Source organism: Rhinolophus ferrumequinum, chromosome 8 (genome assembly GCF_004115265.2).
Source record: "Rhinolophus ferrumequinum isolate MPI-CBG mRhiFer1 chromosome 8, mRhiFer1_v1.p, whole genome shotgun sequence".
In the NCBI taxonomy this organism is placed as follows: Eukaryota; Metazoa; Chordata; class Mammalia; order Chiroptera; family Rhinolophidae; genus Rhinolophus; species Rhinolophus ferrumequinum.
The window spans coordinates 91,235,516-91,305,884 of NC_046291.1; the positions used below are offsets into that span (position 1 = coordinate 91,235,516).

At 52.6% G+C, this 70,369-nt stretch overlaps 2 protein-coding genes across 2 annotated transcripts; one reads left to right on the forward strand and one right to left on the reverse strand.

The window, feature by feature from the left end:
* Positions 1–22,870: 22,870 nt before the first annotated feature.
* LOC117025591 (laforin-like) lies at positions 22,871–23,422 on the reverse strand. The gene has a single exon (XM_033111475.1). It carries the CDS (start codon positions 23,420–23,422, stop codon positions 22,871–22,873), a length of 552 nt encoding a protein of 183 aa, XP_032967366.1.
* Positions 23,407–27,922, forward strand: INHBB (inhibin subunit beta B). Its single transcript, XM_033112326.1, has 2 exons — positions 23,407–23,868; positions 26,410–27,922. Exons 1-2 carry the CDS (start codon positions 23,421–23,423, stop codon positions 27,183–27,185), a joined length of 1,224 nt encoding a protein of 407 aa, XP_032968217.1. The 5' UTR covers positions 23,407–23,420; the 3' UTR covers positions 27,186–27,922.
* The last annotated feature ends 42,447 nt before the right edge of the window (positions 27,923–70,369 follow it).

Consider the following 70,369-nt stretch of genomic DNA (forward strand, 5'->3'; position numbering starts at 1 on the left):
TGGGCAGTGAGCTCGCAGGCACGTGGTGTTCCTGGACGCAGCACCCAGTGTGGGAAGAGCGTGGGCTGTGGGCTTGGGCAGACCTGGATTCCTGTCCTGGCCCTGCCACCTAGGAGCTGTTGACCTTGGCAATTACTTAATCTTTCCGAGGCTCAGTTTTCACATGTAAAATGGTGATAACACCTACTTTAACAGGGTTGTTGTGAAGATTAAATAAGGGAGGTACATGGAGCCCGCAGGGCACACAGCTGGTGTCCAGTGACCTCTTCCTTCTCCTTGAGAGCTCCTGGGGACTGCTGAGGGGAAAGCCTGTCTGGGTGCGAGGCTCTGTGCTCAGTCAGGCCCACGCGGAATGCAGGAAGCCACCACGGCTTCATCGTCCTCAAGTCAGCTGAGGCCTCTATTCCAGGGCATTGCTGATCTAAAGAAGAAAATCAGGGTGCTAAACTGTTTTTTCATCCCCCACTTTTAAGCACTTCTTTTTCTAGAACATTAACAAACACTGAACTCTTCCTCCAAAACTTAAGTCTCACTCCCTGGGAGAAAATTAGGCCACTGGAAACTCATTTCATGTGTTGCAGAGGTGGAGGCCTGCGGGAGCCTTGATGAGCAAACAAGCTACGCCTTTCCAGGAATGCTGCCGCCACTGGGCACACTGCCAGGGGTAACACTGGGGATGTGGTACCTTAGGAAGGGTGGCCACCCAGAGCCATGTCCAGATCCAGGACACGAGAGAGGGAAATCCCACACAGCTTTTAGATCTTCTGCAAGTAAACCAGATTGTCCGAGCTAGCCTGAGGCCTGAGAAGCGAGCCCTCAAATGGCTCCAGGAGGCCAGTGCCAGCCCAGTTGTCTCTGCCGTCAGTGTGGATGGGGTTAGAAGGTCAGTGCGCCATACGTTTCCAGTGCTCAATGAAGGCCTCAAACTCTGGAGCCAGGTCCGTTGAAAAGATAAAGATAACAAATATGAGAAATTATTGAAGTGCCTCCTGAGGAAGAGAGAAGTTTTGCAGAAAGCCCTGCACCTGTCCGAGGGCCCTCACCTGTGATACCATGTGCCCGGCCTCCAACTGAGCCATGCCTTCCACGGCCCAGCTGTCCAGTGCAGCACACCCAGCTGTACTGGCTGTGCGGTAATTCACCCTGGAGTGTTACTCTGGGCACTGCCACTCAGCTTCTGGGCCCCCGAGAGGCTCCCGCTTCTATGTGCATTATTGGAGCTCATGCGGGTGGGGTGTGTAGCTGCTTCACCATCTGAGCCTTGTGTAGGCAGAAGGCCTAGTGTGACTCTCAATGTGTGGGTGGGCAAACTGAGGCTCAGGAGGGGCCCGCAGGCCCCTGGGGCTAAATCCTTGGCTCCCCATCTTTCCAAGGCTGGGTGAGGCTTCATGATGTAATTGGTGTTAATCCTGGTTACTGGCTGAGAGGACACAGTCCTGCCTGCCAGAAACACCCCTTGTTTCTCCCAGCTTTGAATTTCTATGAAAACCTTTTTTAAAAAATCCCAAAACCCCAAACCCAAGGATGGAAAGTCAAGTGGCCGTTGGTTAGGCAATGTTTGCTTCTCGCCAGGTTTTATCTTTCCCTCACATAGAGCAAATTTCTTTTACACCTAAATCCGACTTTTACACTCTAGGTTACAAAGGTCTGCTACCTCGCAGACTCATCCCAAACTCGGAACCTGCCATGGGTAACAGACGCTCGAGCGCCTTGGTGGCTGAGGACAAGTGCAAGGAGAGGAAGCAGGCTCACCAGAAATGAGAGCGCACGGGCTTTAGAAGCCACTTGTTTTCAAGGGGAAAAGCTTCTGTCTGGGCAGTGGTAGAAATGAATTCATGTGGTGTGGCCAAGTCCCCAAGGTGTCTACATCTAGTTTAACAACTGGCTTTAAAAAAATCTTTAAGTTTGGTGTCACCTATAGCTACGTTCATGCTACTCCAGTGTCAACCACCACTTCTGTGAAGGCAGAGAGCTGCAGCTGTGGGGACAGGCTGGTGCTTGTGGGGGAGAAGCCTTTCCCTTGTTGCCTTCAGCTGTAGCCTCTGGAACGTTCAGCGGCGGCACGGACGAGAAATTATACCTTAATACTTTTTATTTTTTACATGAGCTCTTTTGAAAAACTTTTTACAAATAGGTATATTAGAGTAGTGGGTGTGGTTAATGTTACATCAGGGACAAGTCTGAACACAGACCTCCGTCATGGTTTCGGGTCTTGCTTTCCACTTTTATATGAGGACAAAGTGAAGTAAGGGACTCATGTTAAATGACCTAGAAATGAATTGGGTCAGGTTGATATAGTCATGGGAACTCCTGACAGTCCTGTCCCCCTTTGGACTTCCTGGGGTTTAACACAAGCTACAGGTAGGACGTGAGGGGTCTGGGGGCCCACGTGAAGGGCTCCTGAGGCCAGCGTGCTCTCTGATATGCTGTCACTCTGTCATGGGGAGCCTCTGGGCTTCGGGTCTGTAGCTGGGTGTTCAGCTGCCAGCAGAGTTTTGCTTGCTTGGAGAAAAGGCAAGAAGGGAGATGGGAGCAAACGGGAGGAGTGGTGGCCAGCTAATGCAAGCCATGCATTTGTTCAGCAAACAGGGTCTGTGCAGCGCCTGTGGGCCGGCCCTGGGCAGGACACTGACGGACAGGCCGCTATACAAGGGGCAGAGCACAAGCCAGGGAAATGGGGGCTCTGCCGGTGGAATCTGAGCGCCCTCTCAGCTTTGGCATTAAGTGGGGGTGAACTTGAGTAGGGTGCTGTTCCGCTCTGAACCTGCTTCTCCTGCTCAAAAAAGGAGCCTTCCTCCGAAGGCACAAGGACTCACAGTGTCGCGGTGAGGGACGCACTCAGTGTGGTCCCGGCACAGAGCAATGAGCGTCTGCTCTACGGTTATGAGGGCAGCCTGGTCCTCACCCTCGAGGAGCCCCTACACTGGAGGGATGATGGTGAGGCAGACACACAGGGAGGGGCAGGGGAGAAGCCTTTCTGAGCACTTGACATTGACGCTGAGCTTGACAAATGAATAGAAATGATCACGAGTGCAAGGGCATGCCAGGTAGAGAGACCAAAAGCATGAGGGTCGGAAAGGCCGTGCTGTGTTTGGGAACCACAGGACTTTGGGTGTGATTCGATGCCTGGTGGTGGTGGTGGGTTCACGGGGGAGCAAGCCTGGTGTGCAGGCAGTTGGCCACATAAGACTTAGGCTGTGTCTCAAAAGCCATGGGGCCTGGGGGAGAGTTTAAAACACACAGACTAGATGGACTGTAAAATCTGTCAACGGCATGGTTTTCTTGATTGAGTTTTTAACACTCAGGCAGTATGTGCAAAGCCCTGAAAATGCCCTTCTTTAAGGGCAAGACCTCCTGGGAAGAAGGAGGGGTTTTGTTGTTTTGCTTTTGTGGTGGTGGTTGGAGAAAATTTCAGTCATGTAGAAGAATATGTATGTGTCCATCACCCAGCTTCAACAGCTCCCAACCCGGACGTGAGTTTTAAGGCGGGAGCAGAGCTGTTAGATGTGTGTTTTAGGAAGCTGACTGGAGGCTCCTAGGGGCCCCCATGCAATGGGCTGGACTGGAGATGAAGAGACGGGAAGGCTTGTAGCTTTGTTTAATGAGTGGTAGTGAGGACACAAATCAAGGCAGAAGGGAAGCAAGAGAGCAGAGAGTTGGAAAAGATTTTGAAGTAGAACCAATGGGATTTGCTGGCCAACTGGATATGAAAGGGGAGGGGGAGGTTTCAGGAGATTCCATCATCCATGGGTGAGTATAGGGGAAGGAAAGTGTTTGGGACAGGGCAGAAGTCCAACCGCGGTCCTTGAAGCCCTGTGTGGCCTCATTTGGGGACCTTGATCGCCATGCTCCAGCTGTCTCTGGTTTCGTGACTGCACCAAGCGCTTTCACCCCAGGGCCTTTGCACCTGCCACCCCCCACCTTATCCTTTCAGTCTCAGCTCAGATGGCACCTCCACAGGGAGAGTAATTTATTCTTGCTCTGTCTCTCTTGTTTGTCTTCTTAACTAACTGATCACATTTAATGCTTTTGCTTATTTGATTACTTTCATGTTTATTTTCTGTCTGCTTGGACAGAGCATCAGCGCCACGCAGTCCCATAGTGAGGACTCAGCAGTCGAATGCATGGGGACGAATGAGTGATTCTGCCGGAGACACAGCGGAAGGGCTGGGGCGAGGGGCCGCAGTGAGCAGGGAGCCGTGGCAGGGCTCCGTGCAGAGGAGGGACGACATGGAAGGCATGCAGGGTAGGTCAACGACCAGTCAGTCACAGGAAACCATCAGCCTGACTCTATGTTGACCAAACCCCCATGCATTGTGGGAAGAAGGTTGGAAAGAATCGTCTCGTTCAGCAGTTAATCACGGGTACGGAGACCTTTCTGAGAGGCTACCTTAGAGGCTTAGATTTTAACTACATGGTTTAAGTAAAATAAAGTCAATGAATATAGTCTTGCGTCTGTCATTCAACATGTGTATGTGAGAGCGTGTTATGAATGTGCTGAGAAATTCACAGGAGCTACGTCACCGCAGAGGCGTGGGGTTCTGAGAGGCTCCGCTCCTTGCTGAGGCGCCTGGAAAACACAGTGTGAAGGTGTGGGCAGCAGCAGGAGCTCCATCAGTTACACTACTGGCCCTGTGACAGGAGGCATTGGTGTGCACACCCAGTGAGGGCCTGCTGTGTGCTTGGCAAAGGACACAGGATGTCTGCTCCACATGTGACCGTCACTTTAGAAATCCTTACAGGGGGTTCCTGCTCTGTGCGGAAAGCTTCCATAGCTCCCAGCTGACCAGGACCCCTAGCGCAGCTTCTCTCTGTAGCCTCGGGAGCTTGACCCCTGCCCCACTGGGGACCCTCAGCGCTTGGCCTGAGTGGCCTCTCTCTGCCGGTTGCTCTGCCACAACCTTGCTCATGGTCACTTGGCCTAGAATGTCTTCTGACTCCACCACTTGTAAATGCAAGCCTTCCTGGACCCCTCACACACGCCCGCCTCTCCCAGGAGGCACTGCCTCCTCTGACGCCCAGGCCCTCTAACCCTGCGTTCTGCACCGTCTAGTGTTGTTTCTCTTGTATCATCTTGCGTTCCCAACACTAAGCTCTTTGAAGAAGGGTGTTGTTTCTTTCACATCGTCTGGGTTCTTAGCTCAAGGGTACACCCTCAAAAAAAAAAATGGGTTGAGGAGTTGATTGACTGATTGATAAGGTTAGTGAACGATTGATAAAGCCCTTTAAAAAAAAAAGCCATCTGGTGTCAGAGGTGGCTACAACAAAAAAGTTCCTTAGAAAGGCCGGGGGACCATGGCAGTTGGTGCAAACCCACTGGGTTTGGGGCGACTTTGATGTGATCTTGACCATCTTAGTCTTTCTCGTCTTTCGCTGTGAAACCCAGAGGGTCTCCCCAGACTTCTCTGTTCCTTAGAGTCAAAGCTAAAGACTACAGCCCTTGGTTGGGAGCCGTGATTCTTATCAGGCTTCTTGTGATCTGGGGAGACGCTTCCCAAGCACTTTTCTACCCCCTTCGCATGGATACTTTCTGTGCACATGTGTCTGCGACACTTGTGTGGACACACACCCGCGCTGAGCTGCTGTTTGCTCCGAGGCTCAGTAGTTCCATCCACCTCTCCCTCTGTCAAGCGGGTAATCCTGGCAGCTGCCAGACTTGTTGCCATTTGCAACTCTACCAGTCGGTCAGCTCCAGGTGAATTGCCCAGACCGGGCCACCCTGTTACTGCTGGCTTCAGGCCACTGGGATCTCTCAGCTACTGTCATTCCCCAGGTGTTAATGCCTGCCTGGAATCCCAGGGCAGGAAGGGACCCAAGGAGGTCATCTGGTTCTCCCTCCTGCCTTCAGGCTAGACCACACCTAAATGGATCCTGACAGCAAGGATCAGGCCTGTTGGTAAAATGTGCAGAGAGGTCTCCTTCAGGTAGTTTGTGCTGGCATTTAACCAGCCCTTCCATCAGGAAGTGCCTGACACTTCTTGCTTCCCGTCCTGCTTCTGCTGGTCCCCACAGGGATTTTGGATGCCTACCTCTTGAACGTCTGCTGCTGTGCTTGAAATCCTGCGTCTGCCGTTACAGCTGCAAGGCAGAGAGAGCCAGCAACCCAGTGTCATGGGGTACTGGCAGTGTTGAGGCTGACCTCTGAGCTCTCTGAGACTCTGGGGGCATCCAACTTTTGTAGGGTTCTGTCTTTGCTGGTGGGCAGTCGGTCAGCTCCAGAATTCTAATCAAGTTTCAGCAGGAAAGACATGAGGGCAGCCCAGGAGGACCGACTCCGTCAGAACTTACATTTATTCATTCACTCATCAAGGACATTCTTGTTGAAGCCGCGCTACATGCTTGGCGGTATGTAGGGGAGAAGTTAGAAGCAGAGGGCCTGAGGTCCCTTTGGCTGGCTGAGAGTGGTGCCAACCCGAGTTTGCAGGACACCGGGAGGGCCTGGGAGGTCTGGGCATGGCCTCACTTGCATGCTCTTGGCTCTCTGGAGTGTTCTGTGGACCGCTGGGAACAGCTGCTCCTTATGCCACCGATCCTTCCTACCACGTGCTGCTCACACGGTGGCATCAGGGCGACGTCACACCTACCACGGCCTGACATGCATCCAGCACTCAGCAGAACCTTGCAGATGGTTCTTGGAACTGGTCACGCCCATCCCCACCACTGCCCCTGAGGGAGCCCACCCCTGAGTGGGCCACTCGCTGCTCCGGGTACCTTACCCACGCCATCCTCTATGTCTGTTACAGGCTGAGTTGTGTCCCCCACCCCCCTACCCCCCCCCCCCCCGCCGAGCCTCACCCACCAAACTCATATGATGACGTCCTAACCCCGGCACTTCAGCATGGACTGTGTTTGGAGGGAGGGTCTTTAAAGAGATAATTAACGTAACAGGAGGTCATACGGGTGGGCCTTAATCCAAGCTGACTGGTGTCCTTACAAGAAGAAGCGATTAGGACAAAGACACACACAGAAGGAAGACTGTGTAGGCACGCAGGGAGGAGCCATCTACAACCAAAGAGAGAGGCCTCAGAAGGAACCGTGCTGCTGACGCCTTGATCTCGGATTTCCAGCCTCCTCCAGAGCCATGAACAATACTTTTCTGTGATGGAGCCACCGGGCCGGGGGTGCTTTGTTGTGGCAGCACTAGCAGACGAACACACCTCTGTGAAGGGGGCTGTTATCCCATCTTGCAGAGGACTCCTGTGGCTCCACCAGCTCTGCACGTGGAATACTGGGTCAGGTCCTGAACCTTCCTGAACCTCTGTTTCCTCATCTGCAAAACATGAATACTGATAGATTTGTGGTAAGGATTCAGTGAGATACGACACAATGAATGTTTGTCCCCACGCATGCCTCAGCCTGATGTGACCTAGGAGCTCATGGGCCTGAGGCAGAGGCTGGCTCTGAGGTCTACATGTGGTTGGCAATATGTTGATAACCGATAAGGAAAGAAAAGCCCCCAAACAAAAAAAAAAAAAAAAGTGTGCCTTCTAAGTAGAACCTGGAATGCGCAGGGCTCAGACTCCACTGGTGGGCAGATTTCTCTGACCTGGGTACCTGAAGCCCCTTTGCATTGGCTTTTTCCACAGGTATCGACGGGGCCTGCTCAGGAAGGCGTGCATTTCAGAGCTGCTGCTTTGTGGATGGGGACCTGGGAGGCAAGACTGCAAGTCACCTGACCCAGGAAACACAGACACTGACTGTTGGCACTAGGACCTGTGATTTGTTTTAGAATTTATTTTTTAACTATAGTTAACTGACAGTATTATATTAGTTTCAGATGTACAACATAGTGATTAGACATTTACATTCCTTAGACCTGTGACTCTATGTCAAAGAGTAGAGATTCAGCCTCCGACCTGGAGGGGAGGCAGGAGGGCACGCCTCCCAGGTACTGTCTGCCTGGCCTGAACCTCTTGACGGGTGCAAAGGAGCCAGTGTTTGGGGACCAAGCCCTCTAGGCTAGGGGCAGGGCCAGCATGAGTGTGGGGGCTGTGCGCCTACACCACGGGTGCAGAGTATCAACCAAGCGGACTCTTTTTGAGCCAGTGTTCCGCTCAGCTCAACGTGGCTGTGGGAGCCAGCCGGCCGGCTGTCTGTAGGTACCAAGGGCGTTGAGGGCACGTGCAGGTAACTTCCAGCACAACTTCCCCTTGTACGTGGGCTTTGTCTCCCAGAGTGAAGCAGCCTTTGAGCCTTCTTGGCCTTTCTCCACCCCTGGGACAGTGACCTCCCGGAGGGCCACTGGAGTCCTAAATGTCACCCTTTGAGAAGCTGGGACTGGGAGGGGCTCCCGGGGTGTGGCAGGCAAGGGATGATCATTCTGGAACCCTTCTTTGTGTTGGTCCAGGGACCTGCTCTGTACCCCTCAATTATGTTTTAATATCTATCTATACTCTTTCACACCACAATTACTAAAACATTGTTAATTAAGTTACACACACACATACATGCACACCCAGCTTAACAATGATGGAAAACGCCAAATTCCAGTTGACAAGAAGCCAGCAGCCCAGCCTTTCCTCTGGCTAAACAGAGGGACCCATTATGCTGGAATATTATTTTCTCATGGTTTGGAACCATTACATCAGCCTTGATGTAATAACATTGTTTAACTTCAGAGGTGTATTTATTTTGGTTTGGAGTTCAGATAGTTTAGCCGTTAGCCCGGGATTGAGCAAAACCCAGACAAAGCCACTCAAGTTTGAGATGAACTGCTTTGCCAATCCCCTTCTCCCCCCAAACAAACACACTTCAGATGTAATTTCACCTCATGGTAAAGGTGGTGACCTTGGTGCAGATGCATTTTGGAGGTAATTTTATTCTTTTTCTAAGGAAATTGGCCAGTGCAGTGTTGACCAGCTGGGTGCTGAGTGGGTACACGTGCCCCCAACAAGTAAGGAACTGGGAATCCCACCAGCAGTTTGCCTGAGGACAGGCGGGGGACCTGCTCACGCTCCATACAAGCCCAGTTTTTCTCCTGAAATAAATTGGCCTGGGGGAAGTGTCTCGATCACTGCCAGGTTCACGGGAGACGTTCCACATGTCACTTTTGTTAGGGACAGGGGTCAGGTCTCCAGATAAGAGCTCTCAGTGTCCCAGAGGCTTTACTGGAGGCTTCTAGTGTTTTCTTCTGAGCCCAGTCCTTGGGGATGCAAATAGGTGCAGAGGGCTATGACATAGAGGTGGCAGTCTCTTCTTTCTTGGAATGCAAGCAGACAGGAACCGCTGCAGGTAGGCGATGGGTGTGTGGGTTTCATTGTACTATTCTCTCTTTTCTTGCCTGTGCTTGGGAAGTCCTACAAGTGAATTAAAATAAATTAAAATCCCGGTCCCAGTGACGTTTGGATAGCTGCTTTCTTCCTTTAATCCTTGGGAGGAGGATCACAGAGGACCCCAAGGAGAGGATAGGGCCTTCTTGGCCTTTCTCCACCCCTGGATAGGGTGGGGAGAGGCAGACTCCTGAAGAAAACATACCACCTGCAGGCCGGGACGATGAATCCATCTGTAAAAATGTCTAGTGTTAGAGGAAGGTCAGGGGAGCGTGGCTGAAAGTGAACTGCAGCTAAATGTGCTAGTTGGGGTGTTTTTCCTCAAATGAATGCTTTTGGGTCTCCGCGGCATGAGGCAGAGAGGACTGAACAATTGGCCCGACTGTGACCTCCTGAAGGGCTGGCTGGGAGCTGACAGGCCTTGTACCACCTTCTGCCACACCCAGGGGAACCAGCAGATTCGGACACTAAGCCACAAAGCACCACTGTGGCTTCCAGCTTAGCAGTAAGAGCGCCATGCCTCCTTCTAGAAGGAGGCCAGTGGTTCTCAGCCCGGGCCTGACGTTAGAACCAACCTTAACGCCAATTCGTGCCTCGCGTCCCCTCGTAATCATTCCAGGACCTTTACGAGGGAGACTCGCCGGGCATTGGTAATACTCAGCCAGGCTGAGGATCCTGGTCTGTCCACCTGACAGAGCCGGGTCCAGCGGTTGGCTTCAGGGTCGCTCCACCCAGCAGGTGAAGGAGTGGGGAGCAGCTCCTCCCCACAGTGTTTGGTTGTGTTCAATTGCATTAGATGAAAGTCCAAATCAATGTAGATCGGGTATCCACCACCTGGGTATACCATACCATTTGTTCAACGTGTCCGTCATGACACAAGCGTCCCACTAGAGCAGAAACAACTGCTCCAGTGAGGGAGAGGTGACAGCCCACCCGGGCTGCTGTGTGGAGGACACAAGGAGAGGTTCTAGAGGCCAGTGGCTTTTACCTCGTCGGACCGTAAACTCAATGTAGCAAACTCACTTGACGTTACCACCTAGAACTCACGTTATATACAAATATATAAACGGATGTCATTGAAACAAGTGTCATGAAATAATATGGACGTTTTTATGTACGATTTCCTGTTATTTTCTATTCTATTCCTTTTTATTGCTTTAAAATATGAAGGTCCTAACCCACCAAGTTTGAAATCACGACCCACTCGTGTTTGACAACCTGCTGCAGGCAGTTGGCAAAACAAGTTCTAGGGCCAAGGGACCATCTACCTCCTCCCCCTACTGCTGCATGTGGGGGTCATGATACTCTTTCTACTCTTGCTTGTGTCTGAGAATTTCTATAAGAAACTTAAGACAAATAGAACCTGGCCCCCTCATCTCAGCCCAGCCTACTTCCTCCTCTAATACCCAGGCACAGAGGAACAGGGCAGGCACCAGAGTACAGACAGAGGTCCGAGGAAATCCAGTTGATTGTGGGGTACTGACTCTCTAACTCCGGGTCGTTCCCCCAGTTTAGGGGTTTGCGAGTTAAAGCCAGAAAGAGACAAGAGGGATCAAAGTTCTTTACCCTCAGACAGCGAGCAGCCCCAGAAGAACTGAGACAATGAGAGAGCTCCGTGGGCCATGAGCTGAGCGGGACGCAGTCTAACTTGGCTGGCCCTGAAATGGGTCCTGCGACCTTGGGGAGGGGACTGACGTTTGCGATTCTCTGAGGAGGGTCTGAGCCATGAGACCCCAGCGTGAACTCCGGCCTGTCTGGTGCCCCCTCTCTGAGAATCTTGCAGAGCAGGAGTGGAGCGCACTCATTATCTGGAATGACCCTGGCCCTTGGGCTGGGAGGTGGGGGAGCCTGCCAGTGACCTCCTGTCCCCTCTAGCTCCATCCCCATGACATGACACCATGGGGAAGAGTTTTCCAGCCGGTCCATTTGCTCATCGGTGACTCTTTCCAAGGCCCTCCTCCTCTCCACTCTACTGAAATGGCTCTTGGATCTAACCAGGGTGGCTGACAAACTCTTGCCAAATCCAGGACGAGTCCTTTGCTCTCACCGTACCCAGGCAGTCACAGCACTTGGCCCTCAGCCCCTCTCCATCCATGCACTGGCCTGGCTTTTCTCCTCCTTGCTGGAATTCCTTCCCAGCCTCCTTTGCTGACTCTCCGACCTCTCAAGGCCAAAGTGCCCCAGGGCTCATCCTTGCCCCCTTCTCCTCTCCATTGTCACCCTCTTACTGGGTGAACTCATCTTGCCCTGGCTTTTAATACCGTCTATATGCTGGCAGCTTCCAAACTTTTTGACCTCTGCCCTGAACCCTAAACCGATTCCAACTATCTATTTAGCAGCCCCTACTGGTGCCTAATGGGCCCCTCAAAACCAATATGTTCAAGGGAAACATTTTACTGTTCCCTGCTCCCCCCCATGCCTCTCCCACCTCCATAGATGGCACCATATCTTTTTGGTCACTCACATGCAAACCTGGGGTACGTTCTCTTAATTCTCTCTTCTTTATACCGCACATTTGATTCACCAGCAAGTCCTGTCCACACTAGCCCCCGGACACCAGCCATATCCAGCTGTTTCTCACCACCTCTGCTGCTGAAACTCTACCCAGACACCATCATCTCTCCACTTGACTATTGCCACGGCACCTAACTCATCCCCCGCTCTCCCTCCCCCCAGCTACGCTTCATTCTCCACCCACAGCCAGAGTGATCAACCCACTGGGTAAATCAGATCACAGTGACGCTTCGTAAAATCCTCTAAAATCTTCCCATTGCACTTAGAACAGAACCCAGGCTCCTTGCCCACCCAATGTTTATTCTGTATTTCTTACTTTCTGATTGAACCCTTGTTTTATTTGGAACAGTGTAGTACTCAGCTAAGTGTCTATTATTTCCCAGCGTCCTTTACATCTAGGGGTGGCCAATGAGTTAAAAGCAGAGTTGTTCAGTGTGGCTTTTGGGATTATCCTTTCAACAAGGCTGGCTCAGCTAAGAGGATGCAAGGGTTTGATCTGCTTTCTTCCTTCCCACTATTTGAAATGGGGGTTTGATGGATGGTGATTCCGCAGCCATCTTGTGATTATGAGGCAATCTTGATGGAAACTTCATGATAAAATAGAAGGAGCATGAGTTCCTGATGACATGCAGCCATCATACGAGGCTTGGAATTGCTAATTCTGAGCTCTTCCTAGGGGAGCAATATCTCGTGTTAGCCTCTGAGGTCAAATCTAACGCTAAGGTGTAGGACTTGCAAAGCTCAATGTAATCTGGCCACTACTTGTCCTACCTTTTTCAGCCATTCTCCTCTTGCTTTACGATGTTCCAATCACATTGGCTTTCTTTCTTTTCCTTGGACATTCTAAGCTGAGTCCCACCTTGAAGCCCTTCTCCCCCGATCTCTGTGACTGCCTCCGTCTTATCTTTTGATCGTCGCCTCGGAGAGTCTTTTCCTGACTTATGTAGCCCCTGGCCAGTCTGCTTTCCATGAACGTCCTTTTAAAAAGTTCATGGCACTTTTCCCTCTTTGAAATTATTTTCTTTTAAAGACATGTTTATCGTCCCTTAGATTGTAAGTTCTATGAGGACAGGAATTTTGACTCTCTTGTTCACTTATATCTCTTGGGCCTGGAATATGAGAGGTAGTTACCATGTTTCCCCAAAAATAAGACCTAACCAGAAAATAAGCCCAGGCATGATTTTTCAGGAGGACATCCCTTGAACATAAGCCCTCATGCATCTTTTGGAGCACAACTTACTATAAGACCTGGTCTTATTCTCAGGGAAACATGGTAGTAAGGATTTATTAAATGAATGAGTGGAATAAGATGGCTTTTCAGAATTTTTTATTTATTTTTTTTTTATTGGGGTGACAATTGCTAGTAAAATTACATAGACTTCAGGTGCACAACTCTGTATCACATCATCTATAAATCCCATTGTGTGTTCACCACCCGGAGTCAGTTCTCCTTCCATCACCATATATCTGATCCCCCTTACCCTCATCTCCCACCCCCCAGCCCCTTACCCTCTGGTAAACACTAAACTATTGTCTGTGTCTATGAGTTCTTGTTTCTCATTTTTTTGTCTTGTTCTTTTGTTGTTTTTGGTTTATATACCATGTATCAGTGAAATCATATGGTTCTCTGCTTTTCAGAATTTTTTGAAAGAGATTTAGGTTAGGTGTTGCCATACATCACAGAATCCCTTTCCACCGTGTTTGAAAATAGTTCAGCAAACACCTGTGGCTCAGCCAGGCTGCTGGGCTTAGTGACAGCCATAGAGACATGAAGACAGCGTAGCTCCTATCCTCCAGAAGCTCAGACTCTAGTGGGCAAGACAGATAACTTAGCGCCTATGGACAGGAAAGTGCTGAATTGCCGTATGGACTCTGTGCAGGCCACCAGGATGGTACAGAGGACACACGATAGGTTAGGAGAAGATTCATGGAGGCAGTGGTGTTTGAGCTAAGTGTGGCCTGAGTAGAGCAGTTTCCTGGCAGACCAGGTTGAGGAGAAGGGCTGTAGGCTGGGCTGATAGCTTAAGTAAAGATAAAGGGGCGAGGCATGCTGTGTGACCAACCATCCCAATTTGTCTGGGATTGTCCCAGTTTCACCACGGAAACTTCCATGTCCTGGGAAACCCTTTTGTCCCAGGAAAGTCAAGACGATTGCTATCCTGGAGATGCAGTGGAGGGACAGGGCCCTTCCTAGTCTTTTCTTTGCTTTGAATCTTATTGGCAAAAGCATCCTGAGACAGGTCACTGTGTCCCTGTATTTTGGTGCCTTTGTCATATAGCTACACATACACACCACCACCACCACCACCACCCATACTAACACCTGCAAATTCCAACACCTTAACAGACACATACACACATACTGCAACACATACCCCAAAACACACCACACATATGCCTCAACACGCATATACCCCAACACACACACACACACACACACACACACACACACACACACACTCACACTCACATCCATCTAGTCCTTTGAATTCAGTTCCTGCATTGACCTTTCCAAGCCTGCCACCATCCCGTGAACCCCAAATCATGGCCGGGCTTTAGTTTGGGTCCCCATTTCTATAATACCTCCTGTCTAAGATACCCCAGGCATACTTTCCCCCAGGGCCGGGGGCCTTGTCCCTCCACTCAGACCTCAGGGCTGGCCGGCAGACCTCCTCCCATAGAGTCTGCTTGCCTCTTCTCCTAGATGTCAGCCTTCTCTGGCTCCCACTCTGGGAGATCGCCCTGCTGAAGAGAACCTTTTCACCCCCTTGCAGCTCTGGGCCCCAATTGGCCTGGATCAGGAGGGAAGATGGCGCCCTTTGCATCCTCCCATCTTCCTTTCCCCTGAGCAGTTTGCTCCTACACAGACCACCCACCTCGTGGCTAGGCTGCCAACTGCAGGGCCCTGCTCAGGCATTCTGGGAGCATTCTGCTTCACTGGCCATCCCTGGTCACCGTGTTCCCATAGCCCCTCTGGCCGTGGGACTCCACCCTGTCCTGGCTTTTCTTCTACTTCCCTGCCTGCCCCTCGTCTGCTTCCTTTCTTCTTTTTCCTCCTCTCCCTTGCTAGGTGGTCATCCCATCTCAGCAGTAAGTCTCCTTGATCAGGTAACATTAGGTTTGCTTGCATATAACAGAATCCTCAAAATGACGGTGGTTTAAACTCCCTAGGTTTTCTTCTCTCACGTCAGAGCAGCGCAGCACAGAGCAAGCAGCTCAGGGCTGATGTGGGCTTCTGTGGCCCTGGGAAGTCACCGTGACTCCGCTTCCTGAATGCACGCAGACTTGTCTGGAAGGCCCTTGCCAGACACCCCTCACTGACCTTACCGGCTCTGCCCTACCTCTTCCAGGGTCATTCCAACCCTCAGCACCCGCCCCAGCAAGCGCTCCTCTGAGCTCCCCTCTTTCCTCAGTCCTTTGCAAATCCCACAGTGCCGGAGGCTCCTAACACACTGTCTTCTGTGTGGCCAAGGGCTTGCTGCCTGGGACCTGGCCTTCCCTGCTAGCTGAGCTGGAGGCAGGACAGTGCCATAGCATTACTGCTCTGTTTCCACGAGGTCCTCTGTACAAAGGCATTGTGCAATGAATGAAAGAACACTTTCTGAACGATTGACGGAGGCTTCAGGAAGGGTTGCAGGTGATGCTGAGGGGCCCTGAACTCCAAGCGTGCCCTTGTGGCTGGAGAGGGCTAGTTATCCGCAGTATGTGCAAGATAAGTTAGTGTGTCAGAGTGCATCTACACTTAATTAAGAAAGGACTCTTGCTTAGCTGGGCTCAAATAAATAACAGTTTTATCACAGATACACAATGTCATGAATGGATTTTACAATAATGCATATCCTTAGCTTCTTTTGACTAGTGAATGTCAATTGCTGGGTGTTTTAATACCTGTGTTCCTGACGAAAGCTGAGGCATTACCAGCTTCTTCTTTTTAGTGTTAATTAGGTTCCTTGCTCTGTGCTGTTATTTCTGAATCGGTAGGAAGTTGTAGGGGTATGAAAAGCGTTAGGTACTCTAAGGGAGATGAAAATTTTGTATTTCTTCATTCTAAAGATGCTTATTACTTATGTATCTATATTTATATCTTTCTTTTCCTTTTTCTTTTTTTTGGAAAGGTGAAAGGCAAATCCTTACATCCCTGGCTTGAGACCAACTTGCATGAAAACTCGAGGCAAACAGGCCCCGCTGATGGGGGCGCCTGTTATCCTGGGCTCTGCTCACGGTCTCATTGGTGGGGCTGATGGGGACTGACTCAGGGAAATCTTTACCAACTCAGAGAGTGAGCGCACGAAAGGTATTTCTCCTTCAATAGGCCAGAACTGACACGCTTTACCCCTTTCACAGTGGGGTCTCCTAATTAAATACATTTATCCATCGAGCAAACATCTGATCCTTCCCTTTTCATTCATTTTTATTTTTTTGCCTCCAGCATTTCAACCCATAATCTAATATATGGGGAAGGAAAGGCACTGAGAAAGCCAAGGAGGTGTATGAGGAATGCCTCCTTTCTGGGATTAGCACCTTGCTCTCCAGGGCCTGGGGGTTGGGGGCTGGGAGTTGGGAACACAGAGGGAAGACTGGGGAGAGAGAGCAGTGGGGCCTGCCTGGTGGGTGCCTCAGGGACTGGGCCAGAGGAACAGGGATGAAAATTGAGAGGCCTTGAAATTAACACAGACTTGTGAGCCAATAGGCCTGGGCTGTGGGGAAGATTCAGCTGGTAATGGCTCTGTTTTTTTGTTTTTTTTTTTCCTTGTTCTACAACCACCGTGGTTCCCCCTGCAGAGTTCTCTTCAATGGCAAGGCAGAGACCAGTTTATTGACTGCGAAAATTCAATGCAAGTCTTATGTAAGGAAGGGGAGAACTTGGGTGAAGCATAGCGTTATGATGGCTTTTTCTGAGCTACATTACTGTGGGAGTCCCCCAGGTACTGATTTGTACAAATATGGGGTACACAGGTCCACTGGGGGATGCGTGGGAATAGAGGTCCTCAGCTTTCATATACATCAATGAACTGGCACATTCACTGGTGGTGTTTAAAAAGCAAAATGGATGTTTGGTCTATCTCTGAGTGTCAGAGTAATTTTTCTTAACTTTTCTGTGCTGTCCCTGTCACACAGTAGAACCTAAGAAATGCTACTTTGGGTCAGCTGGGCATTTTTATTTGCTGGCGGCTCATTGGACAGCCAGGTCGCTTCTCATTCTCCAAGGCATAGACACGAAGGTCCCCTCTGAAGTTTAAGAATGGCTGAGGACCGAGGATTGCTATTTAGGCTGAGGACCGAGGATTGCTATTTAGGCTGAGGACCGAGGATTGCTATTTAAGAGGAATTTGGTGCTTGGGCCCAGGTGTTCCCAAAGCGGACACAGTTGGGTTTGGAGACCCAAAGCAAAGAAACTTTTCCCTTGTTCGTAGCAAAATAACCAACTCCCTGGGTTCTTGTCACACATGGGCATCTCAGAGCTGCACACAGGACCGCTCATCGCAGAAATGGGATGGAGGGGCGTCCTCAACACTTCCTGCTCAGCCCTCCCACCTCGCATTAGCTGCCCAGGCCTGGGGCCTGCCCGGAAGAGTGCAACCCTTCCCCTCCTTCCTGTGGTCCTCACTGCCTCCACCTTACCTCTGACCCTCCTCTCCTCTCCCATGGGCTGGGTCTCTCAGCTGCTACAACGCTGCCAATGTCGTCCTAAAGCACTCTTGCAAGGGTCACATGCTCTGCTAGTCTTAGGACCCTCTCTCGGCTGACAAGGCCGTTCCCGGCCTCGCTACACTGCACTTGCTCCTGTTCCTCGCCTAAACCATCTTCTCATCACGTGTGCTCCTCTCCTGAATGACCTTCCTCCTGCCATGTCCATCTGGAAAACGTCTCTCCACGCCTCAGGGCTCAGTTCAAATCCTGCCTCCTCTGACCCCTGGCAGATGCAGGTGTTGCTTGCTCCCGTTGAGACGCGTGATCCCGGTGAGCTCCCTGAGCCATCCCTGTTTGTGTTCTGGTCTTCCCAGGAGATGGTGGGGATGGTGGTGCTGGTCGTAAGGGCCGGGGACTTTGCCTTATGCACTGCTGTATCCCCAGCGACTAGTTCAGCATGGTTGTTGAATAAATGGGAAAGAATTCTGTGCTAGGAAGTTTGTGATTAGCAATTTGAAGTGGGACACTAACCAAATGCTATATTTAGCACCTTTCTTTTTCTAGAAAATAAACCAACTTGGACTGTCAGCCCTATGGGGTCTGCCCTTGAAATATTTTGTGAGTATTCAAAAACATGTTAAATCCTACTCTTGCACAGCCTCCAATACCCCTGCCCCCAGCCCTTGCTCAGTGAAGTGGAGGAGAGTTTCCCCAGGTCCTCTCAGCTAGCTCCATCCCAGCACCTTGGTCTTACTGAGAATGGAACCAGGATGACAATGATTTATATGGCTCTTGCCAACAAACAATAGGTTTCAGGAGTTCGGGTGTTGAGGGAGTCAGCTCAAAAGGAATGACTAGATGAGAAGCCCTACAAGATGGTTTTGTGTTAAATCCCATTTTAGGAATAGCACGGGAGTCTGAGAGGTGCGATGTGCCTATGTCAGCATGCTTATGCCTGGTGGACGTCGGAGAGGAGCACACACATGGTGGCGTGCTGTGCAAGGCTGACTGGAACTCAGATGTCTGCGTTTGAACCCCAGGCCCATGGACCCAGTCACACACTGGTGCCTTAGCTCCTTCATCCACTACCTGTGATGACTGACTGCAGTTTCTCAGAAGCCTTCCCCGAGCAGGCACTGTGCAGATGCCAAGCAGGTACAGATGAAGAGCGGAGACAGTCGCCGCCTCGAGTGCCCGAGTTTCAGAGACAACAGGCATTCTTGCTGAGACCTTGGCGGGACTTAAGGATGTGGAAGGCTGTTTGGACTCTTGAAAGATGGGTACGATCCAGTTACACTGGTGAGAAATACGAGGCTGTCATCAAAATCACCCTCCCATGCCCATTCTCTCATCAAGGACTTGACTCTGAGACCTCAAAGACATGCCTTGGCATTCTGAGGGGGTTCTACTTTGGTGTTTGAGCTTTGACAAAGGTTAGCTTGGCCTCTTGACCCTTGTGGCCCCCTCGGCTGGATCTGGCTTCGAACATGGCCCCAAGTTTGTCCCTCTCCTGTGCCTGGGCTGCCAGGTGGGCAGGACATCTGGTCTGGTCTGGTACGCTGCTCCTCCATTCAGACAGCTGAGTTATTCTGGAGAGGTGTGATGCGCGGTGGGGACTGGCAACAGAGGCTTCTCGGCTAGTGGTGGAAAAAGGAATACCAGGTCCCGGAGCCCAACTCTGCCTAATAGGCCACAAGTGTCCATGGATGTGAAGGGCTGCTCTTCACTCCACACTCTGCAGGGTCGTGTGGTCAGGAACTGTACCTAGGGTCTCAATTCTTTTAGCAAATAAACGCTGAGGGTCATTTTTATGGTTTGCTTTGTCACTTTGGACATTTTCATCACCCTTAAATTGACACTTAGCTATGGGTTATGCAAACAAAGAAACGAACGAACACAAACAAAAGCTGTTGTGAGAGCAAGTGTTCTGAGCGTCCTGTGGAAGCCCCCTCCATGTTTGGAGTGCCCATATCCACAATGTCACCATGTTTTGTCCTGTCTTCTCCATTGGGCCCACGTTTCTTGATGGCGGCAGGGAGCCAGCATTGTGTGTGGGGGTGGCCTGGCCCTGCAGCCTGTGTGCAGGGCGTTGGCTACAGCATTGATGTGCATTACTGTATTCAGAACTGACAGGCGCAGTCACATCTCTCGCTGAGACTGAAGGCTGAGGTCACCGGTACAAGGAGAACTGAGCTCAGTGCTAAACGAGGCTTTGAAGCAACAGGAACAGGTCCTTGCCCCTCAGTTGGGGATGGGGGCTCCCCCCACCAAAGCACAAGGCAATCTGGAAGAACTCAATTTACACCCTTGGCTCCCGCAGGCTGGGGGATCAGCAAAGGGCGGGATAATCTCAGCTTCTTGAGCAGATGGTTTCTGACTACCGCTTGACCCAGTTCCCTCCCAGCAGATGACCGGCAGCGGGACTGACAGCTCCTCCACCAGGGGAGCAAAATGTGGACCCTCCTCTCAACCTCCTCTTCCCTCCTCCTACGAGCAAGGATGAGGTGGCTTTTGCCTCTCCCCCGTGCCAGGTCAGAGCGGATGCTCCCAGAGGGGAGGAGACCTGCCCCTTTCCCTAACCCTGTCCAGCCCAGGTGGGACTCGCAGTAGGAAGTGTTGTAACAAGGCGGGCAAGGAATACTGCTTGAGGGTTTTTGCTGGGGAGTCAGGGGGGTGTTAAATTCTTCACTGGCTTAATGACTTCTCTCATTCATTCATTTATTCAACCAACCAACCAACCAAGCAACCAAGCATTCATTCAATAGCTCCCCAAATCATCTTTCAGGTCTGGCATTAGACAGGGCCCATGAGGCGCAGTGGCTGTCCTCCAGGAGAATGGGGCCCCATGTAGGAGACAGGGAGGTGAGGAGATAACAGACAAGACCCCCGCTGAGGGGTCTGATCTGGCAAATAACTATTCAGGCCACAAGAAGGCCACGGTCTTGAAGACTGAGAATTTGCTAAGTGGCTGATGGCTGTGGTGATGGAAAGAGGCAGAGGACCAGAGCATGTGTGCCTGGTGGAAGATGCAAGCAAAACCACAGAAGTGGGTTCATCCTGGCTCAAGGCCACAGTGCAGAAGGTGCTGGCCCAGGTACCTCCTACCTGCCCAGGGATCACAGTCGTGGGGCAAGGGATGGAAACCCAAGGGCATAGAGTACTGTGTTTGGAAGTGGCAGAGAACTGGGCTCTGGAGAAAGTCCTAAGGAGGCAGAAGGGCTGCCATCCCGCGGTCCCACCTGGGCCCTTGCTTCTGCCTTCGTGTTGGTAAACCCAGGAAGGTTTACCAACCTTACCTTTGCTCCGCGGGATCCGCCGGGCACTTTGGGGTCGGTTCCTCTGATTGGGAGGGAGGGGGCGCTCGGCCTCCAGATTTGCGGGCCGTGGCGGGGCTGTGGTCTGGGCTGAGCTCTACAGCCGCATGGCTGGCCCGAGAAGCTGGCAAAGGGGGTTGCGGGGGGGGGGGGGGGGGGTGCGGGGGGGGGGGAGGAGACCCTGAGCTGAAGGCCACGCTGAGCCTCTGTCGTCCCGGTTTCCCCAATATCCTACGAAAGCCCGAATGACCGCCCAACCCGCTTCCGCCTCAGAGTCCTGCCTGTTACCCAGCACGGCCAAGGTGGGTGGGTGGGGGTGGTCTGGATGAGGGAAGAGGGGGGGACAAGGCCATGTCCCTAGCCGGGGCGCTGCGCCCTGTGAGCACTGTCATGCTGTTCCACACCCAGGTGGGGGCGTTGGGAGGGACGGAAGCCATGGATTGCACTTGGGGGTCTGGACAGGGCTGGGAGTTCTGTTTCCAGCGACAGTGCCGCTTGTCTGGCAGACCAAGAACAGCAGCTTGGAATTAAGAGTTGATAGGGTTTTGCGAGGAGCTTGGCCCAATTTTTTCCTTTGGGGCTCCCAACAAGCCGCCTGTGTGATATAGGTGTTATTGTTCCCCCTTTACAGTTGAGAAGGTAGAGACTAGAGAGGATGAGGCTGTACCCAAGGTCACTCCTACAAAACTGGCAGTGGCTAAGCCTCAACTGGAAGCCGGGTTTGTCTGAGGCCAAGGTTTGCCAACTGGGGGTGCGTGAGGGGAAGGGTGGTGGTGCTGGATCCCCGCACAATCGAGGAGTTCCTCGGGTCTCGGAGCCGGCGGAGGCAGCGGTTAGCCAGGACACCAACGGCTGCCGCCGCCCTCGCCCCTCCATTCCGCAGGGGCCCCTCCTCGCCCAGTGCGCCGGCGGCCCGGGGCGCTCGGCTAGGGCACTGCACTGCAGCCCGGGAGCGACATCCACCGGCAGAGCCAGCCCGCGGCCCCGAATCCGCATCGCCACCTCCGCCGCAGCAGGCCTGTGAGGGAGCACCTCCGGAGGGCCGGGGGTGGCCGCGGCGGCGAGAGTTGCCTCTCCTGGTCCCAGAGGGCGGTATCAGGGACGAGTGCAGGGCCTGCGCCAGGCAAGCGCCAGGATCCTGGGCCGGGAGCCCGTCGGTGCCGCCCGCCACCCAGCTGGGCGAGGGTCCGGAGTGCCCACGTGGTGGGAAAGTTTCGAGACAGCAAAAGTGGCCCGGCACTGCGGGGGTTGGGGGGAGGGGAGAGGGCCGGCTCGCCCCTCCTTCTCGCTCAGGCAGAAAGGAAAAAGTGGAGGGAAGCGGGGGTAGGCGGGGGGGGGGGGGCGTGAGCTTGCAGCACCGACCTGAACAGATTCCACCTCCCCCCCACCCCTCCGGGAAGCGGGAGCGGGGAGGCACGGATAGCCTCCTCCCGCACGGCCAGGCCGAGACTCCTCACCAACCCACCTCCCCACCCCCGCTTTTTTTTTTTTTTTTTTTTGCCAACGTCTATCTCAACGCGCGCGCACAGACGGAGATTGTGCGGCTTTTTCCCCCCTTGGGAGAAAAAACGAGGAGAGTAAAAGAAGAGAGGGCAAAGAGAAGAACTCCTCCTCGGCGGCACTCAGTGTCTTGGCCCGGCGCGGGGACGCAGCTGCCACCCGCCCGCTCACTCCCGGCCCTGCGGCGTGTGTCACTGGGAGAGCGAGCGAGAGCACCCGCACCCGGGGACACTGCGAGACTTTTCGGCGCTCAAACCCACATCGCCGCCGCCGCGGCAGGCAGGAGAGCCAGGGCGAGAAGGGCCTTGCCTTCGCCTCACCTTCCTCGCACGGCGCCCCGCGCCCCGCCGGCCCGCGCAGGCAAGCAGAGTGAGGGAGGGAGCAGCGAGGAGGCGGGCGGAGCAGAGGCCCCGGCGAGGCGCGCAGCAGCCGGCCCGCCCGCCGGTGGATGCGGCGCCCCGGGAGCCTGGAAACAACTTTGCCGTGTGACGCGCCGGGAGGACTGCAGGGCCCGCGGCCGGGGGCTCCGCGCCGCCTCTGAGCGGGCCCGCACTCCCCGCACTGCGCTCGCTGCGCTCCGCCGCCTGCCCGCCGGCCCGTGGCGAGGACGACCCGGCCGTCGCCGCCACCGGCGGCTCATCCTCAGCGCGAGGGCGAGGCGCTCAGGTGCGAGCGCGGGGCCCCGCCGCAGCGCCAGCCGCAGCGCCGCGCCAAGCCGCGCCCCGCTCCGCTCCGGGGGCTCCGGCGCCTTCGCTTCCGTCTCGACCAAGTTGCATCGACTGGCCCTTTCGCCACCTTCCCTGCCCGGCGGCCAAGCCGCCGCTGCCGCCGGTTTCGCTTCACCCGAACGGGGGCTGCGGGGCCCCGACGCGGAGAGGATGGCGAGAAGGCTGCAGATGCCGAGGCGCCCCGAGACGCCCGGGCGGCAGTGACCCTCCGGCCCCCGCCTCGCTCCACGCGCTTCTCCAGCCCCCGCGACCCTCGGCGCCCCTTCCCAGCCGCGCAGAAACCCCTGCGGCCCGACCGGCCCCCTCCCCCTGCGAGCCGGCGGCGGCCCTCCAGGCGGGCGGGCGGAGGCCCGGGCGGGCGCGGGCGGGGGCGGGGCGGGGCGGCGCGCCGGGAGCCCGGAGCCCGGCCCTGCGCTCGGTTCGGCTCGCCTCGCGGCGGGCGCCCTCGTCGCCAGCGGCGCACCATGGACGGGCTGCCCGGTCGGGCGCTGGGGGCCGCCTGCTTTCTGCTGTTGGCTGCCGGCTGGCTGGGGCCGGAGGCCTGGGGCTCACCCACGCCCCCGCCGTCGCCCGCTGCGCCGCCGCCGCCCCCGCCGCCTGGAGCTCCCAGCGGCTCGCAGGACACCTGCACGTCGTGCGGCGGCTTCCGGCGGCCGGAGGAGCTGGGCCGGGTGGACGGCGACTTCCTGGAGGCGGTGAAGCGGCACATCTTGAGCCGCCTGCAGATGCGGGGCCGGCCCAACATCACGCACGCTGTGCCCAAGGCCGCCATGGTCACGGCTCTGCGCAAGCTGCACGCGGGCAAGGTGCGCGAGGATGGCCGCGTGGAGATCCCGCACCTCGACGGCCACGCCAGCCCGGGGGCCGACGGTCAGGAGCGAATCTCCGAGATTATCAGCTTCGCCGAGACAGGTGGGTCGGTCCCGCGGGCGGCTAGCTAGAGCCCTCGCTCCCTCCCCCAACCCCTTCTCCTTGCCCACTCCGGCCGCCGCAGCCCGCGCGGTCTCGCGGACAGACTCCGGCTTGGCCGCTGGCTCCTGGCCCTGAGCGCTCCATCCCGGTTGCTGTCTTCTTACCCCAGGCAGCACACCCCTTCCGTCCTCCTACCCCCGCCGCGGAAAGCCTTGCCCTCCACCCCTGCTCTCCGGAATCCGGCCTTAGCGCCTGTGGGCGCGCGTCCCCCTCCCGGCAGATGCGTGCGGCCCTGGCTCAGCGGGCACTTGCTTGGTGATTGCTTAATGTTTTTGTTTCCCACGATCAGAGTGTATGCTTAGCAGTGTGGATGGAGATGTGTGTGCTTGTTGATATCCGTGGGCCGGAGGAGTGTGTGTGTGTGTGTGTGTGTGTGCGCGCGTGTGCGCGCGCCTGTGTGTGTGTGTGTGTGTGTGTGCGTGTGTGTGCCTGCGTGAGAGGCCCCAGGGCCGCTTCCATCACCGGGCGGCGTCGGCTTGCCAGGATTGCTGAAGCCTCACTGGGGAGAGCTAGGCAACCTCTCTTGGATTGTGTGGGCACCGGAATCGGGCGGAAGGCAGGCTTCTCAACAGGTCCCATCATTTACGCAGAGAAAGACGAAGCTGGGGACAGCCCCGTGCCTTTCGGCTCGCCTGGCAGCGGCAGCAGCTCTCTCGCCCGAGAGCCACAGAGTTTGTAGTTAACAAAGGGTAGAATTCCTTTCTGGAATTTTCCCCCCTGCCCTGATTGCAAATTTCTACCACTGTCTAAATATAAAAATCAAGAGGGGAAATAAAAAATCCCCCCCCTCCCCGAACTTTAAAAGAGAAAAATGTGCCCGCGTTGAAATGCTGCAAGTGCTTTCGACTCCGCTGTCCTTTTCAGGACTTCAATGAGCCAGGCTGGCTTTTGTGCCTGGAGCTCAGCCCCATTTGCGCAGAGGGGACCGCGGAGTAGGTCGCAGTGGGGGAAGCCCTGGTATGGGCAGGGAGCCTCGGGTGGGGGAACGGTTGTGTCCCCAGGCTGCAAATGCCCCCCACCCTCCCAGGAAGCAGTCAGACTGTGCTAGTGCCGCCTGGGGATGAAAAGGGATGAAAAGTTTTGCATGGCCGAGTGTGGAGAAAAGCAGAGACAATCGGGGCTGGCCTGTGCTTAGAAAGAAATGCATTGCTGTTTTAGCTGTCCGACCGAGTCAGGGGAAGCTCGACATGCAATTAGAGAGCTTGGATTAAAAGGTACTTTGGGGTCCAAAGTAGAAATGTGATTCTGGAAGGTCGAGGAGGCCTTTTGGTCCCGATGGCACAAAATGACAGCGGGGGCTGTTATATTTCTGGTCCGTTTCGCGGAGCCAGCTCTTTGACTTATAAATAACAGATTCAGGTCACAGGCAGCTCGTCCAAGACCAGCTTTTAAGGCTGCACTTTCCCCCATTTCAAAGTCAGATGTCAGTGTTATTAGAGGAGCCAGGCAAGGCCTGAGGAGGGGGCTTGGGGGGGGCACTGGTAGGAGGTTTGATAAAATCAGCCACAGTCACACAGTTGCCTTGTTTGTTCTTCCTGGAACAAAAAAAAAGAGAAAGAAAGAAAAGAAAAGGAAAGAAGGAAAGAAAAAAAGTAGAGATTGTCAGAACGGTTGTTGAAATATTGGATGAGAGAGGAGTCATCTCTCCGTTGGCATGGCCTCTCTTCTTGTAGAGCTGAATTGTTGAGAAAACTAGCAAGGCGGTTCCCCTTTTCCTTGGAAATTTTGAATGTGCCATTAACGGGGAGCCCGGGTCTTGTCAAAGGCGTGGACCTCATGTTTCAAGGCTAAATGTCCTGTCCCTTGGAACTAACTACTCGGAAACTAGTGCTGCACTTTGCAGACTGCAAAGCACACTTTCCTGTGTCAGAAATTTGAGCAGGGCTCGCTTGTTTGCAGTGGAGGTTCCACTGGGGGTTGGATCAGATCATGCTTAGGTAAACACTGGAAAGAGGCAGTAGGTGGCTGGGCTGGATTTTGCAATGCCCTAAGTTAACCAAAGGGAAAAAACAAAAACAAAACAAAACAAAACAAAACAAAAAACAAACAGAAAAACCCACCACCACTCTACTAAAATAACCCACCCCAAAATCTTCGGTGTGATCCTGGTTTTGTTTTTCAGATTTCACAGACGCCCATAACAACTTGTTAAGATCTTGGCCTCCTGACAAGTTCCTCTGTGGAGCTTTGAGGCCTGACAGTCTCCAGGGAGCCCTGGCCTGGGAGAGGTGAGGCAGGATTTCATAGGCCTGGACCCTCCAGCTCTAACCTGGTCCACGTTTCTCAGTGGGAAACGATTTTCTCTGCCTCTCCCAGGTTACCGTCAGAGGCCCTGGCCCCAGGAACGGTATTTCTGGTCAATAACGTCTTCCAGCTGTGCCTGGAGTTAGCATTCCAGCATCATGCAGAAGAGAGTCTATTTCCCCCATTGCCTCGTGTTCTCCTTGAATTAACTTGGCCTGCTCTCCCGCTTCTCCGCAGATGGCCTCGCCTCCTCCCGAGTCCGCCTGTACTTCTTCATCTCCAATGAAGGCAACCAGAACCTGTTTGTGGTACAGGCCAGCCTGTGGCTTTACCTGAAGCTGCTGCCCTATGTCCTGGAGAAGGGCAGTCGGCGGAAAGTGCGGGTCAAGGTGTACTACCAGGAGCAGGGCCACGGAGACCGGTGGAATGTGGTAGAGAAGAAGGTGGATCTGAAGCGCAGCGGCTGGCACACCTTCCCGCTCACCGAGGCCATCCAGGCCTTGTTTGAGCGGGGTGAGCGGCGACTCAACCTGGACGTGCAGTGTGACGGCTGCCAGGAGCTGGCTGTGGTGCCCGTGTTCGTGGACCCTGGCGAGGAGTCGCACAGGCCCTTTGTGGTTGTGCAGGCACGGCTGGGTGACAGCAGGCACCGCATTCGCAAGCGGGGCCTGGAGTGCGATGGCCGGACCAACCTCTGTTGCAGGCAACAGTTCTTTATCGACTTCCGCCTCATCGGCTGGAACGACTGGATCATTGCGCCCACCGGCTACTATGGAAACTACTGTGAGGGCAGCTGCCCAGCCTACCTGGCGGGGGTCCCCGGCTCAGCCTCCTCCTTTCACACGGCTGTAGTGAACCAGTACCGCATGCGGGGCCTGAATCCCGGCACGGTGAACTCCTGCTGCATCCCCACCAAGCTGAGCACCATGTCCATGCTCTACTTCGACGATGAGTACAACATCGTCAAGCGGGACGTGCCCAACATGATTGTGGAGGAGTGTGGCTGCGCCTGATGCAGAAGGCCTATGGCGGTGGGGTGCCAGGACAGTCCCCGATGGGCTTCTTGCAGCCCCTCTTGGAAGGGGGTACACGGCAGGCTGACCACGGTTCAGTTGGGCTGCCCAGAAGGTGCCAGGGTGAGGCCTGAAATATTTTTCTACTACTTCATCCAGCAATCAGTCAAAAGCAGAGCAAGAACCCTCAACTGACATGAAATACTTTAAAACGCACACGTAGACACGCACAGCCAGACGCATCCTGCCACCCACACAGCAGCCTCCAGGATACCAGCAAATGGATGCGGTGACAAATGGCAGCTTAGCTACAAATGCCTGTCAGTCGGAGAGAATGGGGTGAGCTGCCACCATCTCACCAGCTGGCCCGGCCACTCTGAATCGCGCCTTCCTAGCACACATAAAAGCACAAAGACAGACACACACACACACACACACAGAGAGAGAGAGAGAGAGAGAGGGAGAGAGAGAGCAGGAGAGAGCGCACTGGAGCCACCGAGAGGAAAGCAGATGTGGGGAGGGGTGGGGTGGGGAGTGTGCAGGCAGGCAGAGAGCTGCGTGGCCCCCTTTGCCTGTGCAGGGCCTGCTGTGCCTCAGCATCTGGCTCAATTGTGTAGGCTTCCTCCCTGGCCTGGATCCTTCATGCTGCAGGACCAGGGGAGGCCATAGAGGGAAGGAAGCCCAGAAAGGACACAACCTGCCTCTGGAGCAGTGGCAGTGACTCGTTGACTGTTGCTTGGGTCCCTGGTGTGACTTACATGTGTGTTTGTTTTGGGGGTGGGGAGGGAGGGAGAGGAGAAGGGTCTTTGATGCTTTAAATGATCACTAGCAGTTGACAGGTCATTCATTCCAGTTGTATAATTGAAAAAGGACTTTTCTACCAGGTATGCTCTTTTAAGTTAAAATATGAACTGTTCTACATGGGAAGAAAAAAGTTGAAATTTATGCTCTTCACCGAGAATATTCCTCTAGGATTCATTGGGGAAAGGGGAAAGTGACCTAGGCGAGGGGATGAGCCCAGAGGAGGAAATGGTGGGGTGGAGGCCTTCTGGAAATGCTGAGTGGGGGTTGCCTCCTCAGCAGGGGATGAGGAAGGGGAGCAGCTTAGCTGGTCTTGGAGAGAAGGGGGAGGCTTTCAGCTGCTTTGCAGAAGTTGCCAGTGTGGGTCCCAGCCACCAGGGCTGGCCATGGACGTGGCCCCTGCCCGCCTGCCTGCCCGCCAGCCCCTCCTAGCACTTGCAGACCTGCCTGAATGCACATGATATTAGCACTTGCCCATCTGCGTGTGTCCAGAAGTGGCCCTTGGCAGAGCACTGAACTCGCTCACCCCTAAATGTCCAAGTGCCACGTGAACTATGCAATTTAAAGGGTTGACCCACACTAGACAAAACTGGACTCGTACGACTCTTTTTATATTTTTTATACTTGAAATGAAATCCTTTGCTTCTTTTTTAAGCGAATGATTGCTTTTAATGTTTGCACTGATTTAGTTGCATGATTAGTCAGAAACTGCCATTTGAAAAAAGAAGTTATTTTTATAGCAGCAAAAAAAAAAAATACAGTTAAATGTATTATACATAATTTTGGAACCAAAGAGGCCAACAGATCAGTTTTAATTTTTATTAGATGGTGAGGCCATCTTATATGAGGTAGACATTGTGAACAATCCCTTGAGTGGCCTGCCAATGTTTCAGGGTATAAATGGATTTTGTTTATTCAGTTTGATGTGTCTTTTCTATTCTCACACACCCAGAAGGTAGAGTAAAAATGAATATGGTAGAATGCAGGTGTGTATCCTTAAATCTCCATCTTTATGTTTATTTAATAAAGCTCCCCTTAGGTTCTGTTTCATAATAATTTAAAAACCAAACAATTTTCCCATAGACTTGCTGTTAAAGTATTTTACATTTGTGTACAGTTTAAGAAAATAAAAGACTGAGTGCACCGGCTTCCTGCCTTGTGTGATGTCTAGGGGTGGGGGTCTAGGCTGGAGGTGGTGCTGGGAGGACGGGGGTCCAGGTGTCCAGCTTTGATGCCAGTTGCCTCCACGGCTCGTTCCCGGCACTCGCTGAGCCCTTGCCATGAGCACGATGTCAGTCAGGGAGCCTAAGAAGAATGGCAGGAGATCAAAATGAAGGACAATTAGCAAATTCATGAATTACACATTTGTTTACTCTTCTAGTTTCAAGACTAATTATATTTCACCAAGGCTGCATCTATTACCATTTGAAAGTGCCAGTTAAGCCCTCATCCCTGGAAGGACACGGAAAACCTGGGAGATCGCAGGTAGCAGCCTGACCTCCATGCCCACCTCCATGTACGGATAGAGGTGGCTGGAACCCAGAGGAGGCTAGTATCTTGGTGTCGAAGGACAAACAAGGCTGAGAGTATGCTGTCTTTTTCTGTGGGGGTTGTAACTGTTGATAGCTGGTGCGGGGTGGAGGGCTTGGGAGTAAAGATATCCAACTGCAGATGTAGCTATGACTTGAGATACCCATCAAGTGCTGGTATCATGCAGCCCTTATAGGATGCTTTTCTGGGAAATGGCCTCATCTTCATTTTCCAGTGTTTGGAATCTGAAGCTCAGAAAGGTTCAGTGCTTGCCTGAAGTCACCGTTGGGACAGGCACCCTGGGCATTTGAGCCCAGGTGCCACGGCTGGTCTACCTGGGAGGACCGCACCCTAAGGCCTCGCCTGCATCTGCGGCCCTGCAGGGCCAGTGGGGCTGCTTGGTTTTGGGGTCACATGTCGTCTTTCCAGAAAAATCTCAGGACGTTTGAGCAGGTGGGATCTTAGAGATGATCTAGCCTCATTAAGGTAAATGAGGGAGGCCCTCTGTAGTTGGAGGGACATATCTCAATTTACAGAGCCAGTTGGTGAGAGGAGGCAGCCTCTAGCCTCTGTCTTTTTTCCATTCTTTACTGACCCAAGACAGCTACTGCTCTGCCAGGTTTTCGTCCTGAGGGGTAGATTTATTGATCTGCAAAGTCTTGACACAGTATAAAAATTAATGGGGGCAAAGAAGAAAATTTCATTTAAACAGGCCTGGCCTGGGATCCAGCTGCCTTTCTACTCTGCTGTGGGCTGGGCCCAGCTGCCGTAGGCCCTCAGCCCAGCCCCTGCTCGGCCCCTGGCCCAGGACTTTTTGCAGGCAGCCTCCAGGAGGGGCACTACAAGAGTCACCAGCGTGCTCTGCTGTTTGGATACTGAACACTTCTGGGGCCCTCCTGGCCTGAGTTTCACAGGGTGGTCCATGGGTCCCACAGAAACCCCAGGAAGGGCCTGGGACTCCAGGGTCACGAGGCCAGTGGGCTGGCAGATGTGGTCCCTGCTTGGCATTCTGCTGCCCCGTGCTGGCATGTGTCCCTTTGGGGATTAGGCCCCCTGGGGCAATGGTGAATGGCAGGTACTCTTCCTGAGAGCTGCAGTGAGGACAGGCAAGCATCTCTGTCCCAGGGCGGGTGTTCTCCAGCAGGGTCATGAGCTGCCTTCCTATGCTCCTGTGGTCACTGGCTTCCCTGTGCCTTCTTTCTCACTCAGTCCTCAGTCCTTATCTCCCGATTGCTCTTTCCCATTCTCTCCCCTTATCTTCCCAGTGGGCCTGTCCTGAGGCCCCCTCCTATCCCCAGAGATGCCCCTGGAGCCCCACTGCAGGTCTCAAGAGCAAGCCTCCCCACTTCCCCCAGTTCCACTGCCTTTGACCCAGAGCCCTCCTGCTCTGCTTTAGGGTTCTTCTCCCCTCCTTCCCTGTGTCCCTTCCTTCCTTCCTCAGACCACTAGGTCGTTAGCCTCTCAGGACCAATGGGTCAGGCAGGGCCAGCCAGAGACAGAGGCTGCCACCCCCACCTGCTGCAAATGTCTCCACCACCCTCCCACTGTGATTCGTGGAATCCCACCACGCTGGACTGAGCTTCAGACACGCCCTGGATCCTCAGTGACTCTGTGAGGTCCAAGAGTAGGAGTGCGCTGGGGAGAGGGGAGCCCCTGAACCTCCCTCCTCTCCTCTGTCATTTCCCAGACAGGTAGACCAAGGGCCCTACTGCAGCTTCAGGCGCGGGTCCTGGGGAGGAATTCGGGTAGCTCTTGCATGTGTCTAGGCCCTGACCCACCGGGCACTCAGGCTGGTCCAGCACACAGCCAGCAGGCCCTCTGCGAGGCCCTGTGGGGACGTTTGCTGGGACCCCCAAGGGGCCTGGCAGGCCATCCTGCCTCAAGAATCCTGCAGCTGCTTAGACCTCCTGCCAGGGCAGGGACAGGAGCTGGGGGGCGGGGTGTCCACAGGTTGCCACCAAGCCACGGACACTGTTGTGGGCTGAAGAAAAGTGCGCCTTTGCTGTCAAAGAGCAGAAACAGAACACCCTTGCTATGGGCAGAGGCCCTGGGAGCAACCCCAGCCCAGTTACTAGGCTTTCAATGAGATGTTTTGAGCAAATGACAAATTACCGGTGAGCTTTCCAAGAGGAGCTGGGTCTGCTGTGTATGAGGCGTGGGGCGTGAGTGGGTGGGTGTGGCAGGCTGTGGGTGTGCTTGGCTGTGAGTGGGAATGGGGGGGATTGTGGGTGAGTTTGAGGTTTGAGTGATGTTTTGTGATTGTAGGTATGACTGTGTGCTGAGCCACGGGGCGTGCAAGACTGACTGTGGCGGTATGTGATTGGCTGTGAGTTTGGGGTGTGTGGTTGGCTGTCTCTGAGGTTGTGTAGGTGAGTGTGTATGTGGGTGGGGTTTGAGATTGTGTGATTGTGTGGTGTGGCTGCATGGTTGGCATTTCTTGCCATTTTCATTTTTTTCCTCATCAAGAGGCTACGCACCTAGCCAGTTATGAACTTTGTGATTGGAGTAGTCATATTTTTAAATTTGTTCTATTGCTGGCAATCCCCCTGTAGTTAGAATTTATGACTACGTCGTGCTGGGCAGGTGCTGGGGGAGCTGGGCTGGGGGGGTCTCAGGCATCATTTTTGTGGCCTGTGTGGTTACCGTAGCTGTGATTTCACAGCCCCTACTGCCCAACCCTGGCCACTCAATGCCAGGGGTCACCATGGAGCCAGGGGCATCCTTATGGCCCCAAAGCCGGAGCACTTTGGAATGGTACTATCTAGTCAGTCACTCAGTCACTCAACAAACATTTCCTATGTTCTGGGAGATCGTGCATCATCTCAGTCTAGTCCTCACAACAGCCTGGTGGTGGAGGCGTAACAGCCATCATTATCCCCATTTTACCGATGACAAAATTAAGGCCAAGAAAGCCATTCACTGAAGGTGGCACAGCTTATAAGTAGCAGAGCTGAGATTTTCCCCCAAGAGCTGTTTCCAAAGTCACTTACAGTGACCAGGAAGAGGGGCAAGGGCAGACAAGGCTGTTCTGGGCCTCCTCGGAAGAAAGGAGAGGCTGGAGCTCAGGGTTTTCTTGGCTTTTAGTTGGAAGGAGACTGCCCTGCCCCTGACCATGACTCCAGCTTGGCATATCAATGGCATCTGTGCACTGAGCTGCTCCGCTGTCTGGCTATGGGGACAGCATTCGTGTACCACCCCACTTTCTCTGTGGCGACTGGGTGACATAGCTGCTGGGCTCAATTCTAGTCAAACGGACTATAAAATGAGCAGAGCAGGGCGGGGGCAGGAAGCCAGTGGCCTTGCCGCTGGGCTCTGCAGTGGTGACGGAGGCAGCCTGGACGATCTCACTGAGGACAGGAGCTGGAAGCACAGGCTCAGGCTCAGCCCACTTGGTTTTGTGATCCCAGCCTGACCTAACCTCTTGGTGTGTCCTCATCTATAAAATGGCGACAATGACGGCCTACCACGGGGCCCAGAGGCGCAGGCAATTGTGAACATATGATTTCGCTGTTGCTGTTTTCTAGCATGTTCCTCTGTGTTAGGAATGGTGTTGGGTGCCCAGGCAGAGTGCCGCCCTTCCTCTGAGAGGCCTGCTCTGGAACCCCTCTTTTGTTCTCAGTTACTCGTTCAGTGAATATTCACAGGAGCCGTGACGATGATGATGGTAGTTAACATTTTTTGAGAACTTACTGCCATCAGATAGAGTGCTTCATAACGCCATCTGGTTAATCTTTACAACCTCCCTGCTAGGCAGGTGAGGTGTGCCCATTTTGCTGATGAGGAAGTTGAGGCTCAGGGAAGTAGAGTGTCTTGCTGGAATCCTCATAGCTATTCAAGGGGAAGAGCCATGCCTGTAGCCTTCCAGATGCTGCCTTCGATCCCAAGAGAATCTTGGCGCCTGAGCCCCAGGGGACTGGGGGAAATGGAGGAGTGGGTAGGAGGGAAAGCTGCTATAAGGTAGAGGGAACCTGGGGGCTGCTGAGAGGCTGCTGCTGGGTACATCTCAGAAAGGCCCTTCAGAAACCCCTCAGCTGCCCCCAGCCCTCCTCCTACCCCCATCCCATCCCCATAGGGGGCAGCTGAGGGTCCATCTTCAGGGTGTGTGCCTACCTGCAGGTCCCACCTGGTGAGAGTGGCCACTCCATGAGCAAGAATGGGAACTTGTCTGAGGTCATTGCAGACTCCTAGAGAAGCTGATGGGGGCAAGGACCCATTGAAATGCTGAGAAAAAGCTCACTGACCATGTTTGCAAGTGGGATTTCAAGGATGGATTCTCAGACCCTCATAGAGACAGATGGGGGAAGGGCAGGGGACAGAGGGGGACAGAGGGAGAGAGGATTGCAGAAGGAGCCTTCACTACCTGCCCCCAGCCCAATTCTAGGGAGCTCCCAGTGCCCCTTCGGTCTTCTGGGGGAGGGGCTTCAGGGTTGGGGCAGCATTGGTCTTCAGCCTTTGGAGGAGGGGGGCTCCACTCACTAGATCCTGTGGGGGGGATGCAGAAGCAGATGGGAAGTGTTGGTGGGAGGGTGGACCCAGGTAGCTCACGCGACTTTTTGTGGTGGACCTTCCTGCCTGCTAGAGCTTCACCTCCTGCTCCAGCCCCGGCAGGCTCCTGGTCTGCCCTCTTGCCTTTTCCACAGGCCCTTCCAGCCGATTTCGACTCCCTGTGCCTCCCCTGCACAGCCCCTCTCAGACCTGTGTTTCCCTCTTAAGCCCCAGGGACGCAGGTTGGGAGCAGTTGTTCCTAGGTGCTAATTCCAGCCTTGTCCAAAATGAGGGGTGCGAGGGCTGGGTTTGCTGTGCTCACTCCCCTCCTCATTACTGCGGGGCCTTCCGATGAAGCGCAAGTCAGGCCCTAGGGTCCCCAGGTGCAGAAGGGAGACTTCCTGACCCTAGGTGCACACGCATGTGAATCTGATCAACCTTTCCACCCTCCAGGGAGCTTCCGGCCTTTGGGACAGAGCCCTGGGCCTCCTTGAGCCCACAGCCTAGTTTGTAGGCCACTGGGGAACCCTCTCATGTGCCCTGGGCCTCAGAGGACATTCTGAGAGTTGCCAGGCTCTATGCTGGGGTTCAGGGTGTCATCTCACTTCTCAAAGGAACCCTGTAAGGGAGGTAAGTCACTGCTGTTATCCCCTTCCACAAATGGGGCCCCCTCTCAGGGGGCCTCCTGTCATTCTCAGAACCACAGCGCTCCGCCAGCACGTGGGTGCTCCACGCTGGCTCCGAGACAGCTTGCTAAGTGCCCTGCCATGGGAGGGGCTCCAAGGACCACCTGGGCTCCTTGGAGGCCTTGTCCTTCCCAAGAAGGGGTTCAATGACCCTCTCAACACAAACAGCACAAGTGGCTTTGCTTAGATGGCCCCGGAGTTGCTCCCTGATGGCCTGAAGTTGTAGAAACTGTGCATTTGGGTGCTTTACACCTGGGGGCGTGACGCATCAGCTCCAGTTTAGGTAAGTCCTGCCTTTGGGGCATGGTTGGGGTTGGTGCGTGCTTAGGCCTTGCCAGAGGGCTGAAGTCCGTCCCCTTCACTATTTGGTGGTGGCAGCTGCAGGCCAGCACCGCAGTTAGAGAATCACAGAGGATCTTTTTCCAAAACTTGCCCGTGGCATTCTTCTACCCGTCTTGGGTAATGTTTTCAGTAAAACTTGGTGGACCCTGTATAAAATCCTTCCGGGGCCCCACGGCCTCGGGAAGAAGGCTAAGGGGTTAACCAGGGCCCCCAGGCCTGCTGTTCACCTCTCCATTGGAGCCCTCAGGCCCGTCCTGCCCTCTGCTGGGTCTCCAGTTCCCATCCGCAGCTCACTGCCTTCACCTGTGTGCCTCGCAAATGCCCTTCTTTACCCCGAACACCCTTTCTCTTCTCTTTATTTGCTAATTGTGATGCACCCTTATGGCCCTGGAGTCAGACACATGGAACTCCTGTCCCTATCTCACCTGCGTGGTCACCCCTTGAGGCTGTAAGCCTGGACTCTAGGGGAGAGCCGGGGTCTGCCATTTGCATCTGACAGAATTAGTGCTCAACACCCACTTGTTAAATGAATGAAGGAAACACCAGTGAGGAGTCTGGCCCCACTCACCCATTTCCCTGCTAAAGCAACTGAGGCGGAGGGACCAGCAGGACCCAGGGGGAGGCCCAGCCAGGCTAAGACCAGAAGCTAGTGTTCCTGGCCGAGCTGGCACTCCTGATCACGCCTTTGTTATTTTTCTCCCTTTTAAGAGCACCTCATGCCCCACAGGTGATTCATGCAACAGCATTTTCGAAAGCCTGTAATTTGCCCTGAGTGTTCAGGCTTCATGGTGAAGCGGAGCCTCAAACACAAACGGCTACTGTTGCCTCAGGCCAAGGCAATGTTAACCCGACTGGGTGGCACCCAGTGCCCGGGCTACACTAAAGGACCCGTGCTGGCTTCCTGGTTCCTCCCCGGGACTCGCTGCACCATGAAGAAGTTATCTCTTCCTGCCCTTCCACTCCGGGAAAGTGTGGTTTGCCACCTGAGGGTGTCTCATAAAAGCGCGGCTTTAATGAATCAATCACCAGGAGATGAATTGGTTAATGCTGGCCCCACTCCCCGTGGATGACTGGCACATTAATGAGTGTCAATTATTTCAGCATTAATCACTAATGCTCCAACCGAGCCAGGGAAAGAGTAGAAAGTACACAAGTCTCATGGGCCAGCCCACTATGCAGTGCACTCACTGTCTTCCCCGGAGGGTCTGAGCAAGGCCCATGGCAGGGGGCCTTTTTCAGTGAAAGCAAGTCCCCTGGACTAGGAGTCAGGGAACTGGACTCCGGCGGCATCCTGTAAGCCCCGTGAGGGCGGAGGCCCTGTCTGCTTGTGCACTCCACAATGCGCGAGCACTGGCAGTGGTACCTGGCACACAGCACGTGCTCAATGAATAGTGGCTGATGGATTGCTTTACCCAGCTCCAGCCACACAATTGTTTTGTGATCTCAGGCAAGTTTGTTGTTTTTTTTTTGCCCTCTAGCCTATATTTATCTCATTTGAAATTAGATTGGACTAGATAGTTCATTCATTCATTCATTTCTCTAGTAATTCATTCATTTCTCTCACTTCATTTCATAAGGGCCTATTATATGCTAGGCATGGAATCACAGGAGCCAGCATCCCTGTCTCTTTGCATACAATTACCTGCAGCCACCATGAGTCAACAGCCATTCCCATCAGAGAGGCAGGGCCTCTGGGGTTTGGGGCGGCATCTGGAGGGGCAGGTTGTCCTGAGCCAGCTCCCTGTAAACTTCAGCTCCCCGGCACAGACCCAGGTATGCCCATTGGCCTCCACTTACAGGATTATTGCATGTTTTTGGTGGCCAAGGATGCCACAACACTACCCACGGTGATAGGACAAATGCTGGCTTTGCAGTGCTTCACCTCTTCCAAGCTCTAGGCCAGGGTGGGCCCTCTGCTGCTTCCAGTCCCGAGTGGGTGGGGCAGATGTCTGCCACGACCAGTCAGAGCTGTGCTGGGCTGGTGCTGGAAAGGCTGGTGGTCTCCCTACCAGGGGGGCACTTCTGGGTAAAAGTTAAAAATGAAAGTTTCTTTTCTGTCTTCTGTGAGTCTTGGGAAGGCAGGTCCTTCGAAGTGAAGTGTTTTGGGGGTGGGGGTGGGGGAACCTGTTGCTGAAATCCGAAGACGTGTCAGAGGCTGGTTAGATGACAGAACTGTAGAGAAGGCCATCCGACCTCTCCTGTAGAGGAACTGAGGTGCAGAGGGGCTGGAACTCGCCTGAGGCCCCCCCAGCTTAGGGAGCTCAGTGTGGCAGCCCAGACACTTCCTTTCTGCTCGTTCTGTGTACAGACTCCAGGGCCCTCCTAAGCAGAGTCTGAACCCCCAAGATGTGATCCTGGCCTGGCACTGTGACATACAACATATGCACATGGCTGCCAAGGCAAGAGGTGGGGCTATGAGAGCATGGAGGGAAGGCTTTCTGGTGGAGGCTGGTCTTGGCTAGATGGTCCCAGGCACCTTCCTGCAGGGCTCTCTGCTCCTGTGGTTTCCCAAGAGGCCACATAGGCCAGGAGCTAAGAGCTTGGCTCTGCAGGCCAACTATGGAATGGCTTTCCAGATTCCAGCTCCACCCTGTCCTAGCTGTGTGCCCTAGGGCTTGTTACTTAACCTCTCTGTGCCTGAGCTCCCTCACTCATTATACAATAGGGCTAATACTAGTATTTACCTCATAGGCTTATGTGGATTGAAAGAGATAATGAAAATAACAGCTACCAATGACTGAGAGCTCTGGGGTGCCAAGAGCTCTTCTAAGCCCTTGACATATTTAGCCCAAATAACCCACCAGAGCTCTATGGGGTATTATTATTTCTATTCCACAGATCAAGAAACAGAAGTGCAGATAGCATAAGTGACTTGTCCAAGGACACAGTATGACAAGAAGGAGCTGAAATTAAATCTCAGGTCCTGGCGCACCATGCTCTGTCCTGTTGAGTCTGCAGCCAGCGGACCTCGTGAAGTTGTCTCACCCTGGGGAGGGGGCAAACCTCCTCTCTCCCCGCCTGCCTCAGGGCTTGCAGAGCCCCGGCTAGTCCTCTCAGGGCCACCAGGATGACCATGACCCCCCTCTAGGCCAAAGCTGAAACAGGCTCTGGGGCTGTTTAGGAAATAGTAAAGCAAACAATCCAGCACCATTTGCCCCGGACTCCATGCTATCTCATTCCCTACCTTTAGTCCCAGATCTTCTCCTCTAGCAGGTGCCTATCAAGAGTGGCCATGGAGCAAGGCGTGGATTGGGGAGCAATGCCAATGGGCACCGAGGGCAACGCTGGCACGGCTCACGATTGAAACCATGTTTCGTCATGGAGCCAGGTTGCAGGGAATGGCAATCAGGCTAAAGAGAGCTCAGGGTACATCCTGCCCCGTGAGCCCAGTGGGACTCTGTGCCCTCACAGTGCCACTACCGTCAATTCCAGGACTGGGTTTGGTAAACTACAGCCAACGGGCCAGATCTGCAAGCTATGAGTGGGTTTTACATTTTTAAATGGTTGAGAACAAATCAAAATGAGAATAATATTTATCGCACGATGTGAAAACTATATGAAATTCAAATTTAGTGCTTATAAAGTTTTATTGGAATACAGCTACCTCATTCATTTACATAGTAGTTATGACAGAAACCGCCTATGGCCTGCAAAGCCTAAAATATTTACTGTCTGACCTGTTACAGAAAAGGTTTGCTAACCATCCTTGGCTGGGTAGATATTCCAGGAGGCCACTGTAGTTCCCTCCTCCGTCCTCCTTCTGGGAGGCCACCGCACTTTTAGGACCCTCCTAGCTCTGATTGGGGCAGAGGTGGACATGTGATCCTGGCCAAGACAATCACAGTTGGCTGAATGTTGAAATTCACTATGAATGAGTCTCTCCTGGACATTTAGAGTGTAAGTAAGTCCCTGAAGCGCTGAGGGTGGCACTTCGTGGTTCCTTAGGGCCCGCATAATGCCCAGTCTAGGGTGGGACTAAATAAATAATGGGAAGAAGGCTGTATTAAAACCAGCAACTCCTTCTCACGCTTACTAGAATGGCTACTAAAAAAAAAAAAAAGTCTAAAAAGCAAAATAACAGTGTTGGTGAGTATGGGGAGAAATTGGAACACTTGTGTGCCATTGGTGGGAATGTAAAATGGTGCAGCCTCTGTGGAAAACAGCATGAAGGTCCCTCAAAAATTAAAGAAAAACTACCATATGATCCATTAATCCAACATCTGGGTATATACCTCAAAAAAATTGAGAGCATGGGCTCGAAGAGATGTTTCCACACTCATGTTCCTTGCAGCATTATTTACAATAGCTAAAACGTGGAAGCAACCCAAGTGTTCACTGATGGAAGAATGCATAAACAAAATGTGTCTATACACACAATGGAATATTATTCAGTCTCAAAAAGGAAGGAAATTCTGACACGTGCTACAACCTGGACGAACCTCAAGGACATTATACCAAGTGAAAGAAGCCAGTCACAAAGGACAAATACTGGATGATTCCACTTATATGAGACACCTGAGGGGTCACATTCATAGAGACAGCAGGTAGAGTGGTGGCTGCCGTGGTGTGTGTGACCTGTCCCTTTGCCTGCCAGGCCCCACTTGGAGCAGAATCCAGAGGAAGATGGATTCAGCCACTCCCAGAAACCTTGGAAATGGTGCCAAGGATGGCCCCTGGGGGAGCAGGCTGCCCAAGGAGCCTCTCCTCAGAAAAGGCTGAGTTCCCAGTGTTGATGCCAAGCCTGCCTAAGGCTGGGCCACCTTGGAGAACAGCCTAAGCCAGCCCACCTGGTTGGTTCCAGTCCGCAGGACTCAGAGGCTCATCAGGCTCCATCTAGAACAGCTGCCGCCTTCCCTTACAGGCCCACAGAGATGTGAATGCACAAGGTCCGAGGGTGTTCTCTTTGCCAGGTACTGGGTGGGCATTCTCCCATGTCACTTTATTCTACAATTACCCATGAGATGTGAGCACTGTGAGTTCCTGCCTATCCTTGGGTTTCCTCAAGGCTCTAAACCGGAGCAGGAGGGGATCCGGAAAGGCCTGGAGCTTGGGCTTTGAGACCTAGGGGCCCTGGAGGGGTTGCGAAGTGCCAGGGCTTTCCAGAAATGCCTGGCATTGTCCCTAAATGCCCTTCTGGAACTACCTTGCTTGGGCCCTTACAGGTAGGTCCTTAGCAGCTAATGGACAGAACCTAAAGGAGTGGCCAGTGCCCAGGCCAGAGCACGCAGCTGTAGGAAGACCAGTGGAGACTCACACAGGGGAGCCCAGGTGAGTGAGGAGTAAGAAGGGGAGCTGCGGTCCACATGGTGGCCGATTATGGAGGGCTTTCTGTGTGCTAGACACGATGGCAGATGCAAGTATGAAACATCTTCCATCACGTCTTCACCGTTCTTTGTCTGGGTCTCACAGGAGGGCATCTAACCCTGCCTGGACGCTTGGGGACAGGTGCCTCAAGGAAGTCTTCCTGAAGGAGGTGGTCCCTGAGCTGAGTCTTGCAGGACAAATGGGAGTGGATCAGGAAAGAAGGTTACAGAGAAAGTTCCTGAAGCGGGCGTCCTTGGCCTTTAGTGTTCCCCACTCCCTCGCCTTCCGTCACTGTAAACCGGGCCCCTAGAGGACCAACCTGCCTAGGGGAGGTGCCCACAATGGCCCTGACTCTCACACCCGTCTCACAACCCCTGCTCCCCGCCCCCACTCCCTTCTCAGGGCCCTGCCTCAGGCAGTGTCCCCAAACCTCATTTGTCAGGCCCTTTAGCAGAATAAACTGAAGTAAGAGTGCCTCTTCAAAGGGATAATCACGTTTTTTTCTTTTAAAAAAAATATCATTAGCTGATGGTTTCATGATTATTGTAAGGCATATCCACTGAGAGAATTAAGAAAACACATAAAAGGAAACAAACAAACAAACAAGCAAATCACCTACATCCCAGCAACCAGAGGGTGCCCACAGTTAGTGTGTCAGTGAATTTGCAGGGGACTCTACCACACATGGCTGTGTATTCAGGTCTACATTGGCTTTTCCCATTAATGTTATAGTAGAAGTTTTTCCCCATGCAATCAAACAACCTGTCAAAAGAGCATTTAAGTTATTTCCAATTTTTCTCCTTTGTGAATAATGCTGTGATGAACATCTTGTGGCAATTGCGTGTCCATGGGTGTGCTTTCCAACGGCTAAGGTGGTACTAGAATGGTGAGGAGAGGCCCTGTGCAAGCAGGTCACCAGCTGCCTGGGAGCGCGGCTTCTCAAGCTCTAGGGAGATGCAGGGCCCCTGGCGTGTGTTAAAGCAGATTCTGGTTTAGTGGGTCTGGGCGAGGACAGAGATTTTATGTTTCTAACCAGCCCCCAGCTGAGGCTGATGCTGCGGGAAGGGCACTTTGAGTCTCAAGGCCGCTTTGAAGTCTTCCACCAGCAGCTTGGATGGACTGTGGGGATGGACCTTTAGCTGCTCAGGATTTCTCTTCTGCCCTGGGCACTTTGGGAGACACAGGCCCTTTGAGGGTAGTCTGAGGGTCCCGGGCAGGCTTGCAGCCGTGGTCTGAACCTTGAACCCCTTGAATGACTATCTGAGAGCTCCCTGGGGGCCCCGACTCTCAGCTACCTTTGGGGTCCCTGAGGCTCCCCTATGGCCAGCCTCAGCTTGGCTCCTTGGTCTGCAGTAAGGGTGATGTTGGCTGGCCTGGGTCATTCCTCTCTAGCCCTTCGGACCCACAAAGATGCCTCATTTTCTCCGTCAGTAAAGTGGGCTAGTAATGGGTCCTATTTCACAGGGATAGAATAAGGCGATCCACATATGGTGAGTAGCACTCAGCAAACACTCAGACTTGTTAGCTCCTAGTACGTGAGCAGTGGGTGACTGAGGAGGAGGGCACAGGCAGAGCTGGCTCCATTGTGACTTTCCTTGTGCTGTTACTTCATCTCTTGAGTGTCCTCGGCTCATCTGTGAATCCCTCCATTCCCGTTACAGCTTCTTACGAGTGTCCCCAGGTGCCTGTGCTGTGATGGTGGTGAAGAAAGCAGACATGGTTCCTGTCCTGCCAGAGCCCATTGTCCCAAGTGAGGGTGACAGATGCGAACAAGTAAATAATAACAGACTCCCCACAGGCGGCAGCCAGGGAGGCCTGCTTTAGGTGGGCTAGGTGGGGAAGCTGCACCTCGGAGGGGACAATTCAGCTGCGTGCTAAGGAAGGACCTACTCACAGAAGAGGTTGTGTCAGGGTGGGCTGGTTGGAACATCCAGACAGAGGAAACGGCATGTGCAACGGCCTTGAGGTGGTACAGAGCTTGGCAGGTTGGAGAAACGGAAAGAAGCCTAGTGGAGTCAAAGCGAGGTGAGCAGGGAGGGGACAACACCACCAGAGAAGTCAGAGGGCAGGACTGGGTCATGCTGCCCACTGGTGATGGAGTGCCAGCGGTCCGTGGCAAAGGTGTAGCAGGTATGAACTGATTTAGGTTTTCAGCCGACCCCCCTCGCTGCTGTGAGGAGATTGGACTTTCGCAGGTCAGGAGAGGGGAAGCGAGCCCAGCCTTGTCTAGGCCAGTGCCCATGGGGGCTGGGACCAGGGGGTGGCTGGAAGACGCACAGAAGAGCCTGTGCTCAGGTGGGACTTTGAAGGCATGACAGGCAGGGCCTGGTGATGAACAGGGAAGTGTTTAGGACCACGAAGCTCGGGGCTTAGTGTGGAGAGGGCGCCCAGGAGGCCTGGCTCTTCTGGTTGCCCGAACAAGGTCTCTGGGGAGGCCCTGACTTGGAGTCCCAAGGGCTGGGTGTGGGGGACCGGGACCTGCTCTTACCTGCTTTCAGGGCCCTGACTTCTTCCCCTGCCCGGGCCACCCTGGAATCCTGCTGCCAGTAAGTGGAGGTGTTTTATCTTTGCGGTTGCAGTTCTGTCCTGGGGGCTGGGAGATTAGGACATTCCTGCCAGGTCACACACTTCATTCCCTTTTTATCCTCTCACGACCTCCTTTCCTGTGAAGAAAGATAGAGCTTTCTATTGGTCAGAATTCCAGGGCACCTGTGGGGCTGGTTCCCGAGAGATGAGGTTGGAGGGTATGTGTTGTGTGTTTCTGTGCACGCACACACGTGAGCCTGATGGTTTTGGGGGCGCTGCACGGGCTGGGCTGGGCCATGTGCTTCGAATGTTTGAAGGAGGAGCAGGAAGCTACAGGCCTCAGGTCAGTTTCCAAATTCACAAATTGATCGGGAGATTGCATTTCCTGTGCCCAGGCCGTGGTCAAGGGGCTTACGTCTCCTGCCAGCAGCCTGGGACTCAGCAGGAATGTAATGGCAGGAGGAGCCATGTGTCAGTGAAGTGTGTGCTGGGGGAGGGGGGTGTCTGGAGGCAAAGTGGCTGGGAAGCAGTCAGTTCAAGCTAAGTTTCCTTGAATGTTCCAGGGCCGTGAGCGGGGTGTGTTCTCCAAGCCACTCTCCCAGAGAACCCGAATCTATCTCTATGCAGCACTGCCAGGCGGGACATGCCTGGTCCACTTTGCGTAAAGCGTTCCATGCAGCCCAACTTGCAAGGTGAGGACCCTGTAGGTACTGATGGTTGGCGGAGGGTGATGGGCAACCCACCCAAGCCGGCCCCCAACACGGAGAAGGCCTTGCAAGGGTCCGTGCCTAGAAGCACCTCATAGCAGTCTCAGGGGATATGCAGCAGCCTCATCTTATTACCTCTTCACTGACTGCTGGTGAAAGGAGGCCCAGACACTGCATTATTTCCCCAAGGTCACACAGCCACTGGCAGACCAGCAAGAGTAAACCCAGCTGGCAAATTCAAGGACACTAGATGAATTAGGGGTCCCTAGAATCTCTTTTCTCTCTCTCCCTTTCTCCCTTTCTTTCTCCTTCCTTCCTTGTCATTCAAGAAAAAATTTATTTGAATTATCACTACAGGGCTGGCTGTGCCTTCAGAAATTCCTGATCCATGAGAGTCTCCTCCTGGGGTTGGGGGGCCCTCTGCCCTCAGAAGAGCTTGTGGGTAGACTTGCGATGAGCTATTTCTAAGGTAAGAAGAGAGAAACTAGATCACAGAGCCCTGGGGAAGGGCTGTGGTTGGCATAGAAAAGAACCGATCCCATCAGCAGGCAGGCAGGCTGGGGGCACCTCCCCACAGCTGGGGTTGGGGGCTGGTCCTAGGGACATTTCTGGGGCCCTGGGGGCAGCAGCAGAGCTTGTCCTAGAACCTAATTCCTGAATGTGTGAGCTCAGACAGGTCCTACAGAGGCCACAGGCTGTGACCAGCTGTCACACACACCAACTGAAATGTTCTGTCTGTCTGTCTTTCTGTCAGGCTAAATGTCTGCTTTACTCATCTGGGCCCTGAGTCACCTTGTTTCAAAATGCTGCCCTGTTCCTGGAACAGAGCTGGGCATCAGCGGGTGGGCCTGAGTCATTTCTGCCGCCGCAGGGATCTGCCTGCCCCATGAGCCCGGGAAGCACTGATGGCCTGAACGGGGCAGCCTTGGGGGCCTCTGAAAGCCTGGGGGGGATTTAGGGGGCTCTTTCGGCCTCAGAAGAGGTCAGACATGGGCATTGCTGGGCTGCAGGGGTGAGGAGACGAGAGAGGAGTGCAGGGGGACATTCAGGAGGAGGAACTGTGCCTGGCAGTGGCTGGATGAGGTGTGGAGGGAGGAAGGAGGGAAGAGGTAGGCAGGGTGGGATGGGGGCAGTGGCTGCAGGGGATGAGTTGGTTTGAGGACCCTGCAGAGTGCTCAAAGATGTGGGTTCCAAAGCTGGGCTGCCTGAGTTTGAATCCCTGCTCTACCATTTCCCGTAGCTGTGTGTCTTTGGGCAAGTGACTTCCCCTCTTTGAGCCTCAGTTTCCTTACCGGTGATATGGGGATAATGATAGTCGTGTTGGCCCCATTAGATTGTGGCGAGAATTAAATAAGATAATGCATATGAGGTACTGGGTACATAATAAATGCCCAATAAGGGTTATATCTATCATCATCATCAACAACATCATCAATCATAATTGTCATATAATCAGGAGAGAAGAATCTGAGCCTGGCACCCAGGAGCCCAGGAGAGAGCTCCTGGATAGACGGCGGGAGCTGTGAACGCTCCCACCTTGGGGGCATGGGAGTGGAGGTAAGGAATAGGTGGGGTTACCTGGGGTGACTGTGGCTGGGGAGGAGGAGGGGGAGGGCTGAGGAGGGAATTCTGTGAAAGATGAACATTTAAGGGCCAGGAAGATTGAAAGGAGGCCAGAAAGGAGAGTGTACAATCGAGGACGTTGCATGCCCACTACCCTGAGCCCCAATGCCAGGACTTTACGCGTCCATAGCTACTGTTTTTTTTTTTTTTTTTTTTTTAAATTATAAGAGTGTTATTGAGACACAGTTCATCTACTTAACGTGTGCAAGTCAATGGTTTTTAGTATAGCCATAGAGTTGTGCAGCCATCACCACAATCAGTTTTAGAACATTTTCATCACCCCCAAGCCCCACCCCGTACCGATTAGCAGTTATTCCCCTGTTCCTCTACTTCACACCGCCAGCCGTAGGCAATCACTGACCTCCTTTCTGTCTCTATGGATGGACCTATTATGGACATTTCACATAAATGAAATCATACAGTACAGAAGTCTTTTGTAACTGACTTCTTTCATTTAGCATCATGTGTTCAAGGTTCACCCATGTTGCAACCTGCATCAGTACTCCATCCCTTTTTTGTGGCTGAATAACATTTCATTGTGGGGATATGCCACTTTTTTTTTCATCCATTCATCAGTTAATAGACATTGGGCTGTTTCAACTTTTGGCTATTTTGAAGACTGCTGCTGCGAATGGCTCACTTGGTTGGAGCGCATCCTCTCAACCACAAAGTTGCTGGTTCAACTCCCACAAGGGATGGTGGGCTGCACCCCCTGCAATTAGCAACGGCAACTGGACCTGGAGCTGAGCTGCGCCCTCCACAACTAAGACTGAAAGGACAACAACTTGACTTGGAAAAAGTCCTGAAAGTACACACTGTTCCCCAATAAAGTCCTGTTCCCCTTCCCCAATAAAATCTTAAAAAACAAAACAAAACAAAAAACCGATGGAAAACATGATATTTAATGAAAAAATAAAATAAAACTCCATTGCATAATCCAAGGTCATGAAAATTTATACCTATGTCTTCCTTATAAGAGCTGTATAATTTTAACTATTACATGTAGGTCTTTGGGTTGATTTTTGTATATGGTGTGAGGTAGGGGCCCAAGTTCATTCTTTTGCATGTAGGTAGCTAGTTGTCCCAGCACCACTTTTTGAAAGACTATTCTTTCCTCCATTGAATTGTCTTAGCACTTGTTTTGAAAATCAGTTTACCAGAAATGTGAGTATTTGTTTCTCGACTGCCAACTCTATTTCATTGCTCTATACGTTCACCTCTGTGTTAGCAACAAACTGTCTCATTTACTGTAGCTTTGTAGTAAGTTTTGAAGTCAGGAAATGTGAGTTCTCTAATTTTGTTTTGCTGATCCTGGGTCCCTTGATATTCTTATGAATGATCAGCCTGTCATTTTCTGCAAAGAAGCCGGCTTGAGTTTTGATGAGGATTACATGGAATCTGTAGCTCAACCTGGAAGTATTATCATCTCAACAATATTAAGTCTTCTGTCCACGAACATGAATGTCTTTCTATTTGTTTAGATCTGTTATTTCTTTTATTTCAACAAATTTTTGTAGTTTTCAGAGTATAAGTGTTCCACTTCTTTTGTTAACTTTATTCGTTAAGTATTTTATTTTTTTAGTACTATTGTAAATGGGCTTTGTTTTCTTAATTTCATTTTTGGATTGTTCTTTGCAAGTGTCTAGATATAGAATTGATTTTTTTGTATATTGATCTTGTATCCTGCAACTATGCTGAGCTCATTTATTTGTTCTAATAGTTTTTCAGTGGATCTCTTAGGAGTTTCTATATACAAGATCATGTCATCTACAAATAGAGATAGTTTTACTTCTTCCTTTCCAATCTGGATGCCTTTTATTTTATTCTCTTGCCCAAGTGCCCTGGCTAGAACCTTCAGTGCATCTGCTTTTGCACAGAAAGAGGGCCCACCTGGGCCCACACACCATCTGTGCCCAGAGTCCTGGGCTGACCTGCTCAGCCCCTCATACACCTGGGGAGCTCTAGCTCTACAGCCCCCTAGGCCACACCTGGTCTTTAATCTCACCCTTCACCTGCCCTCACCCCATGTCTTTGTCTTTCATCGCTGACTTGTACTGATGCCTTCCCAACTTCCGTGACTCCAGTGCTAACCTTGCTCTCCTAGATCCTGTTTCCTCCCAACCCTCAGATTGCCCCAATGGTTCAACCCATTTCCTGTACCCTGCCACTCTGAGCGGGCCCTTGAGGGCAACTGCTTTCTCCTGACTTCCCCTTGGTGTGCCTGGGCAGAGCTGCTGGCCGTGAGGCTGTTGGTCATGTTGGAAGGGAGCGAGCAGCGTCCTGAGTCCAAGCAAGGAGGCCGTTCAAGGCATAGAGAGGGCTGCAGGGTCAAGGCCACCATGCAGGCCAGCAAGAGGTGGGCTTCCTGTGGGTCTGGGGCCACCAGGGCTCATCTTTCAGAAGGCCCCAATGAGTGGAGTAAGAGGACATTCCTGAGGGTAGCAGGGCAAGAAGCCGATCCTGACAGTGACCTATTAGGCAAGGTTGGTGTCAAGCCTTCTCCTCTGGGGATGGGGCGGCCTGGCACAAAAGCCTGCAGAACCACTGCCAGGAGTTCTGAGGACTTCTCAAGATCAGGGGTGTTGCCAGGGGAGTGGAACTCGCCAGGCAAGCGTTCCTGGCTAGAATGAGGGAAATAATCCCAGAAATTACTACGTAAATGTCATATTGAGATCTGGCAAGTTCCAGCACTCAGGGTAGGCCAGTGGTTTGAGAGAAGTCAGGAGGACATGCAGTGACCAAAGGCAGCTAGCAAGGGGCTGCTGAGCCTCTCATTTGCTTTTCTTGTGATTTAGCTTGGGAGACTGCTGTGGTATAGATGCTGCAAGGAGCTGCCATTGGGGCATGTGATGAATTCTCTCAAGGTACCCTTTCGAACTTGATAGAGAAATGTGGAGTATAGAAAGTTGATTTAAAGATGATAGTTCCTTTTTCTTTTTAAATCAGAGAATGCACCTCCTCAGTATTGATCTAGAAGGAACTCTCCAGGGCCATAGAGTCTCGTCCTCAGCGTATCACCTGGTGTGATGTATATATCCTGAAGGCCTCTGTGGTCTCCCAAGTCAGGGGCATTCTGGGCCAGGGAAAGTCAACAAGCTTCTTCGTTTCAGGACTTCTCAGAGCCTTTCTTGTGTTAGGTTCCCTGGGAATTTTCAAGAAGGGACTAATAGACTATGTCCCCCCACTCAGTTTGACTAGGGGATTGTATTTTCCTTGTAGAATCTCCTTGGCCTGTGATCCCCGTCTGTCACCTTGGGAAATGCTGGCCTCCTAGCAGGCCCCTGGGCTCAACTCTTATCTCCCAGCCTGGATCCGGTCTGCAGTTAGAAGAGCTAATGACAGGAGATAGAGCAAGGAATCAAAAAGATCTCCAACAAGATGTGAACACAGGGAGAGCCCAAAATCAGATTACTGGGGAAAAAGAGTCAGGGGCAGAATGATGGCATTTGTGTGAATGTGAAAGTGCACGCATGTGTGTGCACACACACAGATTCTATGTTTCCTGTGGATTCACATTCATATATATAAACGAATGAAATATCTGGATGGCTCTACCTCCAATGCCTGTGGTTATATCTGGAGAAGGAGAGCAGAAGGGCCTTGGATGGGCTTGATTTCCAAAGGGATTTTAGTTATGTCTGTGCTTAGTTGTTTGGTTTTTGTTTTGTTTTTGTTTTTAATAATTAAAAAGAATTTTTTTAAAAAGAAAAAGGAAAGATTTTCAGGGTGTGGCAGGCAGAACCACTACAATGAAACATAAAGTTCCATATTTAGGTTTAGAACAAGCAAACCCCAGGCCCTGCTAAACCCATGCTGGAGAGGGGCCCCGAGTGAAATAACTCCCTGGACTGGGTGCTCCCAGGGCAGCAGAGGGTCTGCCTGGAAACAGACTTTCCCTTTGATGTGGGGAAAAACTCTGGCTGCCTGGAAGGGGGGAGGGGATGGCCAAACCCGAGGGACACCTAGTAAGACATTGCTTTAAGAAAGAGATGATGCCTGGGCCAGGTCCTGAAAGATGAGAGCAGGGATTATCCTGGGAAGAAAGGCCATTCCAGGCAGAGCGTGTAGCAGAGGCAAAGTCTCAGAGGTGTTAATAATAATTATAACAATAGCAATAATCATAAGAGCAGGTGCACATAGTACTTACCATGTGCCAGTCTCTGCTCCATGCTTTCCAAATGGGCTGTACGGTAATATAATGTGGTAGGTCCTATGTACTGTCCTAATTTACAGATGAGAAAATCACAGCACAGAAAGATTAAGCAATTTGCCTAAGGTCACACGGGAGGTAGCAGCATCTGAACTCTTAACTACCATGCTTCTTGTACGTGGCAGGACTTGTGTGTAAAGGAGTGAGAGAGGTGCAGTTAGAATAGTGACAAGGGGCCCCAGGTGGGAACGGAGGAGTGGACAACCCCTCCCCCCACACGTAAAAATCCCCCTGGGGCCTGGAAGGGGAGATGAGCCTTCTCTGTGGGGGCTGTGTTGGTTCAGAAGGTGTTCCTTATCTGGGGGTCCCCTGAGACCCCGGGCCTCAGCACTAACCTGTTCCCATCAGAGAACAGCCAACAGGAGATGGGGCCAGAAATGAGGCCTCATAGGGAAGTATCAGAGGGGGTCGGGGACAGAGAAGCCTCTGGAGGGGCAGCACCAGACAGACATGTGAGAGGTGGCAGGAAGAACAGTTACCAGATGACACATGAGGGGTCTCCGGGCCACACTAGGTCCTGAAGCCGGAGGAAGGCCAGACGTGCCCAGTCAGAGTTCCCAGGAGAGGGATGGGCGTCTTTTCATGGTCGGTGTGTACAGCCTGCTGACTGCGCTATCCTGCTGAACTAGAATCACTGCTCAGGGCAGGTCAGAGCAGGGAGTGCCAGGGTCCCCTCAGAGCCCCCTGGGTCTCTGCCCAAAGAGGAGGCTTGGGCTCTGGGATGGACAGACCCCGAGGCATTCACAGGAAGGGAAGGGAAGAGCTCCCTTCCCCCCGCCCCTTAGGAATCCTATGTCTCCTCCCTAAGATCAGAAGATAGCCAGCCCTCAGCACACGGTCACCTTGTCCCGTGAATCCCCATAGCAACCCTGAAAAGGGGATGCTCTTGTCTGAGGTACAGAGGGTGGCAGTGACCTGCCTGTGATCAGCAGACTTGGCAGAGTGGTGCGTGTACCCCGGGTCTGAGGGACCTCGGCCTCCATAGGAAAGTTCCCTGGCTTCCTGTGTTGGGGCCATCCCACTCTCCTGTCCATGACACTTCGTGGCTATCGCATGGCCCTCCCCGCCGTGGGACATTTCTGAGGCTGAGGATGGACTTGGGGATTATCCACCTGTGCCTCGGGCAGTGTATCTCTGACTGGAAGTTCATTCCCCACTTAAGACACGGGCCCCTCCAGCTGTGGAGGAGCTCAGGGTGTGGCAAGCCCAGAATCTGGACGGTGTCAGTGTCTGGGCCACTTCCACCCTCTCCCCCAACAACTTTTGGGGCACCTAGTCCTAAAGAAGAGCTTCACCAAGGAGAAACGCCCCCCACAAGTCCCTTGGGGAGCTGGGTAGGTGGGATGCCTGGAGCCTGCGGAGGTGGCCTGCGGCTGGCTGCCTTCTCGTGCCCCGACTGCGACCGCAGATAGCCCCTTATCGCTGTTGTGTCTTGCTGCTGGCGGGGGCTTCTCGGCTCCAACTGCTGCTGGGGGCAGGCCAGGCAGGCTCCAGCGCCCCGTGCCCCAGCTCTTCTCCTGGGCTCCTCTGCCCTTCTCATCATCCTGCCAGACCCCCGGGCTGGAGAACTACTACTTCATGAATCTGTCCAAACCTCCAGAGCCCTGGGCGCCGCCAAAGAGCTCGATGCTGCATGGACCCGCAGCCCAGAATGAGCTCACTACCTCCCGGCTGAGAGACTGAGAAGCCTGGGTGGCCCCAAGCCTATGCTTTCTCGTGTGAAACAGGGTCACTCAAGTTCCTCGCTAGGTTAGGTTTCGGTGGAATGAGAAAGCTATAGGTCCTTGCCTTCCACAGGGTCCCTGAAGCCCAGTTACTTCCTGTGGTGCTGTACGGCTTGGTCATCTTTGGTAGTGGCTCCCACTCCTGCCTACCAGGGCATGTGCACCCCAGATTCTTCCTACAGCCCAGAAGGGCCGGCAGGGCCACTCCTAAGTGCCTGGAGGCCCTACCTCCTTTCTCAGTGCCAGCTCTGGGTGGGGAACAACTCAGCTGCTGCCGTGTTGTGTCAACTCAGGCAGGACCCCCACCTTCCACCCTGGCCCCACCTTGGTTGGCTTCAGTTCATAATATCGGAGAAATGAGTAGGTTGCACTGGGTGCATTTGGAAGCCTTTTCTGTGAACCACCCACCCCTGGCAGTGACAATGACCCCTCCCCCCACAGGCCCACCCTCTAGCTGCACCTCCCTCCACACCCCACCCTCACTCCAGCTTGGCCCCAGCAGAGAGGTCTGAATTGCAGGCTCCCACCAGGGGTGACAGGAATGACAAAATCTCTAAGCCCAGGGGCCGTTTTCAAACTGGACTTTTCAGGTGGGAGGGTTGTGGCTGGTCAGAATGATGGAGCCATGCCTGAGCCTGGGTTTGGGCCAGACAGCCTGAGTTTGGATCCAGACTCTACCTCTGACTGGCTTAAGCACTAATGGTGGAAGCTGAGGCGTTGTGGCAGCTGGTAGGACCACAGAGGAGAAGCTTTCCTGGGCTGGGGGTGGGGGTGCTTTCTGGTACCCCCGCTGTACCACACAGGGGACTCAGCCCGGAAGGCCAGGTCATGATCTGCAGTCTTAGTGGCCCCAACCAGCCTAGTTCTGTGACCTTGGCATTCTTTCTTCCTCTGGTCTCTAATCTCCCTTCTCACCCAATGTGGCCCCCCTTTCCCTCTGCCCTATGGCCTGGTGGGGGCTCTCTCCCTTTCTCCCCTCTCCTCCAGGGCCTATGCACTCTGCCTTGCTCCCTTCCCCCACTTCAGTGACTTACAAATAAACCTACACAAAGAACTGTTCTCTTGGAAAGACTCATCCCACAGGTGGATGAACCTTTCGGCCCAGAAGCAGGACAAAAATGTGGGCTTCTTCTGGGTATTCCTGGTTTGGGTTTGGGGTATTCCCAGTGGTTCCCCCTCAGCAAGCCCTTACTGGGTGCCTGGCACCTGCTGTGAACTCAGCTGTGCGTGGGGCTTTCCTGTGACCGGTGTGGCAACCTGAGCAGGGAGAAGCTGTTGTTTTCACTTTACAGGCGAGGACATTGAGGCACAGCTGGTTAAGTAACTTGCCTCAAACTGCAGCTAGTTAGAGCCAGGATTTTACCCTAAGTCCACGGGCTCCAGAGCCCAAGCTTTGAACCATAATGCTCATGCATCCCTGAGCCTCAGTTTCTTCATCTGTAAAATGGGGCATAGCGTATCCCTCAATGGGCCGTTTTAAAGATTTGATGATGTCCCAATTTTAAAGGGTCTGGCATAGTACCTGGTGTGTGTGTTGCTTTCCCTTCTTGTTCTCTTTACTATGGGGTTGAACTCCCCAGTGCCACCTGCATATGACCCAACAAAGTCTGGCTCGACCACTGCTTGAACCCGAGGGGGAGGGGAGGTCCCAAAGGGTGCAGCACCCTATCCCCTGCCCCCTTGCATGAGGGTCTGGCAGCTCCAGACCTACCCAAACCCCCAGCAGGGGCTGCTGAGTGTGGGGGGTGGGGATGTCCAGCCTGCCAGAGTGCCCTGTGGCCCCCATTCCCGCCCAGCCTCTCCTCTGAGGAGTGGAGGAGCCCTTGTAGGAGCCCAGGAGTTGGTTTTTCATTTCAGCTGCTCCTGAGGCTTCAGGAGGAATTAGCGCAGTGGGGAGGGGGTGCCCCGGCCCCAGGAGCCCCTCCGCTGCCCCAGCGTCGCCTACGCCTCACACTCCCCTGCCTCAATTGCCACATCACACCCTGGAAAAACAGGACAGGGGTCCCTCACTCCTTCTTCCCAAACCCCAATCCACATGCCTCCATCTGCCTCGTCTGCTGCTGCGAGTGGGGGAGGGTCCCTCTGCCCCAAGGCCAACCCCTCCTGCCTGCTGCAGGACGTTGTGCTCCATGGCCCCTCTCTCCTGGCCCATCCATCCCAGGTAATGATCCAGAAACCGCTGGCCACATCCCTTCTCTGTGCCCGGTCGTGCCTGAACTTCTCCCAGTGGATCCATGTCCTCTCAAACCTGACTTTTGCCCCACTTTTCAGGTTAGATGCCCATCTGCAAGGCCGCCAGTTCCAGTGGCCAAGTCTTTGTCCCCATCTTCCTCCTTTTTGGCTCCTTCTCCTCTTTCCAACCTCCTCCAGGTGGAGCATGGTCCTTGGTCCTGTCCTTGCTTTACACACACCCAGGTGAGCCCCTCCAGGCCCAGCATTTTACATGGCAGCCTCTCCCTAGCTGCCAACTTGACCTCTCCACTTACGTGTCTCCTGGGCACCTCAAACCCAACAGGAACCAAATGGATTTCTCAATTGGCCCTTGTCCCCTAGTCTTCTCAACAAGTATCACCCTCACCATCAGCCCCTTGTGTCAGAAAACGGGCCTCATCCTGACTCCCTTTGCCACCTGCCCCATATCCAGTCCACCACTCAGGCCCGTTAATTCTATCACCAAATCCATCCTGTCTGTGCTCATCTGCTTCTCCCTGTCTCTAGGCCAGTCCCCCATTACAGGTCACCGTCATCGTCCCCCGGACCTCCTCACGGGGCTCCCGTGCTTCCTGGTCCTCTCCGGCCAGTTCTCTTCCCAGTGAATAGGGAACTTGTAAAATGATGAATGAAGTCATAGCGCTCAGCCTTCAGAGTCTCCTGTCTGGACACCGCGCGAGGGTCCAACCAGGCTGCCCCCGTCAGGCCTGCCTCGTCCCCCTTCCTGTATCCAGTCACTGCCGGCCTCTCTGACTGCTGCCACCACACGCACACTTCTTTTCAGGCCCTAGAATGTACCTATACTTAGCTCCTTCCAGCCTCAGCACCTTTGTACTTGCTGTTCCTTTTGCCAGAAATGCTGTTCCCTTTGATTTCCACGTGGTATCCACGCAACCTCTAGTCTCTCTCGCTTTATCTGCCACAACCTGTGGACTGCCTCCAGCTGGGCTCTCCCCTCCGGCCTCCCCTCACTTTTACTCTCGTGTGGCTTAGTGGGTCTGGCCTCACCCCATTTATAGGCAGAACAACGGAAGCTTCATGGCAAGAATCCCAAGACCAAAGAGCCTCAGGCCAGAAAAGAATTCATTCTCGTCCCCCTCAAGGGCCCACTGTCTGGGGCACCCAGGCTTATCCTGCAGGGAGAGCTGTAGGGTCTTTTGTGTGTGTCCGCTGCTTCCTTCGGCCTGTTCGTCCTCACTACCATTGCTGTGTGGTGAAGACATCAGAACCAGACTGACCTGGTTTGCATCTGACCTTGCTGTGTCCCAGCTGGGGACTCTTGGCCACTTACAAGCTCTCTGAGCCTTAGTTCCCTTGTCTGTAAAATGGGCTAATGAGTACTTATCCAGGGCTGTGAGGATTAAGCAAATCAGTATTTGTAAAATTCCTGACTCCTGGTAGGCAGATGACCCTTTTCAAGGATGTCAGGACAGCAAATGTGCCTGCTCAGTGTACCGCCCAGGGCTTCTGTGGGAGAAGCAGAAAGTGCTTGCCAGCACTCAGAGAGGGTCAGGAGGAAACATCATGTGTGTTGCTCTGCATAGTGGCTGGACTGTGTCCTGGCAGAGCAGGTCAGAGGGGCTGGATGACCGAGACTAGAGTTTGCAGGGACGGCTCCCGGGGCTCGCTGGGACGAGTGTAGGGGCCTGACAGGATGGGTGCGCTGCGTGTGGCGGGAAGGGCAGGAGAAGGGCTCACAGGGGCCCAGGCCTGGGGGTGAGCATGGTTTGGTGTAAGCGGAGAACATTCAGGAAAGTGGTCTGGCGTGCGCTACGGCTCCACTTTGGGGAGAAACAGGAGGTAGGACTGGGAGGCGATGCTGGCCTGCAATCCTCGGACAAGGGAAAGGGAGGGAAGGACAGAGGAGAACAGCAGCCCTTTGATGCACACGGTCTCACAGCCCTGAGTCAGGGAGATCCTTAGCACGACTGACACTTGCGGAACCCAAGGCTCCGAGAGGTTCAGTGAGTTGCCCCAGGTCACACAGCTACCCTCAGTTGTGGACTGCAGAATGAATCTGGAAAGCAACAGAGAACCATTGTGGGTAGGTTTTCAGGCTGAGGCAGGGCATAGAGAAAGCAGCCTGAGGTGGGCAGAGGTGAGGGGTAGGTGGGCTACACAAGGAAGGGCGTTTAGAGAGCCTGTGTGGGCTAGAGGGGAGGAGTGAAGAAAGGGGGTAAAAATCTGGGCGAGGAGTGGCCTCTGCAGCCCCAAAGAGATAGGTAACCCAGGCTTCTTGATTTCTGGCACCCCCAGCTCCAACTCTGTGGCCTGGGGCTCTGACGTTCTCCTTCCCATTCCCCCCCCAGCTTCCTTGAGTTGTTGCCCTGGGGGTTAAGTCATGCACTCCATGTATGGGACTCAGCCCAGTGCCAGGCACATAAAAGGCCGTGCAGGAAAGCTGAGCACGTGAAGACCCCGGTTCAGAGAGGTTAAGCCACTTCTCAGGGACACTGATCAGTACGTGGCAGAGCCTGAGTTTGAACCCAGACCTAAGGAATGCCAGAGCCCCTGGAAACCTGAGCCCGCGTAGCCACCTCTTCATGTGGTCCCCTGGTCTATCCATTTGGCCAAGCAGGCTGGCTTGGCTTTTTGGGGGGCCATGCCCTGCAGTATCCATGGGTTGACCCGTCTGAGGACTCTGCAGGGTGCCCAGGGGGCACTGATCCTAAGCTGCGTGTGGGTCTCTCTTGTCTGGGTGCCAGGCACTTCCCCTAAGTCCTCCAAGCAGAGGGAGCAGTTTCTTCCGCCATCCTGTTGTGCAGTGGTTGCTCCCATGGCTGGCAGCTGAGTTTAACAGTAATGTTTGTTTTGAGCTTCATCGTGTGTGTTGGAGAAAAAATGCTTTAAGGAGAAGGGCAGGTGAGGCAGTGAGTCAGGGAGAGGGGCAGCCCGCCCAGCCCCCGCTGTTTGTGGAACCTCCCTTTCTCTACTTGCTGAGCTGCCCACTCCCCAGCCATGGGCAGACCTTCTGCTGCAGCCCCAAGGAACAGGACTCAGGAGCATCCGGCAGGTGAGCAGACCCAGGAAGCAGGGGAGAGGACTGGGGTCTCGGCCAATTTTACTTTTGACTTGAGGGGTAATCTTAGGGGCAAATCCCGTAACCTGTCCTCCTCAGCCTGAGAGCTAAAACACACGTGTCAAGTGCTTGTCAAAGCCTGTCATGTGGGGTGGCCAGCTGTCCTTTTTTGTCTGGGACTGCCTCAGTGTTTGCACCCTGAGAAAGCCCTTAGTCCTGGGCAAACTGGGACAGCTGGTCACCCTGCAAGCCTCATGTGCACTATCTCCTAGATCCCCATAAGGGGGGTGAAGTCATCATCTCATTTCTCAGGTGTGGAAAGCCAGGTTGGCAGAACCTCCGTTTTAGATGGCGAGACAGCCTGCAATCGTTGTTGTTCAGGTAAAGTGTTTTGGAAAGCACAGCGATCCACGCCAGAGTACAGGGGGGCACTGTATTGGTCTGCTCAGATCTTTCCATGCCCTGGGGCCACCGGAGGCAGAAGCAGGGACCCAGGAAGGAGAGTTGGGCCCCAGCAGCCGTGGGCTCTGTGGACGTGCCCTGACAATGAGACACAGCTCCCCGCGGGGTCCTGGGCTCCGCCTGAAAAGGCGCTGAACGGGAAGAAGGAGCTCAGAACCCTCACCTTCCAGACGGCCCACTGTCTGAGCCAGCCACCCTGAGCAGCTGTGTGGCACCACCGAGTAACTTATTCATGAAACAAATATTGAGAGAGAGCCCACTTTGTGCCAGGACTGCGCTAGGCCCTGGGGACTCCATCAGGGACAAGAGACGCAACCCCTGCCTTCACTCCAAGGGGAGATTCAGACACACACTGTCACTGAGAGACAGAGTGATCTACTTGCAGCTGTGTCAGTGCCATGAAGGAGAGAAGGAGCTTATGTAGGGGGCCTTGGACTTGGTCTGGGGGGCCCCAAGAAGTGTATTTGAGCTGATATCCCGAGAATGACCAAGGAACAGCCAGGTGGTCCCTTTATGGCTGTGTAACCTTCAGCAAGTTGGTTGGCCTCTCTGAGCCTTGGTGCCTCCTCTGTGCCGTGGAGATGGCATGCATGTACTCCTAGTTGATGGGGGACTTCAGTGGGTCGTGGGGGAAGCCGCTGGCAGAGGTCGGCATTTCATTAGAGGAACAGCTACATTTGATTGGCTACCGTGCCGGGCTGTGCCCAGGGAGGGAGATGAAAGAGACCGGACTGGTAACCCCCACCCAAAGTTCTGGCCCCAAGGAAGCACCTGGCACCACTCCAGCGGACAACTGGGGACAGGGGACAATTACATTCCGGAGAGATCAGGCTGTTAAACGCGCAGTGATTAGAGCACAATTATGGATTTAATTCTGCTCCTGCAGCGATCCACCCAAAGCTGCCTCCCCAGAGCCCAGCAGCCAGTTCCTCACTCTTGCCAATGGGGCTTGTCATGAATTTTTTTAAATTTCAAGCTCCACCCTGTGGCCTCCAACGGAGGGCCCCAGACCAACAGCCTCAGCCCCACCTGAGAAGTTTTACAAACACAGACCCTTGGGCTCCACCCAGACCTGCAGAATCAGGGCCGAGGGGCTGGGGGCCGCCCTGCAGGTGATGCTGATGCTTTAAAGTTTGAGAACTGCTGCGCTATAAGGTCTCAGACGTCCACAGCTCTGTTCAGTCCTTGTTACCAGCAGTAGGAATAGTAACGGCAGCAGCTGGTGTGTGTTGAGTATTTTCTGTGTGCTGTTCCACCCTGAGCTCTTATACACATTGTCTCCTAAAAGCCTGTGAGGCAGCCATGGTCATTACCCCATTTCACAGATGGGCAAAGTGGAGCTTGGCCAGGTCACACGGCTGGCACTGGCAGAGGCAGGGTATGCACCCAGGCATTGGGCTCCAGAAGCCCAGCATGAACTGCCAGGCCAGCCTGAGGCTCAGCAAGCTCTGATGACGTGGCCCAAATCACACAGCTTATGAGCTAGCTGAGGCCTGGATGTCCAGATGTACCACTCGCCTAACATTGCCACCAAGGGCAGAACACTCATCGGCCTAAATTTTCCCATCGGTAGAGAGGGGACACGGGCACCCACCACATGGAATGGTCATAAGGATTCCATAAGGCAATGGAGGGAACAGCTGGTCATCAGGGGATGCACGACACACGCTGGGGGCTCCCTTTTTTCTTGGAACTTGCAAAGAGAAGTCATTGGTCGGTGCTTCAGTTTACCCATTAGCACCAAGGGAAGGAAGTCCTCTGGACCAGTATCTCTCTCTCCACAAATTGGGTGAAACGAGCATTTCTGACCTGGTGAGGCAGCGCGGTGTGGTGGAGCGTGCAGACCCTAAGACCTCAGAGGCTGGGTTTGACCTTCACACCGCTGGTCCCACTGTACAGCCCTTGGCAGAGAGGTCACCAAACCCCTCTGGGCTTTATGTTCTCATCGGTATAGAAGGGCCGAGCCTGGGTGTCCCAGCAAGGCTCAGCGGGCTGTGGTGATGCTAAGTCGAGCTGCTTGTGAACTAGCTGGCACGTGACCGGTTGGTCTCCAGGCCCCACTTGTGTAACTTGCTGTCTCTCTACCCCCAACTCCCAGCTCTAACCACCAAGAACTGGCCCAGTGCCTAGTCATGAAACTTAATCGCTGTACCTTAGTTTCTCTGTCTGAAAAGTGGGCATAGCTGAATCTTGCCTGTAGGTGAGCTTAATGCAGAGCCAGCCTTCATCACGTGCGTGGCCTGTGGACGCCCGGGGTCAGGAGGGCTTTCTCCTGGACTCTCCAGGGCTGTCTCTAAAAGGGCACTGGGTTCCAGGGCCTTTCAGGCGAGCGTAAGGCTTCCTTCTCAACTCTTGTGGCTCTGGGAAGAGACCAGACAGTTGGAAGGCCTGGAGGTACCTTCGGGTGAGCTCAGGCAGGCCCCCCGCAGCCGTGGCCAGAAGATGGCAAGATAGCCAGTTGTGTCTGCTTGCTTCTGGAAGACACAACAGAGAGGCCAGGAGGGCAGGAATGAGGTGAGGGGCGAGGAGCCTCGGGCTGACCTCACCATGTCTTTTCCGATAAGGCCCGCTGAGGCTCACAGCGAACTATCTCTTCTGTCTCACACTCCGTGCCAAGCGACCGGGTCAGGACATGGCATGGCCTTGGCATGGGGCTGATGGGAGGGATTCTCCTTCGCTAGGAACGTGAGTCCATTCCTGGTCCTGTTTCTTGAGGCATCGGGCTGGGACAGGAGTGTGGACGTGCCCCTGGCTTGGGTTCAAGTCTAGGCTGTCGTCTCCCCGTGGTGTGACTTTGGACGGACCTGTATTACCTCCCTGAACTGGTCTTTATCATGTGCAAAGTGGATCTGTCCTGCAGGATGCCTGCCACCTCACAGACACTCATCATCGTGGTGATTTTTAAGACTGAGTGCCTACTGTGGCCACAATGGGGATGGACAGGTCGGGCTGGCCAGCCTCACGCTCAGGGACCCCTCCACCCACTCGGCAGTTCAGCCATCCTCACCCCAGCCGCACCAGGGCACTTGTTTGAGGTGGCCAAGCCTATGTATACCCATATAGGCCTCTGTGACATCCTAGAGGGAGCTGCCATGTCCTGCCGTCTGTTCATTCTAGGGCCCCAAACAGGGCCTTGGACTTTACCCCTCGGGGTTCCAGGCTGCTTGGATGGGGGCGACTGGCCTTGCAGCTCTCTCAGTAGGGCCTGTCTGGGTCTCCCACCAGGCAGTCCTGTGGCGTCTGCCCCCCACCCCCAACCCTTTGGTAAAGGTTGGGGTCAGGAGGGCTCAAGCCAGTGGCGGACGCTACAGAGTCAGGCTTCATCCTCCCCGGGCCTCAGCCAAATGGTCTACAGAGGCTTGGGAGCCACAGGGCCTGACCTCAGAGGGAGACTGGAGTGGTACTCACTCATCTTCTCATCTGAAGACAAGCTCTGGCCATGGCTGGAGTCAGGAAATCTGACTTGGGCACCCTGGGGTTTGGGTCACAATGGAATGTGAATGTGCTTTCTGCGGGGGAGATAACAGAACCCTGCACACGGGCTTGCTTTTAAATGCTGTGTTCACACTTTCCTCCTTCCCATCTTCTAGGCAGCAAGTACTGGGATAGCAGAACTCCAGAAGGAGGCCAGATCCATGGTACCCAGTGACAGGTCCCTGAATTCCTTTCCCACAGGGAAAGGACCTGCCTTGCGATTAGAAAAGCATTTCCAGCCCTGGGAGGTGCTTCCAGGACCACTGCTGCTAGAAAAATGTCACTGGGAACGCAGATGCTCGTTGGGGGGAGTGGCTGGGCTGAGCTGGGGGCGGTGGGGGAGGAGGCTGGAGGCCTGGCAGAGGGAATGCAAATCAGCATCATGAATTATGCATCAGCCCAAGCTTCTCACACATTTGGGGCTGAATGAAATCATGTTTGCCTGGAGAAGGGGGAGGGGAAGATAGGACAAAGATGATGAGGGCCTGGCCCTAAGCAGTCATAAAGGGTGTCTTGCTAGGTTTCAGAAAGGACCCTGGGAAGGTGCCTGGGTAGGAGTTGAAGAAATCTTCCAGATATCAGCTTTTTTGCTGTGTGACCTTAGGCCAGTCTCTTACCCTTTCTGATCAGTACATTTCTTTATGGACATAATCCAAATGAGAATCTCTGTCCTATCTCATTGTGATTGTGAGGGCCAATTTACTGTACAATTTAGGGTAATCTACTTGGGGAGAATTGTTATTATTTAACAAAAGTAAAAATCACTATCTTACTATTTATTGAATGCTCACTGTATGGGTGCAGAGCGACATTCCTTACACTTATTTTTCATGGGACCCTCACAACCATCCTTGCACCTAGAAACTATTATTGTCCCCACTTTACAGATGACAGGAGTGGGACTCAGAGAGGCTAAGTCACTGGCTTAAGGTCACACAGCTACGTAAGGGGCAGAGCGAGCATGGGATTCTGTCCTTCTGGCTGCAGGGTTGCTGTGCTGTGGGCTGGGGAAGGAGGCAGCTCTCGGCCTGCTGCAGATCGTCTGGCTTCATAAGAGGAGTGACCACTCTTTCCCTGAGTGTGAGAATCTGGGGCTTGCTGGGGGCCTTGGTGAAACAGATGCTTCTTGTGGGTTCCCAGGATTCCCGTCAAGATGTTAACCCTAGAGACTCCCTAAAATGTGTGATGATTTCAACTAAAAAGAAAAACAAGAACCTACGTATATTGAGCAATGACTCTATTCTGGGCCCTGTCCCAGGTAATAGATCACCACACCCCGGGGGGCAGCTATTGTCACAGGCATCTTACAGAGGCGAAAGTTATTTCTCTACACTCCACTCGTTCTCAACCAGACCAACATTGTGCAGACAGTTAGTGTAAGAGACAACTTCACTCTGCTCTTTCAAGTCAAGGACCTAGAAGCAATGAAATTAAAATGGTGGGAGTGGGGAGGGGCTGGGGCTAAGGAGAAAGATTGTCTTATTCCCAGATTGCAATTGGAAGGAACACTTGAATTTTGAAACCTAAACAGTGATGATCAAAATAGAGGAAAAAGCTGAATGATTTTAAGTAGCTTTTTCTATTCATAGCAAACATTGTATTTCTGATGTATTTGAAAACCTTTCTGTGATCTGAGTGGTCACTTGCCCCCTGCATCCAAACCAGGTATCTCAATAGTGTTTCATCCATCCACCTACCCCCCAACCGCCCTCCCACCCTCTATCCACCCATCCACCGGCCCGTCCATCCATCCAAGTACCGGCGTGGGAGGGATGGGGCTAGAGAGCCAGCCCGCCTTTACATGCTGCTCACCAACTCACCATGAACAGGGGATGCGGGAATCTACGTTTCAGCAGCCACTAAATTGCTCCTAGCTAAGTTTGGATTTTGAAATCGTTGAATTTTCATTTCTCATTAGGATTCATTAGGACTCCATCCATCCCTCCTTACGTTCATCCATGCCCCCATTTACCCTCCCAAGTGTCCACAGTAATTTCTAACATTAAAGTTAGAGCAAGACATACCCCAGGTCCTGGAAAACCAGTCCTGTGAGGTGATTCCCTGGTGACTCGAAAGGGAAGCCCTGCATGTCCCTGGCAATGCCCACCCTGCCTTTGCAGGGCTGGACTTGTACCCATTGGGGTGCGGGTGGGGCTGGCCACCCACGCCAGGCTGGTGCGCCGGAGAACCCGATGGCCTACGCTGCCTGCTGCCTTATCACTGCTGTTTGGTGTTAATAGTTATCTCCTACTGTGGGAGGGCCTTCCCTGCCTTGCCAGCTTTCACTCCCTCCGTGCCTGTCTCCTGCACTCCCACTGCCCCCACGGCCACGGCCAAGGTCACTGATGACCTCCTAAGTGCCAAATCTGACAGGCACTTGGGGACTCTTATTGCAGTTGCCCTCTCCGTGGCATTTGACTGGGCTGAACTGCCCACTGCTCTTGGCTGGTGCTGGCTCCTGGTGTCTGCCACTCCCTGATCTGCTGTGCTGCTGATCTCTTGTGCCTCTGCAGGCTCTGCTTCCTCAGCTCCCAGGGGTGTTCCCAGGGCTCTAGCTGCGTGCTATCCTGGGGTGCAAGCTCCCACGACTTCCTCTCCTCCTCTGAAAGCCCCTGGGACAGAGACTATTTTCCTAAGTACCCAGCCCCTCCCCACCTGCTGCTGGCCAGCCCATTGCACTGCCCGGGGGTCAGATACCTGGGGAAGCAAGTATTATAGTTCAGTTTTACAGGAGAGTCAACCAAGGTTCTGCCTGTTCAAGTACTTGCCCAAAGCCACTTAGGAAGAAAGTGGTCAAGGGGGATAGAGGCTCAGGGCAGTGAACACGGGTACCCAGCATTTCCTTAGACTGGCTCCTTCAGGGAGGAAGGACAGGGGACCTCCAATTAAACACAAATGAAACGTATAAAGTCCCACTGCTCAGCTCACCGAAAAAAAAATAGGCCAATATCCCTGATAAACATAGATGCAAAAATTGTCAACAAAATATTAGTAAAATGAATCTCACAATACATTGAAAAGATCATACACTATGATCAAGTGGGATTTATTCCTCGGATGCAAAGTTGGGTCAATATCCACAAATCAATTAATGTGATGCACTACGTAAACAAAATGAAAAATCGTATGATCATATCAATAGATGCAGAAAAAATTTGACAAAATGCAATATCCATTTATAATAAAAACTCAGCAAAGTGGGAGTAAAGAGAACACAGCTCAACATAATAAAGGCCATATATGACAAACCCACAGCTAACATACTCAACAGTGAAAAGCTGAAAGCTTTCTCTTTAAGATCAGGAGCAAGACAAGGAATGTCCACTTTCACAACATTATTCAACATAGTATTGGAAGCCCTAGCCATAAAAGAAATAAAAGGCGTCCAAATTGAAAGGGAAGAAGTAAAACTGTCATTATTTGCAGATGACATGATACTATACATAGAGAGAGAAAACCCTATAGATTCTGTCAGAAAACTACTGGAAATAATGAATGAAGTCAGTAAAGAAGCAGGATACAAAATTGATATTCAGAAATTTGTTGCATTTTTATACACTAATAACAAACAATCAGAAAGAAAAATTAAGAAAACAATCCCATTTACAATTGCATCAAAAAGAATAAAATACCTAGGAATAAATTTAACCAGGAAGGTGAAAGACCTGTATTCAGAAAATTATGACATTGAAGAAGACACAAATAAATGGAAACATATACTGTGCTCATGGACAGGAAGAAATAACATTGTTAAAATGCCCATACTACCCGAGGCAATCTACAGATTCAATGCAATCTCTATCAAAATACCAATGGCATTTTGCATAGAACTAGAACAAATAATCCTAAAATGTATATAAAACCACAAAAGACCCTGAATAGCCACAGCAATCTTCAGTGAGAAGAATAAAGTTGGAGGTATTACACTACCTGATATCAAATTATCCTACAAGCCTATAGTAATCAAAACAGCGTGGTATCAGCATAAAAACAGACACTTAGACCTATGGAACAGAATAGAGAGCCCAGATATAAACCCATACCCATATTGTCAATTTCTATGACAAAGGAGCCACGGATATACAGTGGGGTAAAGAAAATCTCTTCAATAAACGGTATTGGGAAAACTGGACAGATACACGCAAAAAAAAAAAAAATGAAGCTAGACCACTTTCTTACACCATGTACAAAAATAAACTCAAAATGGATTAGAGACTTAAATGTAAGATCCAGAACCATAAGATTACTGGAAGAAAACATAGGCAATAAACTCTTTGACATTGCTCTCAGTAGTATTTTTTTTTTTTTTTTTTGAAATGTCTCCTCAGGAAAGCGAAACAAAAGCAAAAATAAACAAATGATACTACATCAAATATAAAGTTTTTGCACAGTGAAGGAAACCATCAACAAAATGAAACAACGACCTACAGAATGGGAGAAGATATTTGCCAATGATACATCCAATAAGGCATTAATAATCAAAATATATGAGAGACTAATACAACTTAACACCAAAAAAATCAAACAATCCAATTTAAAAATGAGCAAAGGACCTGGATAGACATTTCTGCAAAGAGGACATACAGATGGCCCATAGACACATGAAAAGATGCTCAACATCACTAATCATCAGAGAAGTGCAAATAAAAACCACAATGAGATATCACCTCACACCTGTCAGAATGGCTGTCATAAATAAATCAACAAACAATAAGTGCTGGTGAGGATGTGGAGAAAAGGGGGCCCTTATGCATTGATGGTGGGGTTGTAAACTGGTGCAGCCAAGTGGAAAACAGTATGGAATTTCCTCAAAAAATAAAAAAATAGAACTACCATACGACCCAGCAAGTCCACATCTGGGTATTTATCCGAAGAAACCCAAAACACTAATTTGAAAGGATATATGAACCCCTATATTTATTGCAGCCTTATTTACAATGGCCAAGATATGGAAAAAACCTAAGTGCCCATCAATAGATGAATGGATAAAGAAGATGTGATACATACATATAATGGAATATTACTCAGCTACAAAAAAGAATGAAATCTCGCCATTTGCAACAACATGGGTGGACCTAAGTGAAATAAGTCAGACAGAGAAAGACAAATACCATATGATTTCACTTACATGTGAAATTTGAAAATCAAAATAAATGAACACACAAAACAGAAACAACCCTATAGATACAGCGAACAAATTGATGATTGCTGGATGAGAGGGGCTTGGGGAGATGGGTGAAAAAGGTGAAGAAATTAAGAAGTACAAATTGTCAGTTATAAAAATAGTCACGGTGAGGGGGGAGGAGGGTGGTAAATGAGGGTAAAGGGGCTCAAATATATGGTGATGGAAGGAGAACCGACTCTGGGTGGTGAACACACAATGGGATATACAGATGATGTTATACAGAATTGTACACTTGAAACCTATGTGATTTTACTAACCATTGTCACCCCAATAAGTAAAATAAAATAAATAAATAAAAATAAAACACTGACCTATGGGGGGAAAAATAAACACAGGGACGTAAAGTACAGCATAGGGAATATCGTCAATAATATGGTAATAACTCTGTGTGGTGCCAGATGGGTACTAGACTTACTGGGGAATCACTTTATAAGATATACATGATTAGATATAAATGTCTCATCACTATGTTGTACACCTGAAACTAATATAATATTGTATGTCAACTGTAATTGGAAAATGAACTAATTTTAAAAATTTTAAAAAGAAACGATTAAAACAATTTGTATGCGCTCCCAGGTCACTGTGAGGATGAAATGAACGCATGGCGATCGGTGTCGGCTGTCATTATTCTGTGCCTCCAAAGCCCGTGCCCTTCCCACCGCCCTGAAGGAGTTATGCTTTTTAAATTGTCACATGCTTCCTCATGTTTCACCCTTTGCCTGGAATGTTATTCGTTCCTTATCCTTCTGGAAAATTCATGCTCATCTCTTCAAACCCTGCCGAAATGTCTCCTCCTCCAGGCAGATAAGTATCCTTCTGTTGTAGCCCCATCAAGCCACATGACACTGCAGTCTAGCGGGCTTAAGTGGTGGGGTGCTCTGGGTGTCACAGAACTGCAGGTCCAGGCGCAGGGGCTTCGGTCGGGGACTCAGTGCATGTTCTCCAGGCTCTGCCTCCTCTGTGGGTTGGCAGCCCCTCTAGGCACGGAGTGAGACCCCTGCAGCAGCTCTGGGCTCTCATCTCTGTAGGACAGTGTCTGGAAGAGGAAGGAGAGGGTCCCTTCTGATGCTGAACGTTCTCTGGAAGATAGAGGAACCATGGTCCAGAAGCCCCCAGAAACCTCTAATCCAGCCTCGTTGGTCCACATCTGGATGGGTCACCAGCAAGGGGTGCAGTGTCCTCATCATTGGAGCATCAGTCAGGCCCACCCCTGGGGCTCGGGTGGGCCTGCTTGCAAGGGGAAGGACCACAGGGGTAGCTTGTGGGGTGGTGGAATGTGCTGGTGGGAGGGAGAATGAGGCAACCCCGGCAGACAAGCGCAGGACGGTGCAGGCTCTGTTGTTACATTACTTCCTAATTTCTAATGGACCTGCCTTCCTGTCCCGTTGAACTGTCTTGCCCGGGGACGGTGGGCGACGCTGGGTCTTTTCCACTCTGTACCCCAGCCCCATGCCAAGGCTGTGCCCTGCACAGGCGCCCGTTCACAAAGGCACCGCTCATTTAGTGAGTGCTTGTGGAATAGATCAGCGATGCTCTTCCAGCACTGTTCTAGCTGTCAATCATTCGTTCACCACTCACTCATTTATTCCTAACTGGGAACCCTTTCTTTAAATGAAATACTTTTTAGGAGCCAAATACGAGGAACATACTCGATGGCATAGTTTTGAGGCCCCACCACTTGGCACGCTCTTCCATCTCCAGCCCACCCCCACGCCCACCGGGCATCCTGACTCAGTCTTCATTGCACGTAAGCAGGGCTCGTGTCCTAGAATTCTTGGTGGCCCTTGCTGGCTCAGATTCCTTCTGTGGGATGTCAGCTAAGGGCACTGTGCCCCTGAGGTGGCCACATGCGGCTGGCAGGGGAAGTGGGCTCCAGTGGGTGTCGGTCAATACCGGTTGGATGAAAAATGGAGCAGACTTTGCTCTTCCTTGGGTTGGGGGAAGAACACCCGCAGTGAGCTGTAGCTTGGCTCTGACTTTGATCTGCTTTGCCCAGATGCTGACGCCGAGACCGAGGTGCCCAGGTCATTCTGTCCAGCCTTGTCTGAGGTGTCACGGCTCCGTGGGGATCAGGGCAAATATTCTTAGGCGAGGTCACGACGAGGCTTGTGTGTTTGGGTCAGACCTGAGCAGCTTGGCCTGCATCTTACGTTTATTGCCTCCTACTGACGTCAGTCTTTCTTGACATTTATTGTTTTCCTTAGGGCCCTTGCAGGGCTCATCTGAAGGCTTGTGAGAGAGATGGGGATGAAATTAAACCTGGCCCAGCTCTGGAGAGGCTGGTGATGGAGAGGAGTCAGCCCTCCCCACCCCCCCGCCCATGGCATGGCAGTACCAGCACGATTTCCCTGTAGGTACTGTCCCAGTGTGCATCAGGACCTGCTTCGGGCTGGGGTCCCTGCCCAGGCTTCTCAGCTAGAGGCAGGGGAGGTGCTTATCATGTTGGGGTGTCCCTTCTGCAGGAGGGCTGATTTGAGGACAGGTCCTGGGTCTGTCGGTTCTATCGATGGGGTGGTGACTGACCATTCTTTCCTACCCTTTTGGGTACATGGATATTTATTTTCTTTCATAAATGCACGTATACATTTAATACGTACTTTCCTATGTGTACTATAAGTTCACAAATAAAATAATTGAAAAATTATTTGCTGCTCTCTAGATAGTTTTCAGATCTTTAGTTAAAATGCCAAGAGAAGTTTGTGGCCCTAGATCTTTTTAGAACATCTCTTCTACCCCTCGTCCCTTTGGCAGAAACTGCTAGTTTCATACCGAATATTCGTTCTCTATGTTTCATTCTCTGACAGAAACCTGATTTTACTCCAAGTGGCGAAGTTCTCAAACTCAAGGACCACATCACCCACGCCCTTTACAGCTAGTGCTGGCCAAGGAGACATGAACAGAAGTTGTTGGGTGGGGTTGACTCTTTACTGCATTGCCTTGCCTTGTCATCCTAATTCTTCCTGCTTCCTGCCTGGAATGAAGACCTGATGGCTGGAGCTCCAACCTCTGTTTTGGAACACAAGGCAACCTTGGGTAGAAGCTGCTCTGAAATGGCAGAGGAGAAAGATGGAATAAGTCTGAGTCCCTGAGGATTTTGAGGCTCTGCTTTATCCCTTCTGGAGAACCACCTCAGGACTTCTTCATGTGAGAGAAAAATAAAACTCTTATCTTGTTTAAGCCACTTACATGTGTTTTCTGTTCATGGTAGATTCGTTACAAAAATGGCTGTATCACCCAAGCCTTCCTAAAGGATGCAATGCGACTTTGTAGCTCCTCCATCAGAGGTGGAGTTGGCTTCCTCACACTTTAAGTCTGAGCTGGCCTGTGACTTTCTTTGGCCAACAGAATGTGGCAGAAGTGACTGTGAAATAGTTCCATGCCTAGGTCTCAAGAGGTCTTTGCATGCTTCTGCTTGCCTTCTTAGAATCCTGCCCAGCTGGTCTGACAGAGGGTGAGAGACACATGGCTCAGACCCCATCACTGCTCTAGCTGACCGCCGTCCACCCCAGACACGCAAGAGACCCCATCCTAGACCAGCCACCCCTCACTTGGTATCCATGACTCGGGCTGACCCATCACTGATACATGCATAACCCAGACGAGACCAGCCTACACCTGCTGAGATCAGAGCACCTCCCAGTTAAGCCCAACCGAGATTACTGACCTCCATAATCTTGAGCTCAGTAAATGGTGTTTTAAGCCTCTAAGTTTCGGTGTGATTCGCGCACATCGTTAGCTCAATGGCGCGCTCATATCCACTGCACTTAACCATCACCAATATAGGGAAATATTAAAAAGGCCACCATATTTGCCACCTAACTCTCACCACCACGCCCCGAGGCTGCATCTTCCCATCTCTCCGCCCCTTCTTTTAACCTCCTTTCTCTCTTTTCCCTCTTTTCCACCTTTTGTCTATTCATAAAATCCCAGAATGTTAGGAATGGGAGTGACCTTTTCAATTAGTTTGATTTCCTCAGATTGCCCATGAGCGGGGCAGTCACTTGCACACATGGTCACATTGCTTCATGGGTCTTCTACATCTAGGGGCCTGCTACAGGGCCAGGCACGTTGGGTAAGTGTGAGAACTAGGTCTGCTTTCCTGAGAACCCGAGAGAAGAGGCATCTGGGAGCTGGAAGGCACGTCATCCGGTCAAGGGCTGGCGAAATCAAAGACCCACAGAGATTGGCAGGATGAGCACAGCAGCCAGGAGTGGGCCACAGGGAGGGGTGGGGTCCGCGGTGAGATGTGTAAGCCTCTCTGTTGTGGGCAGCTACTACTCACCTGCAATAGATTGTTGCCTTGCAGGAGTCTTAGATTTTCAACAATCTCCTGATTTTTAAATGTTGGCAACTAATTTGATTTTTTAAATGTCATTTGTGGAACATCACTGTAATGGCCAAAAAAACCCCAACATACCTGAGGGTCAAATTCAGCCTTTCGGTCCTTGGTATGGACCTCTGGATGGTGAACTCTGAGTTGACATGTATCTTGTAGAGTCGTTGGGAGAATACAGTGCAAGGTGTGTGTAAGTCACCAACAGTGCCCAGCTCACCAGGGACCACTAGCGGGGTCCCTTCTCCTCCTGTGTCTCAGCTCATGGCAGGCAGACAGAGGGTGGGGGCATGTTCCTGAGGGGTAGGCTGTTCTGGGAGCCTTCAAATCCTTCCTCAGAGGCAGCTGCCTGTGCATAAGGCTGCAGCTGACACCACGCCAAGAGCGGGGGGGCTCCGAGAGAGCTCCAGAAACGCAGCCACCCACTCGTTAGCTCACTCACACGTGCAGGGCACTTGGGGAGCACTGGTGGGGGGTAGGGCTGTGTGTGTGCAGGTGTGAGTGTGTGCATAGGTGTGCATATGTGTGCGTGAGTGGAGGCTGAAATGTTACGGGACTT

Coding starts and splice junctions, on each gene's coding strand:
- INHBB (XM_033112326.1), top strand. CDS start 23,421: ATGGACGGGCTGCCCGGTCGGGCGCTGGGGGCCGCCTGCTTTCTGCTG. Junction 23,869..26,409: donor TATCAGCTTCGCCGAGACAG/GTGGGTCGGTCC, acceptor GCTTCTCCGCAG/ATGGCCTCGCCTCCTCCCGA.
- LOC117025591 (XM_033111475.1), bottom strand. CDS start 23,422: ATGGTGCGCCGCTGGCGACGAGGGCGCCCGCCGCGAGGCGAGCCGAAC.